This window comes from Gorilla gorilla, chromosome 21 (genome assembly GCF_029281585.2).
Source record: "Gorilla gorilla gorilla isolate KB3781 chromosome 21, NHGRI_mGorGor1-v2.1_pri, whole genome shotgun sequence".
Lineage (NCBI taxonomy): Eukaryota > Metazoa > Chordata > Mammalia > Primates > Hominidae > Gorilla > Gorilla gorilla.
In genome coordinates this window covers 27,794,582-27,866,260 of record NC_073245.2, presented here as the reverse complement: position 1 = coordinate 27,866,260, position 71,679 = coordinate 27,794,582, and the positions used below count along the sequence as shown (strand labels likewise).

Below are 71,679 nucleotides of genomic sequence, written 5' to 3'. Positions count from 1 at the left end.
AACAAGTAATACATGCACTTCATAAGAGACTCTACAAAATGCCCTTCCTCACAAGGGCACACAAGGAAAACTAATGATTTTGCATACCCATGCACACTGGCCCCCTAGTCCCTGCAATGGGGGTGTTCACTGTGAACATGTTTCTTGTGTATCCTTTTAGAGTTTCTCAATCTCAGTACGAATGACACTTTGGACCAGAGAAGTCGTTGCTGTATTGCAGGGGCTGTCCTGTGTATTGCAGGATGTTTTGTAGCATCCCTGGTCTCTCCCCACTGGATTTTTGTAGCACCTTCCTCGTTGTGACAGCTAAAAATGCCTCCAGACATTGACAATCATTCCCTGGCAGCCCTGGTTGAGAACCACGATTCTAGAGACATCCTTTGCATATTCATGCACATATGTATTTATGAAAATATATCTATGGTGCTTGGCACATTATAGGTGCTCAAGAAATATTTATTAAGATCACTTGAGAATAAGACAATAAAGCAGGTCTTACTTTAAGTGCTCCAGAGGTACAGATTACGTGTATCCTTTTTTTTTTTTTTTTGGAGTTTTGCTCTTGTTGCCTAGGCTGGAGTGCAATGGTGTGATCTCGGCTCACCACAACCTCCGCCTCCCGGGTTCAAGCAATTCTCCTGCCTCAGCTTCCCGAGTAGCTGGGATTACAGGCATGTGCCACCAGGCATGGCTAATTTTGTATTTTTAGTAGAAAGGGTTTCTCCATGTTGGTAAGGCTGGTCTCGAACTTCCGACCCTCAGGTGATCCGCCCACCTCGGCCTCCCAACGTGCTGGGATTACAGGCATGAGCCACTGTGCCCAGCCACAGATTACATGTATCCTAACACAAATACAGGATAGGAAACAATTCTTTCCTGATTTGTACTTATCTGTTTTGCTTTCAGAGAGCATAGCTTGTTGTGCCCCCCAACCTCGATTTGTCCCCATTGCTAAAGGCAGGGATGAGGGGGCTGAATGCCAGAGGCCTCAGAGGTGCACCTCCAGAAGCAGTCAGCTGCCTGCAGTAATAGAGTGATGATAGTCCTTACACATGGGGTCTCCTTCCCTCCCCGCACCCTGCCTGCCTGGGCTGATAGGGTGTGAGAGGCATCAAGTATGTGCCTCCTACACCCCGGCAACCCCTCCCACCTGGCATGTCCTGCTCTACAGACATCTGGCTTTTGTTCCAGGCTATGGCCTTGGTTCCGGAAAGAGTGCCCTTCCTAAGAAGGTGGGGGCATTAGTCCAGCTTGGGCAATCGGCCCAAAGTCCATTTTGTGTAATTCTTGGCAGCATGCCTGGTTTCTTCCTGGAGCGCAGCTGGGCCTGGGATGGTCCCTGGATTTTCCATTTTTCTGGAGTGGGGTGGGTGGGGAGCTGGGAGCTGGGCAGGTGACCTGTGCAGACACTGTTAAGTCCTGCCCAGGAGGCGCTGTACCCAGGGCCTGTTTGTTAATCCCTGCTGGGCCCAGGCAGGTGTATGGGGGGGGGCGGTGAAGCTAGCCTTCCCAGGGAGCACACAGCAGGGATGGGGAGCTGGGCCTTGGGGAACCCTAGAGAGCAAGGCAGATTGTAGCCATCGTGAGTGCTGTGGCCTGGATGTGATTTTCTAGGAGCTCAGGTGGGGCTAGGGGCTGGGGCTGGCGGCCTCAGTTTCTCTCCACATGGGCCTGTGTGTGTGGCGGCTTTGGGATAACTTATTACATGACGGCTCACGGCTTTGAAGGCACATGTGCCAAGAGAGAGAAACCTGCAGAAGCTCTGTGGCCTTGTCCAGCCGTGAGGATGAGGTTATCTGACATGATTTATGGTGGACTCCACCAGCCAAGGAGGTCACAGAAGCCTGCCCAGGTTCAAGATGAAGGGACACTGACTTTACCCCTCAATAGGGGTGTGCCAAGGTCACTTGTATAAGAGCAAGTGGGATGGGAGATGCTGTGGTGGCTGTTTTTAGAAAATGCCATCTGCCACAGGCTGTAAGGGGTTCCAGTCCTGGACAACAGTGAGAACCAGGATCTGCCATGTGCAACCGAGTAGCCCCCAGGGCTCCCCTAAGTTCCCACTGAGTACCTCCTTGTAAGTTTTTCTTGGTAGCTCGGACAAGCCCAAGGTTGGGGCAGGTTCAATGGACCCAGATGTCCTTGAGTGTATGCTCAAGTCTGTCTTCTGTTTCTCCCACATCCCACTGACAGGAGGGCAGGGCACAGCGGGGGAGGGGATACTCAGGGTGAGTTTGCTGAGCTGCTTATTTAGGCTAGCAACTTCTGTCCATCCCAGAATCTCCTTCTCCTACTCCTGGATCCATCCTCTTCCCTCCCTCCTTCCTTCCTCCCTTTCTCACCATAAAATCTGTTCTTGCCACTGCCTCGTGTTCCTTCTTTCTCAGCCTCTCACTGACCTGGAAACCTCCACTTCTCTGAGATTCTCTCCCTGTGGTCACCAGTCACCCTCTAATCACCAAATCCTTTCACATCTCACCTTGTTTGCTTGCCCTCTCCATAGTTTGAACAGGACCTGCCTCCCTTCTTGGAACTCTTTCTTGGGGACCCCAGAGTCTCCTCCTACCTCGCAGACTGGCTTCTTCTTTCCCAGCATGTGTCCTTGGTTCTCCTCTCTCTCATTGAACCCCACGACTTCATCTGTTCCCTGTTAGCACTGACTACATAATCTACTCCCTTCTCTCCAACTTACCCCATGAGCTCTGGATCTCACATTTCTAACACCCCCCTTGCTCTCCTGACCTGGCTGCTACCTGGATGTCTCAGGTCCACTAGACCAAAGTTCAATCCAGATCTGCTTCCCACTGTGACCTATTTCTTCCCATGTCACTGAGCATCACCTTCCAATCTGTCAAGGCAGAAAGCTTAGAGCATCACTAATGGCTTACTTCTTCCTCTACCACCTTTTAATTATGGGAAATTCTAGCAAGTCTACTGCTAGAAGATCTTTTGAATACATACATTCATTCATTCATTTAGTTAGCAAATATTGATTGAGTAGGTACAATACCCCAGGCACTGTTCTAGTGGCTGGAGATATAGCAGTCAGCTGAACAAACTCCTTCCATTCTACAAGGGACAGAAAGACAATAAACAGATAAAGAAGCAAACACATGGTATGACACGTGCTGGTAAGCTGTGAGACAGTAAGTCTGGGTGAGGGCTTGAGAGAGGAGGTGGGAGGGTGTTTTATGTCAGGTGGACAGGGAGGGCCTTACTGATCAGGTGACACTTGCATAGAGACCAAGAGGAAATGCAGGTCAGCGAGGCAGACACTGGGTCTTTCTTCACCTTCCCATGGCCATGGCTCCTCATCCTTTCCCCTCCCAACCATAAAAAGTACCTTCAGGCTGGGCGCTGTGGCTCACGCCTTTAATCCCAGCACTTTGGGAGGCCAAGGCAGGCAGATCATCTGAAGTCAGGAGTTTGAGACCAGCCTGACCAACATGGCAAAACCCCGTCTCTGCTAAAAATACAAAAATTAGTTGGGCATGGTGGCGTGCACCAGTAATCACAGCTACTGAGGAAGCTGAGGTGGGAGAATCGCTTGAACCCAGGAGGCAGAGGTTGCAGTGAGCCAAGATCGCACCACTACACTCCAGCCTGGGCAACAGGGCAAGACTCTGTCAAAAAAAAAAAAAAAAAAAAAAAAGAAAAAAAGAAAAAGAAAAAGAAGAAAAGAAGAAAAGAAAAGAAAAGAAATTACCTTCCCCTTGAACTTTTGGCCTCTAATCCTATCCTTCCCTCCTCATCCCCTTTCTGTGGCTCCCTGTCTCCCGTACATTTCAAACTGGCATGCAAGGGCATTCATAACTCTCTCCAATCCTCTTTTCCAGTGAAGTCTTCCCTCAGCCAACAGAACTTGAAATGGCCCCGTGAGCTCCACTCTTCACTGTTACGCCCCATAGAATCCCCACCTCTTGAGTGCAGGTAAAACCTGTGACTTGCTCCTAGCAAGAAGCAAGAATATGGGCTATCACTCTTTATATGATAGAAGGTTCGGTCTTAGCAGACTTTATAGAGATTCTGCCGGCCTTGAAAAGGCAGCAGCTGTGTTGGGAGGTGCCCATGGAGAAGGCCCGTAGCAGGGAACTGTGGTGGCTTCTAGGAGCTGAGGGCAGCTTCCAGCCGCCAGCTGGTAGGAAGGTGGGGCTCTCAGTTCTAGAGTCACAGGAGATGAATCCTGCTAAAATCCTGAATGAACTCAGGTGCAGATTCCTTCCTGTCCAGGTCCCTGTGACCCCTGGTGCAGCCTGGAGAGCCCCTGAGCAGAGGACCTACCCTAACTGGGTGGACCCCTGGCCCGCGGAAGCTGAGATAATAAGTGTGTGTTGTGCCTAGCCTCTCAGTTTGTGGTAGACTGTTACACAGCAACAGAGAATGAATCCACTCAGCCTTCGTATCCCCTGCAAACCCTCAGAACTGCCCTGCTTCCAAACAAGTTTTTTCTTTTTCATGCCCTGCTAGGAGCACAAATTCTATGTACACAAATTCTCTAACCCTACATTTTCTCCCCGGTAAGATCGCGTTTGTCCTTCAAAGCCCCATTCAAATGCACCCTTTTCTCCATATTCTAGTTACACCCTGGTTCATCTTCCCCCCTGCCCCGCCCCCGCAACCCTGAGGGCCTGGTTCTCACCTCTCTTTAACCATGCCCGTGGCATTGGTGGCATTTGCGTGCCCGGCAGTTCCCCCACTTCCTCATCTCTCCATCTCAGGGTCTAACTCAGTGCCTGGCTTCCAGCAAATCAAGCATTCTGAACTCGGAGTGTGCGCATGTGTGGATGGGGTTCATGGTATCCATTTCCCTAAAATCCAGTTCCCTAAAATTGCTTGGCAATTGCTGCTTAGGAGCATTTTTTTTTTTTCTGAGTCCCTGTCTTTCTTCAGACTCTCACAGAGGCTTGGGGTCCTGGAAAGATTAAGGCCTATAGAAGCAGGGTGTCAACGCACATTTCTTGAATTTAAGAAATTCACAAACTGGGTTGTGGCCCACTAAAAGGATTTTCATTTTCAGCTTTATGGCAAATTGTAGCTTCCCTGGAGGAATTGGAAGCATTCTCGGTGTTTTGCAGGAGAGCTGCTGTTTTGACATCTGCAAAAGCTCAGTCACGTAGGCAGCCCCAGGCTCCAACCAGGGATACAGACGGTCCAGCCTGGGGAAAGAGTGGGCAGGGGTGGAGCAGGGGTGCAGGGAAGCCCGGACTCTGCTGCAGGAAGAGTGAACTGAGTGCAGAGTGGGGATGACGGGCGCAGGCAGGGCCCAGGGGGTTGGCTAATCCTGCATTGCTCCTTTAATAGTGCCAGGTGCTAGGATAGCTATTCCCCACTGCCAACTCCCCTGGGCTCTCAAGGACTGCCTTTGGCTGCGCCAGTGTATTTTTAGCCCTCCAGCAAGTGGAACAAAGTGCTCGGAGAGGCGCTGTTTCCCTCTCGGCTGCAGGCAACGCTCCACACCTTTCTGAGCCGGTGCAAGGGCCCCTCCAGCAGCAGAGAGGATGTGGGTCTGGCCCCCACCTTCCTCCCATGTCCTCCCTCAGGAGCCTCGGCGCGGGGCGTCCTCATCTGTTGGAGAGAGGCGAGTTGCCTGTGCCCCCGGTTGTTTGGTGGAGAGCGAGTGGGCTGGCCTTTCCCTAGGAGAGGACCCAGCACAGGGCAGGAGGCTCTCCTGGTGGGATCTGGTCTCTGACAACCACTCACTCTGAGGAAAAAATGATGTGTCCCAAGGCCACCTCCAGTTAGGTGGGCAAGGCAGGGCGCTCTAGGCCAGGGGGCTAGGTGGACAGGTGAGCCCCTGACCACAGCCAGAAAAGCCCTCATCCCTGAAGGCTGCCATGAGGGGAGGCGTGGGTGAAAGTGGCAAGAAGCCACTTCCTGGTGACCCAGTGGTAAACACTTGAGGTCAACCTTGAGCATTGATCTGCCAAATATTTGCCTGGGTCACTGACCTAGCATACTTCCTGCCTTCATCTCCTCCCCAGCTGCAACCCGACTGCCCTACCCCTTGATCCTGGAGGGGTAGACATCATTTTCCAGAGAGGCCCTTTCCAGGCACAGTCCCCTCTCATGGGGCATGGGCTGTGGGTGAGGGTGGATGGGCTGGGGACTGGGGCAGGCATCCTCATGGGCCCTTTGAAGTGGCTACCCCAGTGAAGCTGGTCTGAAGCGGTCAAGGTTCACACAGCTGCCCACGCAGAACCAAACTCCACAAGGCCAGGCTGCCAGGGCTCCCTCCCCAACAGCTCCATCACCCGAGCCTGGGAAAAAGAGAGATCTTGCCTCTCCGAGCAGGCAGGAGGAGGCCAAGGGGTCTCTGGCCAGGGCCTGGAGAGGCTCTCTCTCTCTTTCATCACACACATACACACACACACACACACACGCACACACATGCACGCACGCACACACACACACCCTACTTCCCCTGAGTGCCCACCCTGGGTCGGTCACCATGCTAAGTTCTGCACAGACACTATACCCCACATTGTTGTAACCCTCTGTGAGTTACGTTGCTCCATTTTACCAAGTCGGAAACCAGGATTCAGAAATGTTAGGCAACCTTTCTGAGCTCACACAGCTGCGAGTGGGGAAGCTGGATGTCAGATCCCAGGCTGCCAGATGGCCTGCAGCACCCAAGAAGGAGAGAGAAGGACAAGAAGACCATGCACCTGTTCCGGGAGATTCTGGGACAAGAGGAGATGTGAGGGCTGGTCGGAGGCAGAGCCGCTGTGCCTGCAGAGCACTGATCATTCACAGTCATTTCCCAAAATCGCTTATAGGGAGAGAATTAAACCAACTTGCTTAAGTCATTTTTGTTTGGGATTTTCTGTCACTTGAAGCAAAAGTGGTACTAAATAAAACACCTGTAGTCTAAGCCCCTTCCACTAGGCTGGCTGCCTGCTCTCTAAAGGCACCTCTTTCTGTGCCTGGCTGTTCCACAGGCTGCAGCCTTCCCTCTGGCTGTGGCTATCTCTGTATTTCCTTCAAGGCCCAGCTGAAAAGACCACGTCCTCCATGATGCCTTATGTAATTTCTACACATCAGAAATGATGAGTTCCTTTCCCTGCTGTCTCCAGTCTCTCAGTTTATTTCTTGTATTGAAGTCATCATGCCTGATTGGCATGTGATAATCTTCCATTGTGTATCTGTCTTACTCCTCAAGTTGGAAGAGACGGTATTTCCTTCAGCTTAACGGGGATGGTGTGGGGTAAACCAGCTCTCCAGGAGAAAAAGCACCCTGATCTGTAGTGCTAGCCAATTCCCATGGTGTAAACGCTCCCACCATGGTCAGTTTCAAGCTATGATGGTTTAACAACTGGCTCAAAAAATTCCTGAGCATTTAACAGTTGGCTTTCTTGAGTCAGTGCTAGCAGGCTCCAGCTTGCTACTGCTTAGGGTCTGCCCACTACAGAGGCTTAAGGCTTGCATTTAGTAGGTGTACAACAGGCTGGTGCCACAAACTCTTACTTGGGTGTATTATTTGATTCAACACTTTTTTTTTCCTGAAACCCCTACTTTGTTCCTAGAAGAATTTTAAATGGATATAGGGGAAGATCATTTGCAAACATGGTGACAATCCTTCCCCCTCCCTAAATCTATGCCCCTTTCCAATGTGACTTTGTAGCTTCTGGGGCTGATTTCCAGTCCTTGAATCAAGGATGGCCTTTTGACTTGACTTAGCCATTGGAATATGTTGGGAGTCACCTTATGACAGTTCTAAGCCTGGGCCTCAAGAGGCCCTGAGTACTGCTGCTCTTGTCTTGGGAGCCTGTTGGTTACCATGGATAAAGCCCAGGCTACTGTGCATAAAGCTCAGGCTATGCTGCTGAGGATGAGAGACCACGTGGAGCAGAGGCATACCGTCTCAGCTGAGCCATCCCAGATCAGACAGGCCCAGCAAACCCAGCAGCTGGCCAAAGACATAGGAATGAGCCCAGCTGAGCACAACCCAAATGGCTAATATGAGGACTCATGAGCTAAATAAACAATAGTTGTTTTAACCACTACATTTTGGAGTGGTTTGTTATGCAGCAAAAGCTGATACACCATCTTTGCATTCAGAAGTAGCTTAGCTTTTGACTGGAATGTCCATCTGTATCTGAGTGAGATATAGATGGCTTCATATTCCCTGCTATCCATCAGCCAAGAGCAAGAAGACCAAGTGTCAGCACTGTTGGCCCTCCCAGCACATAAGTTCCAGTAGAGTCTTACATCTCTCCCTAAACACAGCCTACAGGAACCCGGAAGATGTGGACGTTCTGGCTCCCTGATGGAAGAGTTGGACAAGAGGCATGGAGTCTGTGTCTATACACCAGAGTTAAGGTGAGCTCTCCTCGCCTTTGACTTTGCCTGTGCCGTGAAGTCATGCGGCTGGAGCTGCTCTTTTCCTATTAGTCAATGAAGACTTAACTGCCATTTGTGGGAAATGTCCAGCCAGGAATGGGAAACTCACAAATTCTTCTCTTTTCTGCCCCATAGAATTATTATTATTATTATTATTATTATTATTATTATTATTGTTACTATTTTTTTTGATAGGACAAGAGGATCCTAACGCATCTGGGTTGGGGAAGAGAGAAAGAGCTGTGTGTTAAAGCTAACAATAATTTTCTACTTTCAGTTCAAGAGTAAAATCTCTCCTGTAATCTGTGAAGGAGTGTGTGAAAAACAAAACAAAACCCAACCTGCCCTCCAGGTTTGAACTGTAGAAACTCTGTGGTAGAAAAAAGAGGCATTCTAGGGAAGAAGAGAGGAAGCAGGCCATGAAACAGATTTGCAGCTGCAGGACATGGTGGTGTGTGGTTCCCCTCTAACCAGCTGTGTGACCTTGGGCAAATCTCCCGGCCCCACTGGGACTGCATATCACATGGGGCTGGACTAGAGAACCCCACTCCCTAGAGGATACAGTATTTTTATGAGGGAGAGCTGGAGAGGCTCCTGACTTTTGACTGTTTACCCCTGGAGGTGTGTACAACCACGTGCCATTGACAGACAATGTACCCATTGTATGACAGGGAGGTAGTGGTGCCTTCCCCAAGTTATAATTGGCCTTGGGACACAGTCAGAACATACACACCCAACATTAGACACTCCATCACTGAGCAACTCAGTGCCTCTCATTCACAAGCTGTGTGATCCTAGGAGGTTATTCCACTTCTCTGATCTCCATTTCTTTCTGTCCCCCACTCCCTCCCTCCCTCCCTCCCTCCCTCTCTCTCTTTCTTTCTTTCTTTCTTTCTTTCTCTTTCTTTTCTTTCTTTCTTTTCTTTCTCTCTTTCTTTCTTTCAACAGGGTCTCACTCTGTCACCCAGGCTGGAGTGCAGTGGCATGATCTCGGCTCATTACATCCTCAACTTCCTGGGCTCAAGCGACCCTCCCACCTCGGCCTCTGGAGTAGTTGGGACTACAGGCATGCGCCACCATGCTTGGATAATTTTTTTATTATTTGTAGAAATGGGGTTTTGCCATGTTGCCCAGGCTGGTCTTGAACTCCTGGGCTCAACAGATCCTCTGGCCTTGGCCTCCCAAATTGCTGGGATTACAACTGTGAGGCACCACATCCAGCCTGATTTTCCATTCCTTCCTCTAAAGTGTCATGTCATGTGAAACTTTTACAATGCTGGGTTGTAAGAAACATTGAATGAAAAAACATATATAGTGATACTGTATGATTCAATACATAGAACATATACAGAAGCTTATTTTTATCTATTCACTTACAGGAAATCATGTTGACCAGAAGGTCTAATTTGGCCTCATGCAGCCACACTACACTCAGACCTTCTGGGATTTTTCATTTTTCAGTTTCAGGACTTTTTTGTTCAGTTATATGTGTACTGGAACAATCTTTTTTTTTTTTGGCTATAATTTTTTCTAGGTTTTATGGAACACCCTTGGTGCTTATCTCAAAGGGTTATTAAAAGGATTACATGAGGCCAGGCATGGTGGCTCACACCTGTAATCCCAGCACTTTGGGAGGCCGAGGCAGGTGGATCACGAGGTCAGGAGATCGAGACCATCCTGGCTAACATGGTGAAACCCCGTCTCTACTAAAAATACAAAAAATTAGCCGGGCATGGTGGCGGGCGCCTGTAGTCCCAGCTACTTGCGAGGCTGAGGCAGGAGAATGGCGTGAACGTGGGAGGAGGAGCTTACAGTGAGCCAAGATGGCGCCACTGCACTCCAGCCTGGGAGAAACAGCGAGACTCCATCTCAAATAAATAAATAAATAAATAAATAAATAAATAAATAAATAAATAAATAAATAAAAAAATAAAATAAAAAAGGATTACATGAAATAATCCACCTAAAGCATGAAGATTAGTTCCTGGACCAGTGGATGCTTCATCTACGGCAGCTACTATAGTGACTTCCCCACAGTGCTAGATGTTTGCTCTTGCTAATGCGGGGATTGATCTCCAGCTCTGGCTGGCAGGGCCTCTCAAGAACCCAGCCATCCTGGTTCCCCAGACCACAGGTCATCTCCCCACCTAAGATCATTCTCCCACAGTCCCCTCCTGTTGGGGGCAGGGTGACAAAGACTTCTCCCTTGCCGCTCATGCTCTCCATTTCTGTAGGAATCAGAAAAGACGCAAAGCTGTCAGCTGAGACAATCTTCTGCCTTCAGGTAGGCACAGGGCCCTTCTCATCCCCATCACACAGCTCAGGCGGTGGAGACTCTCACTTTCCTGTTTGTCCTCAGATCCATCCCTCATCCTTCTCTGCTGTGCTGTGTTGCATGGCCCTGACCTCTGTGGACTACATTTCCCAGGCTCCCCTGCACCCTGGCTTCCTGACAAGTTCAGTCAATGGGAAGCAGTGGCAGGAGATTGAGCTTGGTAGAAGAGAGAAGCCAGGAATATTCTCTCTCCAGCCCTTTCTGTTTCAGGTGATGCCTCCAGCAGTGGCCAAGTCTCCTCCGTAACTTCGGCTCCTAATAATACCCTCTCTTCCCTTGTTCCTCTAGCCCTGGGGAAGTAGCAGTTTCTACTTTCTGGGTTGCTCTACCCTCCCGTTTAGGTTTTTAGCTCTTCCATCACCTTTGCAACTACAGGTGACCCTTGAACAACATGGGTTTGAACTGCACAGGTCCACTTCTACATGGATTTTTTTCAATAAACATTTTTTGGAGATTTGTGATAATTTAAAAAAGCTTGCAGCATGCTCTAGAAATATCAAGAAAATTCAGGAAAAGTTAGGTATGTCATGAATGCGTAAAATATATGTAGATATGAGTCTATTTTATCATTTACTACCATAAAATATACACAAATCTATTCTAAAAAGTTAAAATTTATCAAAACTTACACATACGAACACAGACCATACATGGTGCCTTTCAATCAAGATAAATGGAAACAAATGAAGATACAGTATTAAATCATAACTGCATCGAATTAACTGTACTGATACCATACTACTGTCATAATTTCATAGCCACCTCTTGTTGCTATTGTGGCAAGCTCCTGTTGCAAGTATCCACTTAAACACCATATGATGCTGATCATCTCCCTGTGAGCAGTTTGTCTCTAATGATACACTGCATATTGCAGTGAAAAGTGATCTCTTCTGGTTCTCGTGTATTTTTCTTTGTGTTCAGTGCATACCATAAACCTTGAATAGCACCGTGACACCCACATGAAGTGCCACTAGTGGTGCTGGGGGTGCTCCCAAGAAGCAGAGGAAAGCCATGACATTACAAGAAAGTTGAATTGCTTGATGTTTACCATAGATTGATGTCTGCAGCTGAGGTTGCCTGCTATTTCAAAAACAAATGAACCAGCCTAACAACCATTGTAAAAAACAAAAGGAAATTCGTGAAGCCATTGCTGGGCCAGCAGGCACAAAAACTTTGCACTTTTTTTGCAAAATTCCTTTCATATTGAAAATGCAGCTTTCATGTGGGTGCAGGATTGCATACCTAGGGACTCTAATATGATTCACGAAAAAGCAAAGTCATTTTATGACAACTTAAAGCAAAAGGGTGTTGGAGGATCTAAAGCTGGAGCATTTAATGATAGCAAAGGATGGTTTGATAATTTTAGAAAGAGGTTTGGCTTAAAAAATGTCAGGATAACAGGAGAAGCAGCTCCTGCTGACCAAGAGGCAGCAGATGAGTTCCCAGATGCCATTAAGAAATGATTTAAGGGCCGGGTGCAGTGGCTCACGCCTGTAATCCCAGCACTTTGGGAGGCCGAGGCAGGCGGATCACAAGGTCAGGAGATCGAGACCACGGTGAAACCCCATCTCTACTAAAAATACAAAAAATTACCCGGGCGCGGTGGCGGGCGCCTGTAGTCCCACCTACTTGGGAGGCTGAGGCAGGAGAATGGCTGAACCCGGAAGGCGGAGCTTGCAGTGAGCCGAGATCGCACCATTGCACTCTAGCCTGGGCGACAGAGCGAGATTCCATCTCAAAAAAAAAAAAAAAAAAAAAAAAGAAAAAGAAAAAAGAAAAAAAGAAATGATTTAAGAAAATCATTGAGGAGAGAGGATGTCTACCTGAACAGGTTTTTAAATACAGATGAAGGTACTCTATTCTGGAAAAAAAAAATGGACAAAGAACATCTATTAGTAAGGAAGAGAAGTGAGCACCAGGATTTAAGGCAAGAAGGGATGGGCTAACTCTATTGTGTTGTACAAATGCAGTAGGTTTGTGATTGGGACTGCTCTTATCTATAAAGCTGCTAAACCCTGATCCTTGAAGGGGAAAGATAAGCACCAGTTGCCAGTCTTTTGGTTGTGCAAGAAGGCCTGGATAAGGAGAGCTCTTTTTCTGTACTGGTTCCTTCGATGCTTTGTTCCTGAAGTCAGAAAGTACCTTGTGAGGTAGGGACTGCCTGTTAAAGTTCTCTTGACCCTGGACCGTGCCCCTCACCACCCAGAACCCCATGAGTTCAACAGCGAAGGTGTCAAAGTGGTCTCCTTTCCCCCAAACACAATGTCTCCAATTCAGCCTCTAGATCAGGGTCATAAGAACCTTTAAAGTTCAATATACACAGTATTCCATGGAAAGGATTGTCAGTGCTATGAGAGAGAACCCCAATAGAGAAAATATCATGAAAGTCTGGTGGGATTACAACATCGAAGATGCCGTTGTTGTTATAGAAAAAGCTGTGAAAACCATCAGGTCTGAAACATTAAATTCCTGCTGGAGAAAACTGTGTCTAGATGTGCATGACTTCACAGGATTTATGACAGAGCCAATCAAGAAAAGAGATTGTGAGTATGGCAACAAGTTTGGGGAGTGAAGGGTTTCAAGATATGGATTTTGGAGAAATTCAAGAGCTAACAGACACCACACAAAGGAATTAACAGAAGACAACTTGATAGAGATAAATGCTTCTGAACCAGAGCCGGACAATGAGAAACAAGACATGGTAGTAGATTATCAGAACTTATTAACGTTAGTGTCACTGAAGTTGGTATACAACCCCCACTGCTAAATTTGACTGGCTTAGAAAAAAAAAGAACATAGAAGAGGCAGTGTGAGAAAAGAGACTGACATTAGACAATCTGGCAGAAGGGTTCCAATGACTTAAGACTGTTGACCAGGCGCAGTGGCTCACACCTGTAATCCTAGCACTTTGGGAGGCTGAGGCGGGTGGATCACCTGAGGTCAGGAGTTCGAGACCAGCCTGACCAGTATGGTGAAACCCCATCTCTACTAAAAGTACAAAAATTAGCCAGGTGTGGTGACGTGTGCCTGTAGTCCTAGCTACTTGTGAGGCTGAGACAGGAGAATTGCTTGAACCTGGGAGGCAGAGGTTGCAGTGAGCCAACGTCGTGCCATTGCACTCCAGCCTGGGTGACAGCAGGACTCCAACTCAAAAAAAAAAAAAAAAAAAAAAGTCAGTTTTGACTTCTTTTACCACATGGACCCTTCTATGGTTTGGGCACTGAAACTAAAGCAAATGGTGGAAGAAGAATTGGTACTGTACAGAAACATTTTCAGAGAAATGAGAAAGGAAAAAAGTCAAACAAAAATGATGATATATTTCCATAAAGTTACACCGAGTGTGCCTGCCTCTCCCGCCGGCCCTTCCACCTTCTCATCCTCTTCCACCTCTGCCACGCTGAGACAGCAGGACCAATCCCTCCCCTTCCTCCTCCTCCTCAGCCCACTCAGCATGGAGACAATGAGGATGAAGACCTTAATGATGATCCACTTCCACTTAATGAGTAATAAATTTATTTTTTCCTTCATATGATTTTCTTAATAACATTTTCTTTTCTCTAGCTTACTTTATTGTAAGAATACAGTAATAATATTTATAACATATAAAATATGCATTAATCAACTGTTTGTGTTATCAATAAGGCTTCCGGTCAACAGTAGGCTATTACTAAACTTTTTGGGGAGTCAGAATTTATATGTGGATTTTCAATTACGTGAGGAGTTGATGACCCTAACTTCCTCATTGTTCAAAGGTCAAGCTGTAGTTTCTAGTATTAATTCACTATTGAACTACTTGGCTGGGGCTCTGTTTTTCTGGTAGGGCCCTGAGTGCTGCAGCTACCATGGTCAGATATCTACGTATATCTGAATGTTCTCACCACGTAACCTCCAAATGGCCACAAGTTTGCAAAAAAATTTTCATAGGAATTTTTCCAGGGCAGCTTGCATGCTGACTCTGTGCTGGAGGGCAGATGGCCACACTTCCTGTAGTAGGCTGTTTGTAAGCAAAAACAGCCATAGTTATTCCCTCCCCTATCATATCCCTTCACGATGTGCCTTTGCTGCTCCTCCCATCAACAGATGGAGTCTATTTCTCCACCCCTTGAATACACGCTGGTCTTGCGACTTGGCCAATAGAATGTGGTGCAACCAAGTCCAGACCTCAAGAGGCCCAGCACACTTCCATTGCTCCCTTGGAAACCCGTCCAACCTGTGCTGTGAACATGCCTGGGCCAGCCTCCCAGAGGAGGCGAGAATGCAAAGCAGAAGGAGCCGTTCCTGCTGAGACCATCGGGACCACTAGTGCCCAGATGAGCCAGCAGCTCCCTCCAGATGCAGGGGTGAGGCCCATTTGAGGCCAGCTGAGCCCAGTCCAGATCCAAAGAACCATTCAGACCATCCACAGACTTGTGAGTAAAAGTAAACCGTTGTTATCTTTAACTACTACATTCTTGGGATGATTTGTTATACAGCAGTAGCGGATACGCCCCACGTGTGGGTGACAGCAGGAAGTAGAGAATTCCACATTTGCTTCTGACTCATAACACGTTCTGTGTCCAGGAGTCTCCAGTGCCAACAGGGATCTCCAGGGCAGCAGCAGGAAGTCCAGTCTAGCTGGCTCTGACCTCAGTGGCCGGCTGAGGAAAATGTGAGTGTATGTTTGAGTAATTGCATCTAGTCAAGTTTAAGGTGTGGGTGCTGGATATAGTCCTCAGCTCCTGGAGTGATCCTGGGTGCTAAGGGGGTCTGCTCTGTGGTAGGGACTCTCTGGGGTGGGGCAACCCTCTCCCTTCTGCTGCATTTAGTAGAAAAGTGAAGCACAGAAAGGCTGCCAGCTGCCTGCCCTCAATCGTCTTTCCTGATCTTACCAGTTACAGAGTCTGTATTATTAAGCATAGCACAGTCACCTTTCCTGGCCTCCTTTATGACAAGGGTGGCCAGTCTAAGCAGAAATCACTGGGTGGGGATTTTAGCCTGGGTAGGAGGCCTCCCTTTTCCCTCTCCTTCCCTTCCCACCTCCCAGTCCCTTTCATGCTGAGGTGCCCTGGGCACATACATCTGGCCAACCACACTCCATCATTCTCTTGCAGACAGCATCCCCTTGGCCACCCTCAGGACGAGGGGTACCTTCTAGAAGGGGATGTGTGTGATCATCTAGCTGGGCGTGTCCCTTTGGCCTCACCAACTCCTTACTCTGGGGAGGACTATGGCCCAGAAGAGCCAGCATGGAGCTCGGCAGGGCCTGAAGCCCGGGGCAGGGGCCTCACCCAGCAGGTCAAAGCCCAGCACGATTGCAGGGCTTCCTGGTGTCACTGCAGACCTGGCTCTCTGGGGACACCAGAGTTACCCTGCTTCCCGGTGGACTCATTCCTGATTCCTTGGACTATTGGAAGCTCATTCCCCTTTTCCAAGGAATGACAATTCATGTCTTTCCAAGTTAACTTCCTATTCCCACCCATTCTGTGATGTAGCTGACAATGGCTTTCTCTAAAGAAGCAAAAACCCTAAGTTGGATCTCTGCTAGGCACCCCCTTTGGAAGGTGACAGAGGGACATTTCAGCCCATCCTGAGCATGTCCCCCTCCTTGGTCCTCAAAAGTCACAGGCCCATGACTTGCCTACCTGATTCATGTGACCCTGTCCCCGCACCTGCAGGCATAGCACCTGCCATCCCTTCCTGTTCGAGACCATCCCGGAGGCCCTCAGCTCCCAGCTGCCCCTCCCATCATGGGCCTCTGCTGCTCAGTATGTTATCCAGGAAGCATGGGGCAGATGTTTTTGCCAAACCACTGGGCTGTGGCTAACCTGTGGGGGTGGTGGGGGTGACTGCACAGGTGTGTGCAGTTCCCCTCCACCTCCCAGCCATCTGGGCTCTCTGGGGGGAGCAAGTTACATACATATTTATATCAGCAGGGACTGTGGAACCCCCAGCAATAAATACTGATGGCTAAGGACTTTGGGTGCATGTTATCCACTGAGTTAAACTCCTCTCCAGCTGCCTTGAAGGTTGAGAGGCTCGGTCTATAGTATTAGCTACAAGCCCTTGATGAGAGCTCAAAGGTCTGTTCCATTACTGATGAGAAAACCAAGCCTCAGAGAGGAGCAGGGACTGGATCCAAGCATTCTGACTCCAGGGGCCTTTCTGAGGGCCAGGTGGGTCTGGCTTCATAGGCTTCCTCCAGGGAAGTGTGAACTCTGCGAACTGCAGCCTCTCCTTAGGGTATGGAGCTGCTTCTGAGGTTTTGAAGGGAGCTTCTGGAAGCCTTCCTGAGAGCTGAGCTCCTGGGTGCTGACGGGTTGCCTAGTGCTCAAGGGGATGGGCTGGGCCTCCCAGCCTGTGGTTACAGAGGGAAATGCTCTTTGGAGCCCACCCTGAGAGGACACCTGCAAGGCGTGTTCTGGGGCCCAGACAGAAGGCACCCCTGCTCCTGGAAGGCATTATTGGCAGCTGCTCAGAGGAGGAGGCCAGAGACACCCTTGTGAGATGGTTGTGCTAGGAAAGTTTTGGAAATCCGATTTTCAAAGTGAAGCAGTGAGCCTGTGTGTACGATGTGCATAATAGTTGTGCGTGTACATACATGTATGTGATGTGTACATGTGTAGGTGCACGTGTGGATATGTGAGTGTGTATGTGCATGAGAGGTGTGTTTATATGTGTGTGAATGTGTGAGCAAATATGTGAGTGTATGTATGCACATGCATCATGGGCAGGCGTGCTTGTGAGGGTGTGTGTGTGTCTTTGTGTGTGTATATTTATGTGTGTCATATGTGTAAGTGCATGTGTCTATTTGTGCACCTGAGGTTTGTGTGCATATGTGTGAGGGTATGTTAAGAATAGCCCAGGCCATGGCATGTGAATGGTGCCTGGTTTTGTCCCCTTCCAGGGAAGGAGGGAGCAGGACGGTGACACGCCATCTGTATTGGCCAGTCCTCTTTCCTGCCACCATTCTTTTGCCCCAACTTTCTTTCTGTTAAGCCTTCATCTGGGGCCTGCTACCATGTAATATTGCCTAAAGATGATCTGTCCTTCCCAGTAACAAAGCAGTGCATGCTCCTCGCAAAAAAAACTGGAAAATAGGCCAGGTGCAGTGGCTCACACCTGTAATCCCAGCACTTTGGGAGGCCAAGGCAGGAGGATTGCTTGAGTCCAGGAGTTCGAGACCAGCCTGGGCAATGTGGCGAAACAAAAAATACAAAATTAGCTAGTGGGATGGCATGCACCTGTAGTCCCAGCTACCCAGGAGGCTGAAGTGGGAGGATGGTTTGAGCCCTGGAAGCGGAGGTTACAGTGAGCCAAGATCACATCACTGCACTCCAGCCTGGGGGACAGAGCCAGACCCTGTCTCAAAACAAGCAAACAAAAAACTCCCCAAAAACAACAACAACAAAACCTTCTGGAAAATAGAGAAGAGCACAAAGAAGGAAATAAAAATTGCCTTTAGTCCCCAAAACCAGAGTGCTGGCTGTGGCTTAATAGAATGTTCTTCTGAAGCTGGGACTTAGGGAGCCGAGGAGGAGAGGGAAACACGAGCACCATCGTCATCCGAGGGCCCTTGACCCCTGGCCCCACATGGGCTAAGCCTTTGGAACTTCAAGGTCTCTTACATCGTTATGTTGTTGCTGTTGTTGCTGTTGTTTTGTTGTCGGATTCTTCATGATTCACAAAGTCCTGGAGGTGACCAGTTTGGCCTGAGCTGTGAAAACCGATATAGTGACCTGGGTTTAAATTAGGTCTCCACCAACCTAAAAGTTGTCTCATCGTGGTTGGCTCAGTCATTTAACCTCTTCAAAGTGAAGCAGTGAGCCTATGTGTATGATGTGCATAATGGTTGTATGTGTGCATATGTGTATGTGATGTGTATATGTGTAGGTGCATGTGTGGATATGTGAGTGTTTCCTCAGTTTCCTCATCTCTACAATGGGGTAAAAACAATGACCTTGAAGGGCAGTTGTTGGGGTAGACATTGTGCCTGGCCTCCTCCTGTTTTCTCTCAGACTCTTTTCTCTCCTTTCTGCTTTCTGTTCTACAGTGTGGAGAGGGTCCCTTCCAGGGCCCCTGCCCTCTGGCTTCAGATAGGCTTGGACAAATGACTAGAAGCCTGGAGGGCAGAGGCGGGGAGAGCTCAGGGTGTGTCTCCCCGCTCTGCTTTTGGGGGTGCGTCAGGCAGTGGCTGCCTCTCTGCTGCGGCTCCAGCTCCTGCCAGAGGCCCCAGAACCATCAACTCTGATGACCCCACCTTGTCCCTTTGTCCTTTCCTGTCCCAGCCCTAGTGATGGTAGCAGTGGCTTCCTGTTGTTACTAACCTCTGGGTGACCTCGACATCCTCATATGGCTGTTCATCAATTCAAAGCTGCAAAACAAGTTCCCTCTATTAAACTCCCTGGGTTGGAAGATCTAGCATGGTTTTGGTTTTGTGCTGGGACCCTGATCCGTACAGAAATGACAAGCAGGGCAGTGTCTGGTGCCAAGAGGAGGGTCAATGTGTAGCACTCAGGTCTAGAGCTGTGGCCCCTTGTGGGCTTATGACAACATCACCAGCTAACCCCTTCTCTCAAGCGAAGAGCTCAACCCTGCCTTCTCCCCTCTCGATCAAAGCCCTGACTTAGCTCCTCGGCATTTTTTTTTTTTTTTTTTTTTTTTTTTTGAGATGGAGTCTTGCTTTGTCATCAGGCTGGAGTGCAATGGTGTGATTTTGGCTCACTACAATCTCCACCTCCTGGATTCAAGCAATTCTTCTGCCTCAGCCTCCTGAGTAGCTGGGACTACAGGCCCGTGCCACCACACCTAGCTAATTTTTGTATTTGTTTGTTTGTTTTTTGTTTGAGACGGAGTCTCACTCTGTCACCCAGGCTGGAGTGCAATGGCACGATCTTGGCTCACTGCAAGCTCCGCCTCCCAGGTTCATGCCATTCTCCTGCCTCAGCCTCCCGAGTGGCTGGGACTATGGGCACCCACCACCATGCCCAGCTAATTTTTTGTATTTTTAGTACAGACTGGGTTTCACCATGTGGGCCAGGATGGTCGTGATCTCCTGACCTTGTGATCCACCCAGCTTGGCCTCCCAAAGTGCTGGGATTACATGTGTGAGCCACTGCACCCAGCCTCTTTTGGCATTTTTAGTAACATGACCCAGTGTAAGGGAATGGGCTCTGGCAGCCCTGGGTTTGAACCTAGATTCACTATTAGTAGCTGGGTGACCTTCAGCAGTCCACGTCAATTCAGCTGCATTATCTAAGCTCAGGGGATAAGAATACCTAATTCACAGAGATGGTATTTGTAAAGTACTCAATAGAGAGTAAACAGTCAGGTGTGAGGGCTCATGCCTGTAATCCTAACACTTTGGGAGAATGAAGCGGGAAGATTGCTTGAGCCCAGGAGTTAGAGACCAGCCTGGGCAACATAGCAAGATCCCATCTCTAAAGAAAGAAAGAAAGAAAGAGAGAAAGAGAGAGAGAGAGAAGGAAGAAAGGAAGGAAGGAAAGAAAAGAAAGAAAGAAAGGAAAGAAAGAAAGAAAGAAAGAGAAAGAAATAAAGAAATAAAGAAAAAGAAAGAAAGAAAGAAAAAGAAAGAAAGAAAGAAAAGAAAAAATTAACCAGGTGTGGTGGTGCACGCTTGACCTGCTCAAGGTCACCCAGCTAGTAATAGTGAATCTAGGTTCAAACCCAGGGCTGCCCTACTGCAGAGCCCAGTAATCCCAGCCACTTCCGAGGCTGAGGTGGGAAGATGGCTGTAGCCTAGAAGTTGGAGGCTGCGGTGAGCTGTGATTGTGCAATTGCACTCCAGCCTGGGCAAGAGAGTGAGACCCTGTTCTCAAAAAAGAAAAAAAGGAAAAGAAAAAAAAGTGCAGTGTCGTGTTTGTTGACTGTTATTAATCAATATTATCACCACAGACCCTTCCTTCAAGAACGTGGGATCTTTTCACCTGGTTGTGCGCGAGTGGACATTGAAATGGCTCACTTCTGGTCTTTCTAATATCTCTTGATATGAAGAGTGCAAAGACTGCTGGGAAAGGTGGGAACATTTGCACAGGGGCTGAGAATCATGGGAAGAAAAGGGAAGAGACCCAGAACCTTTCCTTTCAATGTTGGCCTGAAAACATCTTGAGTAGATTGAGATCATCACCAAAAGGCTGGGGACCATGATGGAGAGCTGAGTCTGGTGGAGTTGAATTTGCCCACACTGGGCCCACAGGTTTGCTTCTACCTGGCATGTCTTTTCATTTCTTGTCTATCCAGCAAACTTCTATACATCCTTCAAGACCCAGCTGAGTTAAGGCCTATGGTGACCTTTGGTGACATCTCCAGTAGAATTAAACCCCATCATTCCTTCTGCTCTCAGCACTTGCACATACTTCAGTGGTGGTGCCTATACACCCTCTTCTGTGAACTCTTAACGGCTCACACATCCTCCCGTCACCATGCCTGTCACATCCCTGCAGGAGTAGGAGGAGCCATGAGGGTAGTTGGTAACTGCTGAGCACTCACTGCATGTCAGGCACTGTGCTGTGTGTGTGATGCGTGTCACCCCACTGGCCCTCACCACTTCCTATGGGGTATCACCACTTTACAGATGAGGGGACAGACAGGTGTACAGACCCATCGCTACCTGACTCTGGAGGCTGCATTCTCAACCTCCCTCATTTTGCTTGTGAACCCCAGAGAAAAGGGATCGGCTTATACCCTCCTTTGTGTACCCAGTAGCTGGCAGGATGCCTGTCACCAAGTAAGTGGTCACTTAAATGTCGGGTGAAATAAAGGAACATTCCACGGTGCTGACATGCCAAGGTTTATGAAACCACTTCCCTTATGTTGCTGTGAATATTTCTGAGCACAGCTCTCTTTCTTGGGCTGGATTATTTTCTTTGGGTCAGTTCCTGGGAGTGGAATGACTGGGCCACGTCATCTTCCACCTCCCAGAGCCGCTGGCAGTGAAGGAATAAAGCTGTTCTTTGCTGCCTTGCAGGCCGGGCCCTCTTCTCACCTTGACGTGGCTCCAATGCAGGCGCCTTGGCAGGCCTGAGACAGCTACACTGAGTCCTCTGGAACCAGCGGTGGGGCCCTGTGCGGTCAGCGAGCCAGGATCCCCAGCACCACCCAGCACCCACAGCCCCTCCTCCAAACCCTCCCCAGCTGCCTCGTTGGCAACTGGATTCTGCCTGGGGGCAGGGACCAGACCTGCAGGCATCCTCCCTGACCACGCCACTGCCTCTGGCTTCCTTATTTGGAGGGTAAGAGATGAGGAGGTAGGAGAAGAGAAGAGGGTGGATGGAGGCAGCACAGGGAGGAAAGGGTTGGGCAAAGGAGGGCAGGCCATAGGGAAGGGGTGGCCCCGAGTACGTGCGTGGGGGTTAAACCTCCAGCACCCCATCTCATTTCTCCAGGGCTGGGGCAGATGGCCCTCCCGATTTCTGCAGACCTTCCTCCAAATCCTCAGCTCACAGAGGGAAAGGCGAATTCTCACTCTGGACAGGGACTCTGACCTCAGGTCCCTCGGCTGTGCTAAGAGCTCAGGGGTGGGAGAAAGCAGGCAGAGGGATGCTGGTGCCCCTGCCCTTCCCATGAAGACCCCCTTTTTCTCTGTCTCCTCTCCTTTCCATCCATTTATTTCCTTATCTTCCTTTATGGGTATTTCCACTCCAGTTACAAATGGGAGAAGACCAGGGATGCCCAGTTAAGACCAGAGACGTCTCGTTTAGCACAGAGTCACCCAATTTAACTCAGAGACACCTGGTTAAGGGTGTCCTGACCAGTTGAGACCAATTTTTGTATGTTTTAGGGTTGCCAGATAAAATCCAGGATGCCCAGTTCAATTTGAATTTCAGATGGGCAATGAATAATATTTTTAGTATAAGTATGTCCCAAATGTTGCACAGGACACACACTAAAAAAAATTCATTGTTTATCTGAAATTCAAATTGAACTAGGCATCCCATATTTTTATTTGCTAAATCTGGCAAAGACAGTGCATTTCTCTTCTTTTCCTGAATTTTAAACTCTTGGGATTCGGCATCTGCCTCCCATCCTACTCCACCAACCAGCTTCCCTCTTCCACCTTTTTGGTGGAAATTTGACTTCTCTTAAACCCGTGCTCTTTTTAATTTCTCTCCTTCCCTGGGTTTTATTTACTTAAACAAAGTCACACTGGGTCTCCATTTCAAAGTCTTTGATGTTATTACTAGGGACTGGGGTTGAGGCAGTCTAAGCTTTTCGAAAGGTTTCTTCAGGACATTGGAGGGAAATTAAACCTCGGAAAATATGCTTGACATTTTTTTTTTCTTTCTAAAAAGAAAGTCTGTGCGTTGAGTTCCCTTATGGTCACGGGAGCACAAACAGTGGAGTTAAGGCCAAAAAGCTCATTTCTCAAGCCACCACCAGCTGCAGCCCCGGCCAATAAATGATTTATCTCCAGCTGCACGGGCCACTTTCTCAGGGTTTCCATCCTCAGCTGAGCTTGTTCAAAGAGGCCTCGAACTTGTAGGCTCAGAGGGATCCGAGGAACTGGCTAGACCAGAGCTTCCCAAACTACCATGTCCAACAGGTCACTGGGGGAGCTTTCACCAGTCCCATGCTCAGGCTGACACAGCCTCATCAGCTCAAAATCACTGGAGGTGAGACCCAGGCATCACGGAAAAAAAAAATAATAAACTTGGCCAGGCGCGGTGACTCATAATCCCAGAACTTTGGGAGGCCGAGGCGGGTGGATCACTTGAGGTCAGGAGTTCGAGATCAGCCTGGCCAACATGGGGAACCCCCATCTCTACTAAAAGCACAAAATTTAACCGAGCGTGGTGGCACACGCCTGTAATCCCAGCTACTCTGGAGGCAGAGGTAGGAGAATTGCTTGAACCTGGGAGGCGGAGGTAGGTTGCAGTGAGCCAAGATCACACCACTGCACTCCAGCCTGGGTGACAGAGTGAGACACTGTCTCAACAACAACAACAACAACAACAAACTCCCAGATGATTTTAGATTGAGACTCATTGAACCAGAGTGGTGCTTCTCAATGGCTCCTGGAAGTTGATGGACAAGGACCCCAGCTCCCCGCCTGTTGGTTGCAACAACTCTGAAGTATGTGACCCTCTTCTATTGGTCACCCCTGTCCTCAGTAGCCCATCCTCCCACAGCAGTAACTGGCTCCAGTAAGCCCCCTTTCTTGGCTTCTCTTCCCTGTTTCTCTTCCACATTTCTCTATGGTGCTTCTTGAGATCACCTCCCAGATCACCTACTTGTACTCAAATCCTTCTCTCTGATTTTGACCGTGGTTTATGATAGGTCACTGTTGCCCACAGATGGATGGTTTAAAATGCAAATTCTCAATTTAACAGGCTGCTCAGAATGGCAGAAGACCCCGGTTTTTGGAGCCAGGCAGACAAGGCACAAATCTTAGTTTGGTGGCTTAGACATTCTAAATTACTGTGGCATTTTCCGAGCCTGGGTTTTTAAAATCTCTACATTGGGGTTAATAATGGCTGCCTGTCGGGGTTGTTGAAGAGGATAGAATAAAACAGCTTCTGTAGAAGGTAGAATAATAATTTCCTATTTTCACTTCCCTGTAGTCGCATTAATATTAGATGTCCACACTCTTGCTATGGCCTCGGGTGGCAGAGTATACTTAATGTCCCTTAGCTTTGGTCTTAGCCATGTGACTTGCTATGGTCAAGGATGTTGACAGACATGATGTAAGTGAAGGCTTGAGTGGGCTTGTGCTGTTAAGCTGGCTCCTGCACTTTTTTACCATCATTGTAGAAAATAATTTTTTAGGTAGCTGCTGGTTCCAGAAGTATAAGAAACATACTAAGCAGAATTGAACCTATCTGATGGCCAGGAGTCAGGCCCAGCTGAGCCCCGCTTAGGCCAGCCAAATTCCATGTAACCCGAAGATGTTGTATGCTGTGAATTTTGTTACACAGCTTTATTGTGGGAATAGCTGACAGATACACTATTTATAAAAACACCTACACAGGGCCTGGTATATCGTAGAGGTCCAGTAAATGCCAGTTGCTATCTCTTTTCATCACATACACTAACATGGGAGCCAAGACATTTCCCTGATTCTTATCCCTCAGATCAGACTTCTGGATAAAGACCTTGGAATGAAAGCCATGTTGGGATTGAAGCTCAAATTGGTAATGGAATCCTGCCCATGCAAACCCTCTTTCCTCATGTGGCTCCCAGCACTTCTCTGATCAGAGATAGAGACCTTTGTAACAGCATTAGTTCCCCCTCACCTCGTCTTTTAAAGGAGGCACAAACCTGTCTTTTCCTAAACTTTCCTAGAAAGACCTCACCCCTTGTCTGTGTCTGTCACTTAGCGCACAGCATAAGCTGTTTCTTACCATTTCACTTTTCACCTGCCTTCATTAATGATAACTCTAATATAATAGTCAACATTTTAAAATATTAATTGCTCATCAGGCATGATGCTGGGTACTTGACATAAATATTGTTTAAAAGTCAGCACATCTAAGGAAGATCAAATGAATGCTTCATTTACAAAATGTCTAATGATTTTGAATTATATGTGAGTCAAGGTTTCAAAGCCTGATTAATTATAAAAATATATTTTTCAAAAGTCACATCCTTGTGGTGTAGATAATGGTATTATCTCTCATTTACGTGTAAGGAACTTGAGGCCCACAGAGATTTGGTGCTACCCAGACCCAAGTCCATCTGATCCCCAAACCATGCCCTTACCCCCACCCTATGCAGCCAATGTGGTCCCTCTAACTAGATTGCAAGGTCCTTGAATTCACAAGCTGTATCGGATGCACTTGGTGAGCCCATCACACACAGTAGTCACATGGCTGTCATTTAGTGACTGGCTGGAGCTGCAGGGATCAGGCAAGGGGTTTTCATGTTCATGGCAGGGCTGACCCTTCTGCAGAAGCACCCAACACCCTGGGCAGATCCTGTGCTTCCCACCGTCAGCATCTACCAGCCACACTGGACCAGTGTCTACCTCCTCTGTATTTCTGCTCAGTCTTAGGTGCTCTGTCAATTTCCAAAACACACAACAGATCTCTGGGAGTCCTGGGAATTGTCACAATGCTTTTGTTGGCAAGCAACAGAAGCCAGGTTTGGGCTCTGGTGTCCTTTCCTTTCACTTTTCTTGTCTGCCCATTTCTGTAGATCCACTTGATTTTCTGCTGGCTTTCCCCATGTTCCAAGCCTGTACACCCTCGAGATTGAATTTGTGTTCCCAGCCTCTGGGCCACTCCCTGTGGTGTTCCATGGGAATCTCATATGTGAAGTGACTTCAGTCTGGGTTATTTGTACCAACCACTATGACAAGGTAGCTAGGACTTACTCCAGTTAGGACTCTGGAGCTGGGGCAGGGTCAGACACACACCATCTTTGTGGTTGCCAGGGCAGCCGGAGGGGTGGAAGGATGCTTGGCAGCAACGACACATCTATATAGAGGGATGATGTGTGGAGGAAGGGGTGGGGTGGGAGAGCAGAGAGGCTGCAGGAGGGGCCCCAGCATGCTACTTGGTTCTCAGAGAAAGCAATGTCCTTTTATAGCCTATGTCCTCCGAGGCTCTCAAACAATTGTACCAGCCCCTGGCAGGGTGAATCTTTCTCTCCTGTAAGAGGAGTTGCCCATTAGCCTTGGCTGTGCCTAAGTGTGGATTCTTCCAGAACAGATCTGGGACAAGGTCTCGTGTGCCTGTGATTTATTAAGGAAGTGCTCCCAGGGCAAACTGGGAAGGGGCTGAAGGAAGCAGGTTGGGGTAGAGAGGAATCCAAGCCAGGGGTGATCACAGGCGACGTCCTACAGATGACGGCTTTTCAGCCTGATCCTGAGGGGGAGCTCTGAGTGCAGGGGACACTTCAGTTATCTTAACCCAAGGCAAGGGAGCTGGACTTTCAAATTCTTGTGCCTATTAGTCATTGGACAAGGATTGCAGGTGTGGGAGGAGAATGCAAATTTCTAGGCACCTTGGGCTCTCTGTCCCTCCAAGCAAGGTGAAGGGAGCCCTCTGAAGAAGATCCCCAGGAAATGCTGCTTATAAGCTGTGGTCAGATGTCTTTGGGCCTCACTTTCCTTATACATAAAATGTGAATAGGCCAGACGCGGTGGCTCACACCTGTAATCCCAGCACTTTGGGAGGCTGAGGCAGGTGGATCACGAGATCAGGAGTTCAAGACCAGCCTGGTCAACATAGTGAAACCCAGTCTCTACTGAAGATACAAAAAATTAGCCAGGTATGGTGACGGGCACCTATAATCCTAGCTATTTGGGAGGCTGAGGCAGGAGAATCGCTTGAACCTGGGAGGCGGAGATTGCAGTGAGCCGAGATCGCGCCGTTGCCCTCCAGCCTGGGTGTCAGTGCCAGACTCCATCTGAAAAAAAAAAAAAAAAAAAAGTGAATAATCCCATTACCTGCATCATAAGGATGTGGATATGTTAACTTTATATATATATAAATTGATTAGGCTTTTGAAACCTTGCCTTACAACTCAAAAACCATTAGACATTTAGTAAATGAAGCATTAATGTAATCTCCCTTAGATGTGTTGATTTTAAACCAATATTTATGTCAAGCACCTAGCATCATGCCTGATAAGCCACTGATATTTTAAAATACTCTTATGTTAGGCCGGGCACAGTGGCTCACACCTGTAATCTCAGCACTTTGGGAGGCCAAGGCGGGCGAATCACTTGAGGTCAGGAGTTCAAGACTAGCCTGGCCAACATGGCAAAACCCCATTTCTACTAAAAATACAAAAAATTAGCTGGGTGTAGTGGTGGGCACCTTAGTCCCAGTTACTTGGGAGGCTGAGGCAGGAGAATTGCTTGAACCCGGGAGGTGGAGGTTGCAGCAAGCTGAGATCGTACCACTGCACTCCAGCCTGGGTGACAGTGAGACTGTGTCTCAAAACAAAACAAAACAAAACAAAAAACCAACCAAACAAAAAACAACTATTATGTTAGAGTTATCATTGAGGAAGGCAGGTGAAAAGTGGAATGGTAAGAAACAGGTTATATACCATGAGGTAAGTCAGGTGCATACTGCAGGAAGTGAAAGCCCTTCGGAGCTGGAGGGGTCACGGAAACAAAAAAGGGAGGAAGGGATTTGGGGGATGGGTAGAGTGCTGACAATGCCTGCTCCTGGCTGGGGTACATGTGTCAGTTCTCACCCATAAAGGAGGACTCAAACTCCAGCCCTCAGCCCCAACTCTACCCACAGACATGTTTTGCTTGGCCCACAGTGTACTACTGACTGCTCAATACCGTAAAGCTTCTGAATTAGTTGCCAATGTTTAAATCTCAGGTAATTTTTACATAAAAATCCAGATCCCTGGCTCCTCTTGAAAAATCATAGTTGTTATCAGAGGCCCACATAGCCACACGGCCACAGTTGCAAGATGCCACAGAGTCCACCCAACCTGAGCAATTTTACCTGGCGGCCTTGATGCCACAGGCCCCACCACTCTCTATTGTGTCCCAAGCACATGCACTATAATTATTCTTATAGGAGAACTAAGGGGAAAGAGAAATCTTTTTTTTTTTTTTTTTTTTTTTTTTTTTTTTGTGCCTACCTCTCTAAAATGGAGAAAATCTCTAAAGCCCTAGGATGGTTAATGTGGATATGAGATGTGACTGTATCTGAAGAATAAGGTACAAGGTGCCATTGGCAAGCAAGCCCCTGAGCTGCTGCCGCTGGGCCCCTCTAGGTGTGTGTGTTTGTCTCTCCTGCTGTGAGCTGTACGTTCCCACCAGACTCTGGCTTTCCCACCAAGATCCAGCTGTGCTGCTCCCCTTCCCCCGCCCTAGCCCATTTTGTGAAAAGCAGCTGTTTTTCCCTTTCCAGCTCTCCAAGTGCTGATTTCATCTCTTTCCCGACAAAAGTTTGAAGCCAGGAGGGAAATGGTTTGGCAGAAAGTCAGAGTGCGGTGGGAGCAAGAAGACTACGTGGAGGAGGCCGATGCCGGGTAGCGGTCCAGGATGAGGGGTCTGGACGCCGCTCTGCAGACTCCATGAGACAAGAAGCCCCAGGAATCTAGGCGGGGCATAGGGCTCTGTGGAATTCACTCCTCTGAGCTGTTTTCAGCGACTTTAGCTAGGGGTGATGTCAAAGAGTTCCATTTCTCAATAGCTTTTCTGGAAGAGGGGTGGAGACAGCCGTGGGGAAACCGTGATGAGACACCAGGGCTCACCGGGGCTGACGGCCCCTCAACTCAGTGCTACAGGCCGACTTTTGAGCACTTACATTGTGTGTGGACTGTGCTGGGGATGGAAGAAGGCTCGAGAGAACATGAGATGGTTAGGAGGTGAATAAGGACTGAAAACGGATCACCAAGGCAACCAGGCTCAAAACTCATGGCACGGGGGAGGGACAGCCAGGTCAGGAGGAGCCCAGAACTGCCCACCCCGGTACCGTGTGCGGTCCCACTTCCTGGGGGGGGGGTCACACATTGTCGCCACTACCACCCCCAGCCTTATTAAAATCACCCTTCCCTCCCAATCAAGCTGAGCCAACATCTCTGACTGAGTCTGGAAAAATTCCTTTCTCCCTAACTAGGCCAAAAAAAGGTTGAACATTTCCCAAAGGAATACTGAGGCACAAAGGGAAACCCCAGTCACGGAGAAACCGGTGAGTTTACAGAGTGCAGATTTCTGAGCCCAGTGTGACCAAACGTCCCACAGAAACCATGGAAGGTCGGCTTGATGGGCATGGGAAGAGGTGGCTGTTCCTTGGAATTCCTTGACTCAGCTGGGCCTGAGGTGGAGGCCAGCAAATGCCAGCAAACTGTGGATGTGGCCGGGGCAGGGGCGGGAAGGGCTCTGCTTCCAGCCTGGGGGGTGCCTCAGTGCTTCTCAGGGACTGTGCCCAGGTCTTTGTCTGGGAAGGGGCTCTCCATGCACCTGCCAGGCCCTCCAGCCAGGCCCCCTCAACATCCCCCTGGCCTCCTTGAATGTTGTCCCGGCTCTGCCCCCTTTCATGAGGAAAGCCTTGAATTTTCTCCTCACTCTTCTCCTGGAAGTCACTGGCTCCTTGGCGCAGGGTGTCCCCCACCCCGACCCCATCTCGCTCTGACCGTCTGGTTGTCCTAAAGCATGTTCACAGGGTTTCAGGCTGGCTCTGCCTTGGAGCTGCCATGTTCCACTGAGTCCTCCGATGAGTCAGCACAGATTCCCGCGGGCTGTTTCCAAACCTGAATCACTGTTGGAGTCCCTTTGGCATTTGGCTCCTGAATCGAGGAACTAACCTTATCCTTAGGGAAGCCACAGCCGACCTACCCAAGTGTAATAACTATAGAAATGTTATTTTTAAAAATAGGTAATACATGTGCATGTTAATGCAATCAAACATGAACATAAGTGGCCTCTCTCCCTGCCTCCATTTCCCCCCTGCAGAGGCAACCAGTGCCCTGTGCATTTTCCAGAGATATTTTATGCAAGCAAGAGCATATATATATGTTAATATATTTTGAAGATAATTTCATATCAGCACATAAAGTACTGCTTCATTTAAAAAAAATGGTTGCTAGTATTCCCTTGCAGGATGGTACATTTATTTAACCAATTTCCTATTGCCAAGCACTTGGATTGCTTCCAATGTTGCTATCTCAGAGAGCTTTGTCACTAGATTGTTTGCCATGTGTGCCCATGTGTCTGCAGGATAAATCCCAGAAGTGGGATTGCTTAGCCAAAAGATATGTTCATTTTAAATTTTTATAAATATTGTCAAAATGCCCTCTAGGGTAATAGTACTGATTTTTTACTCCCGGTAATAATATTTGAGAATGTCTGTCTCTCTATACTCTCATCAACACACAGTGCTATGAAACTTTTTGCCAGTCTGTTAGCTAAAAGCAATTGGTATACAATCATAATTATAATTTTTGCTTTTAATACTAGTGTGGTCAAGCATCTTCTCCTATGTTTAAAAGTCAGTTGTGGGGCTGGGCAAGGTGGCTCACTCCTGTAATCCCAGCACTTCGAGAGGCCCAGGTGGGCAGATCACCTGAGGTCAAGAGTTCGAGACCAGCCTGGCCAACATGATGAAACCCGTCTCTACTAAAATGCAAAAATTAGCCGGGTGTGGTGGCATGCACCTCTAATTCCAGCTGCTCGGGAGGCTGAGGGAGGAGAATTGCTTGAGCCTAGGAGGCGGAGGTTGCAGCGAGCCAAGATTGCACCATTGCACTCCAGCCTGGGCAACAGAGTGAGACTCAGTCTCAAAAAAAAAAAAAGGTCAGTTGTGGGTCCATTTCTATGAGCTTTGCTCTATCCTTTACCATTTCTTTCTTATTGATTCTAAAAGTGCTTTATATATTAAGGAAATTAGCCTTTGCCAACTGCATGTGTTGTAAACACTTTTTTTGCTTTGTTGGTTGTGTTTCGACTTTTATTTGACATTTGAATTACATTTTTTTATATAATCAAATTTATTATTATTTTTTAAAATGTGTTCCAGATTTTGTGTTATGTTAAGAAAGATCTTTCTTACTCTGAGGTTATTTTTTTAAAAGTATTCTATTTTTAATGCTTTTATGGTTTTAGTTTTAGGGATTAAATTTCTGATCCATCTGGAATTTATTTTGATGTGAGGAATAAGGTAGGGATTCAGCTTTAATTTTTCCCAGATGACCACTTGGTTGTCCCATTCAATTGGGATCTTTTATTTGTTTGTTTGTTTTGAGATGGAGTCTCACTCTGTTGCCCAGGCTGGAGTGCAGTGGTGTGATCTCAGCTCACTGTGACCTCCACCTCCCTGGTTCAAGCGATTCTCCTGCCTCACCCTCCCAAGTAGCTGGGATTACAGGCATGTGCCACCACATCCGGCTAATTTTTGTATTTTTAGTAAAGATGGGATTTCACCATGTTGGTCAGGCTGGTTTTGAACTCTTGGCCTCAAGTGATTCGCTTGCCTCGGCCTCCTAAAGTGCTGGGATTACAAGCGTGAGCCACTGCACCTGGCTGAATTGGGATCTTTTGAATAATCACTTTTCTCCACTGATGTAAATTTTGAAGTGGATGCTCCTTAAATGTTTCCTTGGCATGTACAGTCATGTGTCCCTTTAATGGGGGGATATGTTCTGGGAAATGCATTATTAGGCGATTTCCTTGTTGTGTGAACGTCACAGAGTGACTTACACAAACCTAGATTGTACAGCCTGCTACACACCTAGGCTATGTGGTGTAGTCTGTTGCTCCCAGGTTACGAACTTGCACAGTATGTCTTTGTCCTGAATACTGCAAGCAGTTGTAACACAACGTAAGTGTTTTTGTATCTACACAGAGAAAAGGCACCGTGAGAATATGGTATAAAAGATAAAAAGTGTCCACTTCTATGGAGCACTTACCATGAATGGAGCTTGCAGGACTGGAAGTTGCTCTCGGTGAGTCAGTGAGTGAGTGGTGAGTGAATGTGAAGGCCTCGGACATTACTGTACACTACTGTAGACTTCAGAAACACTGTACACTGAGGCTAATTTAGAAAATATGTTTTTCTTTTGTCAATAATAAATTAACCTTAGCTTACTGTAACTTTTTCATTTTATAAACTTTTTAATTTGTTTTAACTTTTGACTCTTTTGTAATAACCCTTACCTTAAAACACAAGCACATTCGTATAGCTGTACAAAAGTACTTTCTTTACATCCTTATTCTATGAGTTTCTTCTGTTTTTAATTTTTTTAACTGTTTGAACTTTTTTGTTAAAAGCAAAGACAAAAACGCACACATTAGCCTAGGTCTAGGGTCAGGGTTGACAGTATCACTGTCTTCCACCTCCACATCTTGTCCCACTGGAAGGGCTTCCAGCGCAGTAACATGCATGGAGCTGTCATCTCCTAGGATAACAATGCCTTCCTTCTTCTGGAACACCTCCCAAAGGACCTGCCTGAGGCTGTTTTACAATTAACTTTTTTTTTTTTAATTAGTAGAAGGTATATGCTCTAAAATAATGATTAAAATTATAGCAAATACATAAACCAGTAACATAGTAGTTTATTAATCATTATCAAGTATCATGCACAGCACATACAGTATTTATATGTGCTAGACTTTTATATGACTGGCAGTGCAGTAGGTTTGTTTACACCAGCATCCCCACAAACACACAAGTAATGCATTGTACAACATGATGACAGCTATGACATCACCAGGCAACAGGAATTTTTTTTTTTTTTTTTTTTTTTTTGAGACAGGGTCTCGCCCTGTTGCTCAGGCTGGAGTGCAGGGATGCAAACATGGCTGACTGCAGCCTCGACTTCCTTGGCAGGAATTTTTCAGCTCCATGGTCAACTTATGGGACCACCATAGTGTATGCAGCGCCTGATGGTGTTTAGAAGGGAGGCGGAGAGGAGTGAAACGGCTGGATGCGCCTTTGCCTCAGCATTATCTTCTCAGATGGTTCAGTTCAGAATCCAAACTTGGAAACTCTACTCAGAAAAGGAAAGGCCCTCCGGTTACAGAGTCCTTCTCTCCCCAGCAGGCAGCCTAGTGATGCTTGGTACTGCTCCGCCCCTCCTTCATCCCCACAGTTGGACAAAGTGCTCCTTCCAATCTCTGGGGAGTGTGATTTGCTCCATCTTGTCATATTTCCAGGTTGCTGCCCTGGTCAGCTTCCTGGCTGGGCTACCACCTGTGGGGCACCCGCTGGGGGCTCCGATCTGCACCATGTATGAGAGTAAGAGGCTTCGTCTCGTTTAATCATCAGCGCACTCCTCCTTCTACCCCATCTCAGGGTTGAGGAAGACAGGCTTGGAGAGGTTCAGCCTTCCCAAGTCCCAGTCTGCAGGCAACAAGTGTAGAATTTGAACCAGCTCTCAACTCCAGAGCCTGAACTCTTGGCTCCCTAGGATGCTGTCATCAGAAACCAGAACCTGCACGTGTCTCAGATGCTCCGGCAGCACTAAGAGCAGTCGGGTGGCCTGAGAGGGTGGGATCAAGAGCATTGTCAGTGTCCCCCATTCTCATTGCATCTCATGGCTCCCCTGGAAGCCATGGCTGCGTGCACACCCACTGCAGGCCCTATCAGCCAACCAGAACACCACTCCCTGGGCCACTGTCTTCCTTTGGGTTCTTAGGAGCACCGTCAAAATGCTCCTTTCCCGAGACCCATGCCCACATGGCACACTCGATGTTGGGCACCTACAGATGTAATGAGTTCTAGTTTTCATTATCTCCAGTTCTAAGAGTAAAGGCAACACAGTGGCCAGTCCAGGCTCTGATTCCCGGGTGAGGCCGACTGCTGCTGCACGTGATGGGAGCAGCATCATTGGAACCCATGTGACCCAGACCACCAGCCCTCACCCTAGCTCCCAGCCCCAGTGCGGGAAATGCTCTTTATAACACTCACTCTTTAAAGGCCACCTGGATCATTGTTTTCTTTTTCTAAATCTCAGCTTATTCAAAGAAAAATGACTTTAGCTTGGCATGTGAGAAAGGTCAGGACATTACACTGTTGGAAATGTCTGTGTGCTTGAAAAGAACCGAGAGTCCTCTGAATATGTAGCTCCCCCAGCGTCTTCACAGTGGGGTGTTTCACCCATTTCGTGGAGTCCAAAGTAAGTGATTTTTACATCCTGTCATCCGTAGGGGTGGGGATAGATCACCCAGCCACCAGGCTAAATGGGAGAGATTTGTTTATTCTTAAAATATGAAGAGTTGCTGTGGTCCTGGAATCTGTCAACAGTCAGATTCTTTTTTTCCAATCATAAACAATTGTTTAAAAAGTGTTTTTATTTTATGTTCATCTTAATTTTCCCAGACTTTTCATCCTGAAAAATTTTAAGCCATAGAAAACTTGCAAGAATAATAACTATGAAACTTACCAGCAGTTAATATTTTGCCACATTTGCTATATCTCTATATAAACATATTCATTGGTCAAAAAAAAATCAGTATCTTTCCTTCCCTTCTCTCCTCTCCCCCATCACTTTTCTTCTCTTTCTTTTTTTATTTCCTTTCTTCTTTCTCTTTCTCTCCCTACCCACCTTCTTTCTTTCCTTTTTTATCATTTCCCTCTCTTTTTATTTATTTATATTTTTAGAGATAGGGTCTCACTGTTTCCCAGGCTGGAGTATGGTGGCATGATCATAGCTCACTGCAACCTTGAACTCCTGGCTCAAGCGATCCTCCTGCCTCAGGCTCCTGTGTAGCCGGGACTACAGATGTGCACTACCACAGCTGGCTAATTTTTTTATTCTTTATAGAGATGGGGTCTCACTATGTTGCCTATGCTGGTCTCAAACTCCTGGCCTCAAGCAATCGCCCTGTCTTGGCCTCCCAAAGCACTGGGATGACACATGTGAGCCACTGCACCATGCCTTTTTGTTTCTTTCTATATTTGAGAATAGTTGCGGAGATATCTTGAGATTTTATCCAGATATTTCCACATGTCTTTTCTAAGATAGTGAGCATTTTCTCACATAAGAACGAAACCATGACCACCCTCAATGAATTTAATGTAGATACAAGCCTGTTCTCTTTACATGGCCCATGTCCAAATGTTGCAAGTTGTCCTTGTCATGTCCATGTCCCTTTTTATCCAGTCAAGACCCGCCTCCCTCCATTGTGCCTCCGCTCAAGCTCCTCTCACCTGGAGCCACCTTTGGGCCTGTCTTGTCTTTCATGACCCTGATATTTCAAAGCATTCAGTCATTTGTTTGACAGACCGTGCCTCAATTTGGATGTGACTAATTGCTCTTCAGGAAGAGATTCGGGCTTGTATTAGTCTGTTTTCTGTTGCTATAACTGAATATCTGAGACTGGGTAATTTGTAAAGAAATGAAATTTATTTCTTACAGTTCTGGAGCTGGGAAGTTCAAGGCTGAGGAGCTGCATCTGGTGAGGGTCTTCTTGCTGGTGGCCTTCTTCTGCAGAGTCCTGAGGTGCTGCAGGGGATCTTGTGGCAGAGGTAGGAGCAAGAGTCAAGCTGGCTTTTTAATGACCGACCGCCATGATAACCCAAGAACCTACTAATACACGAATGGCCCTCATGATCCAGCCCCTTTTTAAAGGCCCCACCTCTCAATGCCGCCATATTAGGAATTAAGTTTTAAGATGAATTTCAAAGGAGACAAACCTTCAAACCATAGCAAAGTGAAGCTTTTTTGAAGGGACAGGATTAATCATAATTTTTATTCTATTTGTGTGCATGTGTGTCCTTTTTAGAGATGGGTCTCACTCTGTCCTCTAGGCTGGAGTGCAGTGGCTCAATCATAGTTCACTGCAGCCTTGAACTCCTGGGCTCAAGTGATCCTCTTACCTCAGCCTCCTGAGTACCTGGGACTACAGATGTGTGCCAATGCACTCAGCTAATTGTTTTCTATTTTTTTAGAGGTGGGGTCTCACTATGTTGCCCAGGCTAGTTTTGAAGTCCTGGCCTCAAGCAATCCTCCCATCTCAGCCTCCCAAAGCAGTGGAATTACAGGAGTGAGCCACCATGCCTGGCAAAGAAGGTGTACGAACATACACACACTAGAGTCTTTCTTCTTCTCTTGCCCCTCAGTGGGTGACCCAGTTCCCATCCTGGCAGGCAAATCACATTCCCAGTGTCTGTCTCCTTCCACAGATGACACAAGGGGAGTGTTTAATGGTGGCTCCTGCATCTGTAGCTGGATAGTTTGATCGGTGGGTGTGTCTGATTGTGTCACTCTCTTGCCTAGAAACCGTGGAAGGGTCTTGGAAGGCCAACTAAGATCTTGCTTGGCCCACAGGATCTAGTGCTCTGGCCTGGCCCACCTCACAGCCTCACCTGGTTCTACTCTCTGGCTTGGAGAGACCCCACCACGATGGCCTCCCTCCAGCCTCCGCACAGACTCTTGGATGTGCCATTCCCTCTCTCTGGAAGGCTTTTGCTCCCTTACCCCATCAGCTTCTCATCATCCTGCATGTCTTGGCTCCCAGCCCCTTTTCCTCTGGGAAGTGGTCCCCAAATCCCAGGCAGGGTCCTATCACCTGGTAACACCCCTCTCAGGGACAGTGTATTCGCTGTCTGCTCCAGGAGGGAGGAACCTCTTCTAATGTGGGCACCAAGCGCCGTGCCTGGTGCATAATTGGCTTTCAGTAAACATTTGTGGAGAGAGCAAATGCGCTGGTGAATCCCTCACATCACAGAAAGCGGGGCCAGAGCCAGGGTGGAGGTGGGAGTAGAGGAACTCCAGGGCTGGCTGCTGAGGAAGTTTCTCTCTGATGGTGCAGCAATAGCAGGTCAAGCCCAGGGTCAAGATAAGGAGCCAAACGTCCCAAAGGTGGTAGGTGGTCAGCGATGGGGCCAGCTGGATGTTGCCAGTGGGTAACGCTCCTGCTCTGCCAGGTCTGAGGCTCAGAGTTCCCAAAGGAGCAAGCAAGTTCCTAGGAGAGGAAGAGGAGAACCAGACCAGGCATCCGGTCAGGAACAAGGGACCCAACAAAATGAGGTGGGAGACTTGGGGCTGGGGTGCGGGCGGTTGCTCCGGATAATGACAGAATGGATGTGCAGAGGCCTGGCCATCAGCCAGGGTCCCGTACTGGAGATGTCCCATGGAGAGGGCAGGGCCGAGGCCCAGCAAGGCTAATACAAATCTCTCTCCAATGTCTGGAGCCAGCTTAGGCCACAGAAGGTATAGACCATGACATTGACCCAACTAAGTCCTACAGTGTCCGTTGGGCCAGGAAAGGTTGTTTAAGGGATGAACAGGACAATCTCTGCAAACAAAAAAGTTTCACATTTTTGGCCTAAGGCCAGAGGGAAAAGCAAAGTTCACCAACAACAGCCCCGTGATCCCTCCCCACTTCCCACCTGAAGTGAGAGGCAGGGTGAAGCCCAGCAAAGCTTTCTGCACTGTGTGACTGCAGGGGGCAAAGGATATTCATGGAGAAAAGAAAGAAAAACCCCAACAGGGATTTTCTTCAGTGCATGGAACTGGTTTTGTTTTATTTTGTTTTTTAGAGTTTCCTGCAACTTTCTATTTTTTTCTATACATGAATGCCAATTATTTTTACACTTTTACCAAAGACAAAACCCTTTTCAAGGATTCTGTATGCATCCCCTGAGAGTACTGGTTCTAAACCTTGACTACATGTTAAAATCACCTAGGGAACTTTAAATACGCCAATGCCTGGGTCCCACCATGAGGTGATTCAGATTTTAGTGCTTGGCAGTGTGGCCTGCCCAGGTGATTATAATGCGCAGATTGAGAGCCACTGCCCTAAAATGAGTATGCATTAGAGAGGTCGAATAAAAGATATGCTCTTACCAAACATCCATATCCAGGAAGGCCATGTTCAGTTGTATGAGCTGCGTACTGCATACCTCCAGGGGACACCATTTGCATAGCCTATAACATAAAAGTGCCTCCCTGGAGTTATGCAATGTGGCAGCCTTGTAAGTATGGATATATAAATTACATATTCATAGATACATAATTTAAACATTGATTGCATCTGTTCACTATAATTCTCAGTGGGAGGGATGGAAATGATATTCAGTAGGATATACAGAGTATTTTAGAAGACTTAGTTTATATCGTCTGGGATTTTAAAATTTGGTGAATCATTCTCCAAGAAGATGATTATAAATTAAAAAAATAATAATAAAATCTGATGAAGGTTAAGATGACAATAAAAACACCGAAAGCCAAGGTGACCATGTCAATCTAGAACCATGGGTTGCACTGGACAGAGAAGACTGAGAGAGAGAGGATGCATCTGAGAGGGCTGAGACGTGTGCAGAAGCACAAGTTTGGATGGGAAGTCTCCAGCAGGCAGTCCGTGGAGGTGTGGTTGGTGGCAGAATTGTTGGAGCAATGGGAGCGTCATGTGGAGTATTTTCCCTCTGCCATGAAGCATTCCTGTTTCTGCCACTGCTATCATTCAGAGATTGAATCTAATTCCCTGCTCTTGGACCTGAGGTGACCTTTGACTTCTTTTGATGAGTAGAATGCAGTGCAAGTGATGCTATATAAGTATAACGGTTTCAGTCATTTTCAGCTTCTGCCTTTACTTCTTTAATGGCTCCTTCTTGGACCCTCACTGCTATTCTGTGAGGAAGCCCAGGCAGCCAAGTGGAGAGGCCCACACAGAGAGGAACCAAGGCTGCCAGTCAACAGCTCCGCAGATCCCCAGCCAGTAGCCCGGTGGAGCCATGTGAGTGAGGCAATTCTGTAACCTTCCAGCCATCCCAGGGTCCCAGCTAACACTAGGCGAAGCAAAGGAACCACCTGGTCAACCCACAGAATGGAGAGAAATGATACATTTTTGTTGTTTTGAGTCACCAAGTTTCAGGGTATTTTGTGACTCAGAAATAGGTGGCTGAAGCAGGGCCACTTCTGCTCTGCAGGTGGGCACAGGCCAGTCTGCTGGAAGGGTATGTGTGTTGAACTGGCTCTGAGGCCTTGTGAGGTTAGACGTGCTGGAAGATCCTAATAGGGAAAGGTTTCTTTACAAAAATTATACTTATCAAAGTTATATATATACACACACAGACACATATGTGTGTGCGTGTGTGTGTGTGTGTATGTTATATAGTGGCAACAACTCAGTTACATCAGAAAGGCTTACAATGAAAAGCAATCATGTCTCTCCTGCTGTACTTGCCCCTGTTCACTCCCAGTCCTACTCCCCCAAGACAACATCTTTTGCCAGTTGCTGTTTATGGATTTTCTCCACACTCCAAATCACATACTTATACCTCCATCCCTCAGTTACCATCTTTAGACAACAGCTATTCACTCCCCAATACCTAAGATGAGCATTTAGCTTACTACTCCCAATGTCTGAACTTTCATGACTATTTTTGACTCCTGCATGAGCATTTCCTCTTCTGACAGCAGTTGCTGATTCCCAGCTCTGTAAGATGAGGACATCAGTGCCCCTCCCTTTCTTTCTGCTTTTCTCTTCCCTTCTTCAATCACCCGTGTTTTGTGCCTCTGCTTCTACCACTTCATAGCACTGTGGTGTTTAATCTCGGGTGCCTGGGCTTCCTGGGAGAGCAGCCATGAATTCCTTAAAATTAAGTGTAAAATTGTGTGTGTGTATTTATGATCAATTTCCTGGGGAGAGTCCAGAGCTTTCATCAGACACTCCCAGAGGGGTCAAGCTCGGGTGCTGTATGGGACTCTATACTGAGGTCTTCCGTCCGCCACCAGAGCCACCCTCATCCTTCTTCAGACTTCCGGCTGGGTATGGCCAATGGGGGGCCCGGGCAGAAGTAGCAGGAAGGGGACGAGGAGAGTGAGGAAAGGCATTTGTTTATTCCTGTGGCTCCGTCTCTGTTGGGTCATCTCGGGCTGGCTGAGTCTCAGCTGAAGGACCTTACTCCGCCAATGGTTGCCTTTTCCACGCAGCTATCTCCTTTGGTAAAGGCTCAATTGTTCCTAGCCCCAGGTCACTGCATCGTTCTTGGTGGTCTTACTACACCCTGCCCATACCTTTGTAAACAGTCCTTTTAATAAGTCATCTGGAATTCTGTTAATTTGATTGTGACATTTGTTTCCTGTTGGGACTCTGTAATGACCATGTTCCTCGGACACAAACTCTGAGACAGAGGTTATATGCAGGAAGTTTTCGGACAGTGCTCTTGGGCAGAGGGAGGAGTTGAACTGCAATGTTGTCACCATGAGGGCTGGAGCTGGCCCTGTGGGAGATCTGAAGCTGGGGTAGTCTTTGGAGTTATTCCAGTCCAGGCAAGGGGGCCCAAATGACCAGACATTGGATGCCAGGAGGGGACATAAGCTTGGTCAAAGTGGGTCTCTTCAGGTGAGGGCAGTTCTCAGGAAGGGCCCCCTGGCAGCAGGGACAGCCTGGCCTCTAGGGCAAGGAGAGCCTGGGTCTCAATGCGGGAGGGGTTGGGGGTTATGGGGAGGCCCCTGGAATGCACTGCAGACCCAACCTCGGTCTGGTCGCTGGGCCGGGCCTTTTGTTCTCTGCATCCTGACACCTAGCACTGTGTCCCACACAGAGTAGGAGCTCAGCCAAGATTTGTTGAATGAATGACTGAATGGAGTAACAACAAGCTTCTTTAATTGATTAAAATTCATAAAACTCAGAGCGCTTATGTATCGCTGCTTTCTTCAATTTTTATTTTTTAACTTTTTGTTTTGAAATACTTTCACACTTAGAAAAAAACTTATAAAAACGAGACAAAAATCATCCAGATTTCCCAACTTGTAACATTTGCCTCTCTCTCTTATATATGTGTATATATACACATATTCACATATATATACGCAAACTGTTATTAATTTCTGAAACACTTTAGAAAGTTGGAGACCTCCTGCCCCTTTATCGTTAAATATTTCAGCATCTATCTCCTAAACATGAAGACATCTTCTTACACACCTGCGGTGCAATTTATCAAATTCAAGAGATAGAACACTGACTCATAGCTACTATCTGATGTACAGTCCCTTATAGAAACTCCCTCCCCACGTCAAGGATTTGATCCCGGATTACACCCTGCCCTCCACTGTCTTGTCTCTTGGTCTTTTTTCTTTGTCCTTCATGGCCCTGGCATTTTAAAGGACCCATTGTTTCGGGAAATGCTCTCAAGTTCAGGTCTGTCTGTTTCCTTATGATCAGATTAAGGCTGTGCCATTGGCAGGAACCACTCTTCATCTCCAAACCTAGTGGGTTCAAAGTTCACGGCGTCTCTCTTCCCTGTACTCTCCTCAGGGCGGAGCCACTATACCCAGTTTCTATTCTTAGGTCCAAGGGTGAAATCACCTACTCAAGGTCGCACACTTAATGACTGAGCTAAGTCCAGGTACCCTTAGCTGCCGCTCAGCATCTTTTTCACCACACCTGGTAAAAGAAGGGACTTCCACAAACACTTCCCCTCTCCCTTGGCCTCTGGAGGAGGCACCCACTTCCTAACCCAGCCCTTCGTTGTGCTAACTGGGGTAATGGGCTACCTTGATTTTCAAAATAAAGCCTCTAGAGCTGCTCTCAGAAGGGAAACCTCTGGAAGAGGGCTTGTAGGAGGGGGAGGAGGGAGAAGAGGGAGTGAGACAGGACGCTAGCAGGGCGGAGAGTTTGAGGGTGAGAGGGAGGGCTGGGTGAGCCCCTGCCCTGTGGCGTGGGCTTTGGAGACAGAGACGGACAGAAGGACTCTGTAAGAAGTTTGCAGTGGGCAGCGTTGGGTTTGGCACATGGCTCCCCACCCCCAACTCTTTCCTCTCCTCCTATGTTTGCCTGCTCAAGAGACTTGAGAGAAAAAAAGGTTCTCAGGGCTTTGGGAGAGGTCTGTGTTTATTCAAAGGCCACTGTGTTTAGATGGGCCCCAGCATGGCCCAGTTATATCCTGGTTACATATGAATGGTGGTGACTTCATTTGGATCAAGGATAAGAGACATGTTTGTGTAATAAACGCTTATGGATGAAACAGGTTGTCCTGGCAGGGTTCCCCGAGGGGCTTTTCTAGAGCCAGGGTCGTCAGGGTTGTTGAGTTGGAAGAGACCCCAGAAAGAGCTCTTCTTTATTTCCCTCCAGTTATTTCCCTCCAGTTATTTCGTGAGTGCAAGTTTTGTGTCCCCAGATAGGCTGAACCTTCCAAGGCGCAAGCGTTAGGCCCTGTGAGCCCTCGTTCTGCCACATACTGCCTGTTGAAGCCCCTCACCTCTTTGGGCCTCGGCTCCTTCACCTGTGAAATGGGCTTATAAATAGCGACTCTCAGACAGGATGTGCACGGATTAAATGGGATGCTGCCTCCCGACGCACTAGATGGGCTGTAGAGCATGGCACGTGTGTAAGGAACACACGTGTCATTCAGGACAGTGCCAGGGGGTGGTGGAATACTACAGGACAGAGGAACAAAGCACTGATCTGCCAGCCCCAGGCATCTCAAGTTCAAACTCACCCTGAGCTTTCCCTGTCCTGGCTTCCCCTTGTCACAGTGGAGACGGGCCCAAGAGGGACCTGAGGCCTGAGGGGGTCTGTGCGGTGGCTGCAGGGGGCTGCTTACTGGAAAGAAGGCCTTGGGGAAGCCCCTAGCTTCCAGATTCTCCCCAGGGGCTGCCACTGGAAACCTTTGTCTGGAGACCAAAACTTTTCAAGATTTGACCATGAAGATTTCTGATTTCCCTGGAGAACAGCTCCTCCGGGCAAATCATCCCCTATCCTGGCTTTCAGCCTCACAGCCCACACCTTTGACATCTCCACGGTAGAGCCAATCTATGCAGCTGGGCCCACTCTCCTCTGCTCCATCGGCAGTCCCACCTCCTTATCTCCTTTCAGGGGGTCCCACTTTCCAAGTTCACCCCACTTCCAATGCACCTTCCAGATCTTGTCAATCCCTGCTCAAAAGCCTTCTGACGCCCTCCGTAGTAAATGTTTGTTAGGTTTGGCCTAAAGCTGCATCTTGTAAGTTGGGCCTAAAGGTTTCTCCAGACACAGTGAACTGTAACCTAGCTGGATATGTAAACAGACTGTAACCTACTCTTGTGCCAATCACCTAGCTTCAGCCAATCACAAGTGGCCAACTGTTAAATAAGGCAAACTCCCAGTTGTAACCGGTCCAGCTGTTTCTGTACCACATTTCCTTCTTCTGGCTGCAGCTTTCTTTTTTCTGTCCATAAATCCTCTCTGACCACGTAGCAGCACTGGAGTCTCTCTGAACCTATTCTGGTTTGGGGGCTGCCCAATTCAAGAATTCCTCCTTGCTCAATTAAACTTTGTTAAATGTGTCTAAAGTTTTTCTTTTAACCATGTTAACCCCCCAGCTTTGCTCTCAAGTCCCTTCATCATTAGAGCCCACCTCACCTTTTCCAGCAAGATCTTTTTTTTCCCCCTCTGTTGCCCAGGCTGGAGTGCAGTGGCAAGATCTCAGCTCACTGCAACCTCTGCCTCTTGGTTCAAGTGATTCTCCTGCCTCAGCCTCCTGAGTAGCTGAGATTACAGGTGCCCGCCACGATGCCCAGCTGATTTTTTGTATTTTTAGTAGAGCTGAGTTTTGCCATGTTGGCCAGTCTGGTCTAGAACTCCTGGCCTCAAGTGATTTACTCGCCTTGGCCTCCCACAGTGCTGGGATTACAGGCATGAGCCACGGCGCCTGGCTTTCTACCCAGATCTTTAACCATCCTTCATGTGCTGTCCACTACAAACCCTGCCCCTCGATGTTCTTTGGTATACCTTGGGTTTTCCTGCCTCTGGGTCTTTTTTCTTTTCTTTTCTTTTCTTTTCTTTTCTTTTTTTTTTTTTTTTTTGAGATGGAGTCTTGCTCTGTTGCCCAGGCTGGAGTGCAGTGGTGCAATCTCGGTTCACTACAACCTCTGCCTCCCGGGTTCAAGCAATTCTCCTGCCTCAGCCTCCCAAGTAGCTGGGACTACAGGCGCCTGCCACCATGCCCGGCTAATTTTTTGTATTTTTAGTAGAGACAAGATTTTACCATGTTAGCCAGGATGGTCTCAATCTCCTGACCTCGTGATCCGCCCGTGTTGGCCTCCCAAAGTGCTGGGATTGCAGGCGTGAGCCACCGCACCTGGCTCCCTTTAGATCTTTTTTAATGCTGTTCTTCCTGCTTGGAACGTCCTCCTTCAGTAATTTCTACCCATTCTCCAAGCCTCATCCCGAATGCCTCCTCCCCGTCATCCTACCCCCAACTGGACCCGCTCTTTCCTGCAGTTTATGCTTGGCATTCACCAGACCCTGCCTTGTTTCCATCTTTGGAACAAGCACGCATCAGCTTGCAAGAGCCAGTTTTGGGAATCTCTTCTCAGCTCTGGGTTCATCGAAGTCATTTTGGCAGTTTGAAATCAGTCCTGGTTTACTTATGCCAGGGAAATCAGCAAATGTTACAAGTCGGGGTCCTCCCATCCCCCAGAAAGCTGGCTACCAGCACAGCACTGCTTATCTTCCTATTCCCTGGGCTGGATGCGAGCTTCATGAGGGAGGGCGGGGCATCTCTGAAAGCCCATGTGTCTCCCACCAACAGCTCTTGACAGGCACCGCACTCAACAGGAACTTTAAGTTGAAGTTTAACTCGTGTGATGCAAGGGTCCCTGAAACTGGACATGAGATGGGTAAGGTAGTGGAGTCATGAGAGAGGGGAGAGGCTCTGAACATTAGAAGTACCGAAAACTCACCCTTTTCTATTCCGGGTGTCAAAGACCAGCAAGGGCCCCACCACTCTTGTGGCCTCCTATTTTTTACCTTCCATGTTTGAAAAATGACAATAGTTAATACTTCCTGGATGCTGTGATAGGTTAAAGATGGCCACACATTCTTTGCTACTCTTCTTGTTGGGATGTGGGGTCTGTGTCCCTTCTTGCTGAATATGGAGAGGCTCTGTGGGCACTTGGCCAGTAGAAAATGGTGGAAGTGCTGCCATACTAGTTTCTGGGCCAGGCCTTAGGTGTCTGTCTGTGTCTGGCAGCTTCCACTTCCACTGCTGGGACTCCTGCTCTGGGAGCTTTGACCTTTGTAAGAAGTTTGACTACCCTGGGCTGGTCATCCTGAAGAGGCCACGTGTGGGTACTCTGATCAATATCCCAGCTAAGATCAGCCTTCCAGCTGTCCCCACCAATGCACCAGACATGTAAGTGAAGCTCCTTCAAACCAGCCGACTTACCTTCTAGACACAAAGGGACTGTCCTAGAGCCATGAGGAGCAGAACAGTTGCCCAACCCAGCCCTGCCCAGATTCCCAATCCATAAAATTGTGAGAGATAGTAGAATGGGGGTTGTCTTGGATCACTAAGCCTTGGAGTCATTTGTTACACAGCAGTGCTTACTTAACTTACTATGTTTCAGACACTGGGCTGGGCATTTTAGTTGCTTTATTCCAATTAATCTTTACACCATCTTCATGGAGCAAGCCTTATTATCATCTCCTTTTTACAGATGAGGCAACTGAGGCTTAGAGAGGTTGAGTGCTATGGAAGGAATTGTGTCTCCCCCAGAATATGTATGCTGGAGCCCTCACCTCCAAATGTGGCTATATTTAGAGGTAGGGTCTTTAAAGAAGTAATTAAGGTTAAATGAGTCATAGATCATAAGGGTGGGGCCCTAATCTGATATGATTAGTGTCCTTAGAAGAAGAGGAAAAGAGCAGAAGTTCATATGCACAGAGAAAAGGCCATGAAGACAGTAAGAAGGCAAGCCAAAGGTGTAGGATAATCCAGCCCTGCTGACACCTTGATCTTGAACTTCCAGCCTCCAGTTGAGAATACATTTCTGTTTAAGCCACCCAGTCCGTGATGTTTGTGATGGCAGCCTGAGCAGACTCACACATTGAGAGCATCCCAAGGTCATACCAATACAGCCCTAGACCCTCACAAGTAGGGGGCCCTACCCTGCACCCAGTACTGTAGAGGGCCCTTCTCTGGCCCTCCTCTGGCCTTGCCCCTCCCCACAGACTGAGGAGTCTGGTTGCTGTGGGATCATGTCTACTCAGGGCCTGAGACCTTCTGGGCCATATTTCATGTACCTGCGGCCCTGGAATTTTTTTTTTTTTTTAAGATACAGTCTTGTTCCGTTGCCTGTGCTGGAGTGCAGTGGTGTGATCATAGCTCACTTCAGCCTTGACCTCCTGGGCTCAAGTGATCCTCCCACTTCAACCTCCTGAGTAGCTGGGACCACAGGCACATGTCACCATGCCCAGCTAACTAAAAAAAAATTTTTTTATAGAGATAATGTCCCGTTATGTTGCCCAGGCTGGTCTGGACCTCCTGGGCTAAAGTAGTCCTCCCGCCTTGGCCTCACAAAGTTCTGGGATTATAGTCAGGAGCCACCACGCCCAGCCCGACCCTGGATTTTCTGCCCAAATGGTATGGAGCCTCCTCCCAGGACCCATGTTGGTCTTGTTTCTAGGTGTGTCCCCCCAAAAGTGACCTGAGACTAGAGCAGGTAGGTGCAGGAGCTATCAAGTGGTAGCTCTTCGTGGACATGTGGATGGGACTTGGATTTCGGGCTGAGTATCTGTGTGCATGCACACAAGACCCCCTGCAATGCCAGACAGAATTGTTGTGGGACAGGCAAGAAGCCAGGCCATGGCCAGGGTGAACTCTTCTTAGACTGCCACACTCTGGAGTAGAACCGTGCAGAGCCCTAGAATCCTGAACTCAAATCCAGCCTCATGGGTCATATATGTCAAAGTAGGAGCATGGAACATATTTTATTGAACAGTTTGTTTGCTTGATTTATAGTGTTTAAATACTCAGACATACGGTACATGGGCCGCCATTTGGACCCGTGAGCTAGGCCTGCCTCACAGCTGCCATGACTGAGCCAGGGCCGGAGCCCAGGGCCACCACACGGGATCCCTCCAAGCTTATTGCCCAGAGGAGAGTAGAGATAGTGGGGTGGACGGGCTAAGAGGAGATGCAAATACTAGTGCTTTTAAGTCCACTATTAGCCAGGTGTGGTGGTGCACACCTGTAGTCCCAGCTACTTGGGAGGCTGAAGCAGGAGGATCACTTGAGTCCAGGAGTTCCAGGCTACAGTGAGCTATGATTGCACCACTGCAGAGTGAGACCCTGTCTCAAAACAAAAAATAAAGATAAAAAAATAAGAGTTCTGCTACCTGTGCTGTAGTATCTCAAACTCATTTCTAACTTGGACCAAAGACAAATGGCTGCAGAGCCTGGAGACCACTAGGATGCTGGATTTAGGGACTCCAGCTGCTCATGGGACCATCCAGGTGGGAGACAGCGTGGCTTCAGGGCCCCCTCCTGACCCCCTTCATGATGAGCCACTGACAGGCTGAGACAAGTGGCAGGAGGAGGAGACGAGATGCCTGCCTTGGGTACGTCCGTGGCTTTCTCTGATCCAAGAACCACATCTCACACCGCAGGCTGCAGCTTCAAGTCCACGCCTGGGGGATCTGTTTGCCCCCTTGCTGGCTGGCTAAGGGTGTGGATGGCACTGGCTGGGGCACAGGCCAGGGGGCTGGATATTGGTGGGTGCTTCCCTGGGAGGCATGTGTCTCCCAGTCAAATAATAAATGCAAAAGATATTTGGTTAAAGTGTAAAGAATCAAAGAAAGACAGAAACTCGGGATAGGAAATTCTTTTCAAAATCAGTGGGGTTTTGATTTTTGTTTTCAGGTGGGGGCTGTGGATTTAGAGCCCAGGGTTTCCCTTGCCTTCTGGGGATAATGTGGCAGGAGCCTGGTCCTCTCAGACTGTTGCCTCTCTGGCCAGAGATCATGTTTCCTGAGATGGGCTTGGGATGGCTTTTTGCTCTTCATAGGAAATGCTGGGCACATGAGGTAACCGCGTCTGGGCAAGAAAGAATGTGTGGCGTCGCCAGGGCATCATCCCACCAGGAGGTTGGGGAAAGGGCCTGTTGCTTGCCCATTTGTTTGTGGACAGGGCCTCCTTGGGGAGCGGAGAATGGGGCATTTGTGAGCAGTTTGGGGTTCATTCTTCCTGATTTTCTGGTCATTGTGAGTGTCCAATTAGACGTGGGGCCTGGGGCCCTTTCTAATTCAGAGGGGGTGGTTCAGCTGGATTAGCCTGGAGAAGACCAATCCCGCGTTGGCTTAGCTGTGGAGACCCTGGTTTGTGCCTGGAGGAGGGCAGAGACAGGCAGGATGCTGGGGAGACCTGCTGGCACCGCAGCCAAGAGCGGCAGAGAGCAGTGCTGGACTTCTGACTCTTGGCCTTGGAGGGAAGCCTCTGTTAGACCCCAGCTGGGCAGGGCAGGGCCACGCATTTCAGCAGAGCAAATCCTGTTTCCTGCAGGGGAGCTGGGGTGTCCCTTACTGCCATCACTTGACTTCCATTTGGGTTGGGTGGGCCAATGGAGGCAGGACTTCACCCCACTGTGATCGCACAGGAATTCTGTAGGATTTTCCACTCTTTTTCCTATGGGTGTCACAGAGCCCACCCAGGGTGGGTTGGGGATTTCAGCTTCAGCCTCTTAGGGGCCTGGGGTGGTATATATGGGGCAGCTGCTTGGAGGTAAGGGTTCTGCTCCCAGCCGGCTTTCCAGCGAGCCATGTGGAGGTCGAGTCAAGTGACTTGGGGGCAAGAGTTTGGAGGAGTGTCAAGATGACACCCTGGGAATACAGTGACTATCTTGCCATTGTTGGAGAGGCCAGCTTTGGTTTGAGAAGCCCAGACAGGATGAGTCTATTTCCACAGTACTTGCCATCTCCACCAGCACCTTCTCCTTCTCCTCCCTTCAGTTTTCAGCCATTTATGGAGGTCATTTGTTTTCCAGTACTGCTGTGACAAACCACCACAAACCGTGTGGCCAACAACACAGAAATTCATCCTCTCATGGCTCTGGGGGCCAGAAGTCCAATGTCAAGGTGTCAGGTAGGCTGTGCCCCTCCACAAGCTCCGGGGAGGATCTCCCCTTTTCTCTTCCGGCTTCTAGTGGCCCCGGGTGCTCCTTGGCTTGTGGCTGCATCAGTCTGTTCTCTGCCTCCATCTTCCCAAGCCCTCTCTCCTCTCACTTATGAGTCTCTCCTCTGCGTATCTCTAATGAGGACATTTATTGCTAGATTTAGGGCCCACCTGGATAATCCAAGATTATCTCATCCTGGCACCCTTCACTGAATTATATCTGCAGAGTCCTTGTTTTGCAAATAGGGTCACACTCACAGGTTCTGGGCTTTAGAACATGAACATATCCCTTGTGTTTGGGAAGGGAGCACTATTCAGCCCTTTCTGGAGGGTTCTTATGAACAGGTACCTGGCAATGTCCTCAGATGCTCAGTGAGGACGCACCTGAGGTTCCAGTCCTGACAGCAAAGGTGACCGCCCTGGACCTCAGTAAGCTCATCTGCAGAATGGCTAGGTGAGCTCAAGGGTTTCTTCCTTCTGGCACATTCCCAGCGCAAATCCTGTCGGTCCCTCGGCATCTATGCTGCTGATTTGGGTCTACTCCAGGGCTTTACAAATATACATATCTCTAAGCATAGAACATATATTTTATTGTAGTAAAATACACATAACATAAAATTCACCATTTTAACCTTTTTGTTTTGTTTTGAGCCAGGGTCTCTCTCTGTCACCCAGGCTGGAGTGCAGTGGCACCATCACGGCTCACTGCAGCCTCCACCCGCCTCAGCCTCCTGAGTAGTCAGGACCACAGGTATGCACCACCACACCCAGCTAACTCTTGTATTTTTTTTGTAGAGATGAAGTCTCATTATGTTGCCCAGGCTGGTCTCAAACTCCTGGGCTCAAGCAATCCACCTGCCTCAGCTTCCTGAAGTGGGATTACAGGTGTGAGCCACTGTGCCTGGCCCCACTTTAACCATTTTTAAGTGTGGAATTCAGTGGCATTAAGCACACTCACATGGTTGTGTAACCATCACCATTATCCACATCATCTTTCACGAAGATGAAATAAGAAGACTCATTCTCAGGCCCCTCGGGCCTCAGAGTGTCCTTCATGGGTAAAGCGTCTTATAGAAGATGCCTCTACCACAGAGCTCACTATCCTGGTGGAGATATGAAGATCAGGATGTCAGAAAAGGAGGCAGACAGGACTGAGGATAGTGGTGAATCCAAAGCAATACCCCCGGCTCCTCCTTCTGCAGGATCTGCCCTGTCTTGTCACCATGTCTTCTCCTTGCTGTCCACCCATGTTCTTTTTTCCCCTCTAGACCAGCAGTTCTTAAAGCCTGGTCCCTGGACCAGCAACATCAGTACCTCCTGGGAGCTTGTTAGAAAAGCAGATTTTCTGTGCCCACCCCTACCCACTGAATCAGAAATGAGGGTGAGGTGTGGTGGCTGTTTCACAGCCCTCCCGGGATTCTGATCCATGCTAAAGAGTGGGAAGCACTGCTCCGGATCTGCAGAGAAATCCTGCTTTCAAAGAACTCACTAACGCCCCTACAAAACTACAATTTTTATGACTAGAAGCTCTGTGAATACCTTAAACAAGGAAGCTGACAGATTTAGTAAGATCGCGTAGGTCATGATCGCAAATGGACTGCCCAAGGGCACGTCTTTCCCTTGGGATTGTGCATTTGTCCTGCACACATTTAAAAACATTTAACTAGTTGCCAGTATTAAGGAAATAGAAACTTTCACCTAGAAATTCAGATTTTGGCATTATTTGAAATAATACTGTCTGGCAGTCCTGATATGTCTTGCATATGAGGGACCCTTGCATAACTCGATGCAGGGACTGCCAGGCAGCCCAAGTCCCCCTACACACCAAGGCAAGTCTGCCTGGTGAGCCCGCCCCCCCATTTTTATCTGCACTGACTGCTGTAGGGCTTTCGAGTTGTCAACCTCTGTATGTGAAGGGGGACCACAAACTGTAGCCCTCTGTGATGGTTAATGTTATATGTCAGCTTGGCTAGGCCACGGCATCCAAATATTTGGTCAAACACTAGTCTAGATTTTGTGAAGGTAATTTCTTTTAGGTAAGAGTAACAGTTATATCAGTGGACTTTGATGAAAGCAGATTGCCCTCCGTAATGTGGGTGGGCCTCATCTAATCCGCTGAAGGCCTTCAAAGAAAAAAGACTGACTCCCTGCAGGAAGAGGGAGTTCTGCCAGCCTCCACAGTCACATGAGCCAATTCCTTAAAATAAGCCCCTCTCTCTCTCTCTCCTCCTCTCTCCACACATGCACACACACACACACACACACACACACACACACAAATGGTTCTATGTCTCTGTAGAATCCTGACGAACACCCCATGCTGTGAGTATTATTATTTGTTGGTGACCCTGGACCATTCAGGCACCAAGAGGTGCAGGAACTCTTCTTCCGTTTGCTGGCAGCTCTTAAGGATACGTGCTCATTCAAACCATGCCCTCAGAGATGGAGGCTGCAAAGCTAATGAGTAGTATTATAATATTAGTAGCAAGAAATAAGTAATCCATAAAAATCATTATGTTTGTTTATTTATTTATTTATTTATTTATTTATTTATTTATTTATTTATTTTTGAGATGGAGTTTCACTCTTGTTGCCCAGGCTGGAGTACAATGGCTCAATCTCAGCTCACTGCAACCTCCGCCTCCCAGGTTCAAGTGATTCTCCTGCCTCAGACTCCCGAGTAGCTGGGATTATAGGCATGTGCCACCACGCCTGGCTAATTTTGTATTTTTAGTAGAGATGGGGTTTCTCCATGTTGGTCAGGTTGGTCTCGAACTGCTGACCTCAGGTGATCTGCCTGCCTTGGCCTCCCGAAGTGCTGGGATTATAGCCATGAACCACCATGCCTGGCCAACAATGGTGTTTATTAACAATAACACTATTAACATGTTGAGTGTTTATTCTATGCCAGACACCATGCTAAATGCTTTCTTTCTTTTTTTTTCTTTTTTTTTTTTTTTTGAGATGGAGTCTTGCTCTGTCGCCCAGGCTGGAGTGCAATGGCGCAATCTCAGCTCACTGCAAACTCCACCTCCCAGGTTCAAGCGATTCTCCTGCCTCAGCCTCCTGAGTAGCTAGGATTACAGGTGCCTGCTACCACGTCCAGCTATTTTTGTATTTTTAGTAGAGATGGGGTTTCACCATGTTGGCCAGGCTGGTCTCAAACTCCTGACCTTGGGTGATCCGCCTGCCTTGGCCTCCCAAAGTGCTGGGACTACAGGCATGAACCACTGCACATGGCCAAGGCTTTTTTTAAATTAAATTAAATTTAATCCTTGGAGTAGCCTATGGCACAGGTACTATCATCACTAAAACTATTTTACTGATGGAACAGTCACAGAGAGGAAGTAACTTGCTCAAGGTCACCTAGCTCATGAGTGGCAACAGGATTTGAACCCAGAGCCAGACTTCGGGGCTCATGTTCATTAACCACTTAACCATGCTGCCATGCTAGAGTGTGTACTTCACCCTGAGTTTCCCAAATGACGGCGTGCAATAGAATCAATTCTCTGGGGGTAAAGAAATCTGAGAACTTGCATTGTGATTCAGGCAGTCCTTGGATTTCAGCTTGCCAGTGTAGCTGCACTGGTTGTGCACCATATAATTGTACTCAGTGGTACCAATGCAAATACTGCTGTAGGCAATGGAGAGAAAGATAGCTGATGTTCCTCACCTGTCCTGGAGGTGAGAGAGGTGCTGGTATAGTCACACAATGGAACACTTTACAGCAATAAAAAAGAACAAACAATACACGCAACATTATGGATGAATGAATCTAAAAACTATTATTGAGAAAAAAGGCACCAAACAGTATATATTATATTAGTCCATTTATAGTGGAGAAACCTGGTAGATACCAAGTTAGCCACATGATCAGGTTAACATCATTAGTAACAAGACATATTAACATAGTGAGCTCTTTGATATAAGGACATACACCATTTTAATGGTATTCTTGCCAAAAATGCATACTCTCACTCCAATCATGAGAAAACATTGAACAAACCCAAACTGAGGGATATTCTACAAAATTACTGACCAGTACTTTTCAAAAGTGTCAAAGTCATTAGAGACAAGAAAAGACTGAGGAACTGTCACAGACCACAGGAGACAAAGAAAAAATAACAACGAATGTAGTATGGGATCACGAATAAAATTCTGCAACAGAAAAAGGACATTTTCAGAAAAATTGGTAAAATTTAAGTAAGGACTGCTATTTAGTTAACTAACATTAACTTCAATTCACTGGTGATAATTTTCTTGTAATCATGCTGTGGTTATGTCAGATGCTAGGGGAAGCAGGCTGAAGAATATAAGAGAACTCTCTGTACTATTTTTTGCAGCATTTCTCTAAATCTAAAATTAAACTAATTTAAAATTAAAAGTTAAAAGCCAAAACAACACAATAAGCCAGGCAACGAGCTACCTGGCTCCATTTCCTCTGTGCTCAGTGGACCCTGGAAAGGAGGGAGCAGGGTCTGGGGCCAGGCAGGTAAACACAGGTAGGACTTGCTTCTCTGATCAGACCTAGCCCCTTTCCCAGACACCAAGCAACTCACCTGACTCTTCCAGCTCAAAGACAGTCCGTGCTGTCAGCCAGCTGCCTCCCACGGGCCACCAGTGCCACCACACTGAAGGAACCACAGAGCCGCCTGGAAAAGTCAACCGAGAATTAGACATAACAATTTGGTTCTGCAAGGAGAGGAAACCCTTGGTCCTGGGATTCAGCCTTCAGGCTGTTATTAGCATTTATGGATGAAAGCTTCCTCTCAAGCATGGGTTGGTTGTGAATGCTTTTCCAGAGACATGGAAATGCAGCCAATGAAGACGTTTTTAAGATCTCACTTTTCCACCAGAAGACGGCTGTGCTCCCTGGTTTCAGGAGGGCACTGGGCTAGGGTGTGGATGTACCCAGGCGCTGTGGCCTCTTTGTGAGTTGCCTTCCTGGTATGCTGTAGGGATGAAGGGATGTTGAGGGGGGGCTCTGACTGAGCCCAGGGAGGGTGTCAGCCTCATCAAAAAGAGGAAGAAGGCAGAAAGAGGACCATGTCTCTGTGGCGAAGAGATGGGGTGATGGCAGCCTGCTGTCTCCTCCTGCACAGGGACTAGCGATGGACTTGATGCGCCTGCCTCTTCCCTCCCTGTGACCCCCTTTCCCCCATCCTCACCTGAGACCACAATGTCTTGTGTTTGGCACCCAAGCCTTCTGGTTTCCAGTGAGTTCTGGGTGCTCACCAGGCCTCCTGAGGGGCCTCCCTTGCTTGACACAGTGCAGAGGAGCAATGACTGGACCTGGGTCCCAAGGGCTAGGCACTCCCCTGGGCCGGGCACCCCTGTCGGCTGGGCACCCCTGTCAGCTCAGCATCCCCCTGGGCTTGGCACCACTGTGGGCTGAGCCTCTGCTAGGAGTCCAGGCCCCTCTTAGGTGAGGGCTTGAAACTGACCTCACAGGGGAGAATTTTGTGCGCCTTTCTTGTTCCTTTCAACCCTCCAGACTATTATTTGGAAGAAGTATAGGCAGATTCCGCTACATGGTTACCAGTCTGAGTGTCTAGAAGAGCATATTTGAAACTTGGGGATCCTCTTGAGTCTTCAGGATCCCCGGATAAGCAGCTCCAAACTCCACAGAGAAGCAGCTGGTCTCCTTCACTGAGAAATTCCTCAGATCCTCTTCTCTGTGGATTTCAAAAGACAGGCCATCTCCTCCCATTTCAATACACATTTCTCACTTGATTCTAGAACTTTCTTGTGCACTTCAGTCTTAGCTTCTCCCAGAACCCAACCTAAGGTTAATTGGAGCTTTAGTGGTCAGTGGGGTTTTCCCAGAAGCAGCCCTACAACAAGAATGTTGAAGATAAACACTTAATTTGGGAGGTGATCCCGGGAAGTAATGGTATAAAGACCGGGATTGACCACGTGACCACCGTGGGCGACTAAGGCTCCAGCGCTGCGGACTCTGGGGCAATGCCTGAGTTATTCCTCTAAGGGGTGAGGGGGTAGCCACATGTGTTATCATCCACTGTTGCACACAATTTGGATACCCCTGGATGGCCACATCTGCATGTGGGTGAGGTGAGCTCAGGAGAAGAGACACAGGTGCTGGCAGCCAAGGTGAGTTGGCTCCCTGATGTGGCATGGCCTGAGGGCATGGGTAGGCACTGCCAGCAGCTTCTACACCTTCTGGGGGAGGAACACAGCCTATCTAAGGCTGGAATAGATTGTTCAAACTGTTCCATGTGGCAGGAGCCAGGGCTGCAATCGAAAAGAAGATTCCAAAAGGCTCTCTAGAGAAGGCTGGGCAAGCAGAGCTGGATGCGAAGTGAGAGAAGGTTTATTATAACTCAGCACAAGCCCATCCCATCCACATTCCAGGCAAATCCACCCCATAGAGACAGGTTGTCCTGCCATGCGGCCGAGCCACAGCAGGCCTCTGGGTGCCAAGAGCCTGGGCTGGAGCATAGAGGATGTGGAGCCCCACTGTGTAGGTTCTGGGACTCCTGAGTTTGTTTCGGCCCCCACAGAGCTGTCCTGGCTATGGTTCCCAGAGAGCCTCACTGCATAAGGCTGCCCTTTTTCTTTCCTTCCTGTGAATAGCACCAAGCCATTTTGAAACAAGAATTCCTTAAAATAGTTTTTGTTTAAAGAAACAAGAAGCACCATCTCTTTATCAACTGTATTTTAACAGCAGTCAGCCAGTGAGCAGAAGCTTCTTTCAGCTTCAGGGCCTGAGGCTTGCAGGGGGACCCCCAGACCTCACCCACCCAGGGAGCTGCTTTCTCATAGGCACATCCCACAAATACTCCAGACACTAGATGACATTTTTATAGGTTTCTGTTTCCCTATATAGTGAAGTTGTTATTGCAGAAATGAGAGGACACTTTTGCAAATGACCAGAAGTCTGCACTTTCTAGGGGTGTCTTCTGGAGCTGCACTGAGCCACCGAGCAGCGCCGTCTGATAGAACCTTCTGCAATGATGCCAATGTTCTTGCACTTCTACACTGTTCACTACAGCAGCCACGTGTGGTCGCTGAGCACACAACATGTGGGTACTGTGACCGATAAATTAAATGTTTAATTTCATTTAAAGCAAATTAATTTAAATCTTTACACATAGCCACATATGGCTACTGACCTGGGCAGTGCAGCTTATGAGCAAAGGACACCCTGAACTTGGGCTGCCTCTGGTTGGGGCTGAGTTTGGGACGTAAGTATATACACAGTTACATGGGTGCCCCTGGTGTGTGTCACACACGGCTGGAGTCCAGAAAGAAAGCAGCAATGGTTTCTTCTCCAGCTGAAGTCTTCTCTACGATTGAGTCCAAGTTGCAGAGGTTTATGCCCTGCCCTTGGCCTGGGGTGATGACCTTGACCCTGGTCATCAGAGCAGCCAGGAAGAGCTCATGATTTAATGTCTGCTAGTGTCAAGAGCTTTCATGCAAGCAGTCTTCTTTGCCTCTGGGACACTCGGCTTGGGGGTTGTGTGTTTACCCACCCCCCACCCCCCACCCCCCAACCTTATCTTGGGGAGGAAATTGAGGCTCAGCAAATGTCAGTGCTCTGCCTGAGCTTCTCAGTGAAAAAGTGGTCAAGCCAGGATTCGAACCCAGGTCCACTGAGGCCCATGATCCCCAGCACTCAGAGTTGTGCTTTTTCCTTGGCAGTAAGTGCTGCTGCCGTGAACTTTCTCCCACACTTTTTCTTGCAGTTCCTGAGTAACCGGACATATACTGGGCTCTGGTTGCTGGGACACCAGAGTTGAGAGGTCAGCATAGGAGGCTCTGCTCGCTTCGGTCCCGTGACGATGGACTCATGACCATTCATGACATCTCCAGCCTTGATGCCCCACCCCCACTACTGCCCATGAGTCTTATGTTAAAAATAACAATGAACGACAAGAACTGGGGCTCTGCAGTCAGAAGGACAACATATGTTTTCCATTTTCTTCTTTCTCTTCCCTGCTTCTCTAAAAGTGGATTAAATATGAAAAAGCACTTCCCGAACGCTTGGGAGACACTGGGAAGGATTGTCCAATGGAGAAATTATTCTCCAGAGAATTTCTTAAAAGCCACTTATTTTTAAGAAAACACATAAAACTCTTAATTATAAAATTCACACATATTCGTTAAAGAAAACTTGGAAAACACAGATGAATATAAAGAAAGAAAAATGCATTGACATTCTACTCAAAGAATCTTCACTAAACGTTTGCTATAGTCCTTTTCAATTCTTTTTTCCTATGCACAAAAAAATGTATATTTTTGTTTGCCTGCTGTAGTTATAACTATATATTTTAGGGTGATTGTATGATCGTGGTGGGAAGATTCAAACCCTCCCTGGGGTCAAAGGAATGATTTGAGATCCCTACTTTTCAAACCTTCTGGGGTAAAGGACCTGTTTTTTTAAAATTTCCAACCCATCACTGACCACATTTGAAGCAGCACGCTATGTGTCACTGACTTTGTGGGTTCACTGTCGCCCCACCTGGGTCATGTTGAGTCCAGCAGACACTTGATTGGGTGCCAGAGCAATGTCAGATTGCTCTAAAAGTTTCTAAGCAATCACTCTGCTTCCACACTGGTTTCTTTACGGCAGAACTGGCCTGACCATGATCACCAAACTACAGCCCTTGGGCCAAATCCTGCCTACCACTAGGTGTGAGCTAAGGATGGTTTTTATATTTTAAATGGTTGGGGGAAAAAAATCAGAACAATGTTTCATGACATGAAAATTCCAAGAAATTCAAATTTAAAAAATTCAAATTTCAAAAATCAATGAAATTCAATTTTGAAAAGTTTCTTCGAGATAGAGCCATGCTCATTCCTTTGCACATATGTGGCTGCTTTCTCAGTACAACGACGGAATCAAGTCGCCGAGACAGGGACCGACCATCCTGGCCTGCAATGCCTGAAATATTTACCATCTGGCTCTTTACAGAAAAGTTTTGCTGACCCTGATCCAGTTCAATGGTTCCCACATTTGCTGCTTTTTATAATCATTGGAAACTTAAAAAAACAGTACAGCTCGCCAGTCCCCTCCCCGCCCCAGGTGACTGTGACGTCAGCAGTTCTGGGACGCAGCAGCCAGGTGTGCCCTCAAGCGGCTTTCCCAGGACGGGGCCCGCGGCTCTGTTCAGTCTCCTTTGGGACAAAACCCCTTGTGTCCCGAGCTGCTCCAAATGTGGTCCCCGCCACAACATTCCCCGTGGGTCCAGCCCTTTCCGGGGACCCTGTAGCTGGGGTTCACTTCCTCCTCAGCCCTCTGCACCATGACCTCGGCCTCCTTCTTCCTCGCAGCCTGCAGCAGGCCCCCTGGGCTTTCCCGATGTCACCCCAGCCAGGGCCTCCTCGGGCTCTCCCCAGCAGAGGGTTTCTAGAATTCTTGGCCTGCCCCCCGGGGCGGCTGGGAGGAGCAGCCTGGCCCCATGTCCTGAGGGCCCGGCCACAGGGCTCGCCTCGTCTGGGCCCCACGCAGCTCCCACCCTCTGGTTTATGCTTCTGGCACCAGCACTGGAGCCCTGAGCCAAATGCACACATGGCCTGAGCAGTTCTGTGGGGGAGTGGAGAGGAGTGAGCTGGAAGGGAGAGAGCTGATAAAGCCGCGTCTCTGCCTGTGCGGATTCCTTGTCTTTCCTGAATTCCTTCCTCACTCCTCCATTTTTATATTTCTCATTCCTTTCCTCCTCGCTCCGTCCCCTCTTCGTTCTTTCTCCTCCTTACCCTGCTACTTCTCTCTCTGGCATTGTTACCCCTCCTGCCTTGGGTTTTTGAGTCAGATCTGCTACTTCTAGGCCAACCCCCTCTTCCTGAATGGGATGTGGGACAGGGGCTCAGGCTTCGGGGCTGCAAATGTGCTCACTTTATTCAGGGAAAATGTGTTCAGGTCCTGTCCTCAGAGAGCTCACAGTTTATGAGAGAGCCAGACAAGCCGCAGGCAATTTTATGTGTACATATGTGCTATTTGTTTGTTTGTTTGAGACAGGGTCTTGCTCTGTCGCTCAGGCTGGAGTGCAGTGGCAATCTTAGCTCACTGCGGCCTCAACTTCCTGGGCTCAAGCAATCCTCCTGCTTCAGCCTCTCAAGTAGCTGGGACAACAGGCACCCCTCACCACGCTCAGCTAATTTTTAAATTTTTTTTTGTTGAGATGGGGTCTCGCTATGTTGCCCAGGCAGGTTTAGAACTCCTGGCCTCGAGCACTCTCCCTGCTTCGGCCTGCCATAGTGCTAGGATTACAGGTGTGAGCCACTGCACCTGGCCATGTGTTGTTTTTAAAATTTTTCTTTAATTGAAAAACAATAATTGTATATATTTATGGGTTATGATGTGATGTTTTGATATGTGTATACATTGTGGAATGATTATATCAAGCTAATTAGCATATCTATCACCTCACATATTTATCATTTTTTTGTAGTGAAAACATTTAAAATCTATGATTTTAGCAATTTTGAAATACACAATCCTTTATTATTAACTGTGGTCATCATGCTGTGCAATAGCTCTTAAAAACTTATTCCTGGCAGGGCACGGTGGCTCACGCCTGTAATCCCAGCACTTTGGGAGGCCGAGGTGGGTGGATCACAAGGTCAGGAGATCGAGACCATCCTGGCTAACACGGTGAAACCCCGTCTCTACTAAAAATACAAAAAATTAGCCGGGCATGGTGGCGGGCGCTTGTAGTCCCAGCTACTCAGGAGCCTGAGGCAGGAGAATGGCGTGAGCCCCGGAGGCGGAGCTTGCCGTAAGCCGAGATCGCACCACTGCCCTCCAGCCTGGGCCACAGAGCAAGACTCTGCCTCAAAAACAAACAAACAAACAAACAAACAAACAAAAAATTCCTTCAGTCTAAATAGAAATTCATATTATTTGGTCAACGCCCTCCCCCCTTGCCCCCAGCTCCTGGTAACCACCATTCCATGCTCTACTATTATAAATTCAACCTTTTTAAATCCTCAGAAGAGTGAAATCTTGTGCTATTTGTCTCCCTGTGCCTGGCTTATTTCTCTAAGCACAGTGTCTTCCAGGTTCACCCATGTTGTCACAAATGACAGGATTTTATTCTTTTTAAAGGGTTAATAGTGCTCCATTGTGCATATAACCACCTTTTCTTTATCTCTTCCTCTGTCAATAGACACAGGTTGGTTCCATATATTGGCTATTGGGAATAGTGCTCAATGAGCATGGGAGCGCAGACATCTCAGACACACTGACTTCATTTCCTTTGGCTATATGCTCAGTGGTGGGACTGCTGGATATGGTAATTCTCTCTTTCAGTTTTTGTTTTTTTTTTGAGACAGAGTCTCTCTCTTTCGCCCAGGCTGGAGTGCAGTGGCACGAACTCGGCTCACTGCAAGCTCCACCTCCCAGGTTCACGCCATTCTCCTGCCTCAGCCTCCCGAGTATCTGGGACTACAGACACCCGCCACCACGCCCGGCTAATTTTTTTTTTTTTTGTATTTTTTAGTAGAGACAGGGTTTCACCATGTTAGCCAGGATGGTCTTGATCTGCTGACCTCATCATCCGCCCGCCTCGGCCTCCCAAAGTGCTGGGATTACAGGCGTGAGCCACCGCGCCCGGCCTATCTTTCAGTTTTTTAAGCAATCTTCATACTGTTCTCTGTAATGACTGTCCTAATTTAATTCCCACCAATAGAACCATAGGCTATTTAAATAGTGCCCTAAGGGGCAGCCTAGGGGTAAGAACAGGGCACTTGGTCAGGTAGCACCCAGCAAGAGCCCATCTTGGCTGTGTGTTATGTAAGGGGGAAAAGGTGATCAACTCAGTGCAGGGAATGCTGGAGCTAAGTCATGTTCAGGGTAGAGAGTGGCATCTGCCCATGGAAGCCATGGACATGCCCCTTCTTAAGACCCATGGACACTCCCCTCACTGAAACCCACAACATGGTCTTAAGTAAGGGAGGCTCAGGATCAGATTTATACTTTAGAAAACTCATCCTGGCTACAGTGGGGAAAGTAGAACTGGGGGGTACCAATCTAAAGTCAGGAAGGCCATTCTAATCCAGAGAGATGAGGCAGGCCTGAACTCGGGCTGGAGAGGAGGGAGCGGCTTTGAGGGATATTTAGGATTTGGGGGTTGGAAGTGAGGCATGAGGGAAAGTCATGATGAGGAAAGGATGACATCCAGTTTCTAGTGTGGTTATCTCAATGGATGGTGTTCTGTCAGTTACTTCTGTAATAATGCTGCATAACCAATAAGCCCACAGTCTCAGTGGTTTACATCAACAAAGATTTTATTTCACATCCATGAGACTGAAGGCTGGCTGCCATTGGCGGATCTTGAATGGGCTTATCTGGGCTTGTCTGGGCCAGACTTCTGATTGGGTTCAGGATGTTCCACATGACCTCATTCTGGAGCCTAAGCCAAAGGGCAGTAACTATCTGGTGGAAAATCATGGGAGGGAAGATCACACAAGCATCTTTAAAATCTCATCTTGCATCACATCCAGGGCAGAGGTAAATCAAGGCCACCAGAAGAAAGAGGAGATAAGGTCACTAGGGGCTGAGGGCTGGGGCTGCTGGCTGGAATATCTGTCTGGGTTTCCTCTTATCCCTAGGCCAACCGAGGTCACAGTTGTGATGTGTTTCTCAAGTCTTTAAAAGGATGCCAGGGAACAGAGATGTGGTTATCAGAATTGGATACAGTAAAAGTCTTTGTCCCTCCAATAAATATTGGATGCACATCCACTGTGTGCCAGATGGACCATTTCCTCCTGTGAAGTAGGCATGGCAGCTGGAATCAAGGCCTAAGTTTAAAGCTGTGTCATGGAAAATAGGTTTCTGGTGTCCTAAGGGTTAGTTGTACCATCAAATAGAATTTCCATGGGAATTTCAGAATAATCAATTATGTACACTTTATGAATTTAAAATTGTAGTTGGCTAAAATAGAGACCTGAAAAATAGTGGCTTAAATCCCCATGTATTTATTCTCTAATTTGTTAGGAAGCTTGGAGATAGGCAATCCAGGGCAGGACCCAAGCTTGTTATGTCTTTCTGCTCCATTGTCTGCAGCTTGTAGCTTCTACCCTCAGACTGACCTCATGGTCCAATATAGCTGCTGGAGCTCCAGCCATTCGATGAAATATAGGCTAGAAGAAGGAGGTAAGGCAAAATGGGTATTTTTATCAATTGAGACAGGTTTCTCTAAAGCAAGCTTCCTGGAAACCCCATACAACATTAAAGGTTACATCTCACTAGTCACATGCCCACATTAGCTTCAAGAGAGATTGGGAAATTTGGTTTTAGCTAGATACATTGCTTCCCTGAGTAAAGTCAACATTCTGTTTTCAAGCCACAAAGGGAAAATAAATATTAAGGGGCAACCAGTAGTTTCTACCACACCCTCTAAGTGTGTGTGTGTGTGTGTGTGTTCCCTCAGAGGGACAGAATTTAGCAGAAAGAACCCTGTATTAAACTCAAGACCCATGGACTTACTTTCCTATTTCTCTATTACTGGCTACAACAACAAGGCAAAGTCATATAATCTCTCTGAGGCTTGAGGTTCCTTTTCTGCAAAATGTACTATTGATCATCTTTCCTTCCGGTGTTATCAAAATAACCAAATAGGACCAGGAACTCTATGAATTTTAACATGATATTAAAAAATTAATAATAAATACCCATTTGGACTAGAAGGGCCCTTTGACCCACTGCTGTCCACACCAAGCAGGCTGTTGTGCTCTCACAGAGCATAGCTGGAGGGTAGGAGTGGGGCAAGACTAAGTATGTGGATGGAGTTGGCCCTGTTGAGGCAGATGGTATCCTAATTCCTTATGGACAGTAAGTACCTTAGGAGAATGTTTACTTGTGGATGGTTAGTCTTGATCCAGTGGTTTCCAACTGCTCCAGTTGACTATGCTGTATAATAGACACTAAACCCAAAGCCTACTGGCTTAAAACAATAATTTGTCATCTTTCTGGTTGACTGGGCTCAGCAGGGCTGTTTTCACTTAGAGTCTCTCATATATTTACTGTCAGATGTCAATGGGGGTTGCAGTCATCTGAAGGCTCAACTGGGCTGGACCTCCAGGGAGGGCCTCCCAACATGGTCAGCAGGTGATGCTGGGAGAGTAGCTGAGCTATACACTCAACCCCTCTTCATGTGGTCTCTGCACATGGCTTTGGCCTCATTGCATAACAGCTGGGGTCTGAGCAGGAATGTTCCAAGAGCAAATCTTTCAAAAGGAAAAGAGCAGAAACTGTCACTTCTCTTATAAGCTAGACTCGAACTGGCACGTGTCACTTCTTCCCAGATTCAAGAAGGTAGAAAACACACTCCCTTTCTTTATGGGGGAATAGCATGCCTGTCGGGAAGGGTGGGAACTGATAGCAACGTCTTAGAGACTGGCTACCACATCTACCTTGGCTGAACATTGAAATCCCCTGAGTGATTTCACCTGAGTGATAAAACAAAGGCCAGGTGCATCCCCAGAGACTGCGGTGATTGATGATCTGGAGTGTGGCCTGGTTATTATGATATTTCAAAGCTCCAAAGGTGATTCCAATGTGCAGTCAGGGTTTAGATCCATTGGCTTACTCCAATACCACCCTCTCCCCTGCCCGCCGCAAAAAAGACCCAGACCCAGGAAGGGAAAGAACTCAAGGCTTAGTCCATGAGACCCAGGAGGTTCTTAATCAGACATTCAGTATGCTCTGCTCCACCCCGTCCCCTTGCTGGTTTGGTCCCATGGGACTTTCTGCATTGAAGTAGCTCCTGTGGTTGGGGAATAGAACAACGTGGAAGCCAAGGTGGAAAGAGTTATTAAATGTGGGTGGGGACAGTAGAGTTCATAAAACTGCCTGGATATCTCCTTAATCCCAGGCTTTTGATCTGTAGTTGGTAGTTTGGCCAGTTTTTCCCATTGCTTTCACCAGGAATTTTGTGTCAGAACACAAGTTCCAACAAAAATGCCAGAAATCCCATTTTAAGAGCATTTTGAATCAATCAGACTATGAATAGTTAACATACCTTTCCCCCAAATGGGCAGTACCTAAAGGAAGGTTTCAAATACCTTCATTCTAGGAGCATGCTTATGAATATTCATATTCTGCCTGCTGGTGGTTTCACACATTAGAAAATACCATTTATTTCTAAGGCTAATGAGCTCTTAAATTTCCTTTGTGCTGGGGAAAGAGGTTTTATTTTTCTGGGTAGTTTATTTTCGGTGTCTGTCCATTTTCTGGAAGGGCCCTTTCCTTTAAAACTCTGGGCACATTTCAAGAGCAGAGTGGAACTGTAAATAATTTCCCACACAGAGAAGCCCACCAGCCTGGTGATAACATTAACGAAGGCTGCACAAAGTGGTTGGGAGGCAAGAGGATGAGAAGTTAGCTGTGAGCCCAGTTCCCAGGGAGATTCATATCTAATGGGGACCACATAATCAACACCCCTGTGAAATGCATAAAACCATGCAATGAAATACAGTTGTAGAAATGTGAATGTGGACAGTACATAATTGGCATCTAAGGCTCTCGGGCATTAAATGAACCTTATAAAATATCTTGTCTAGTGACCTATCATACATTGGAACTTCCCTGTTACACTTCGGCTGAAATGGCTCAGAAGAGGGGAACTGTTTCCTCTCCCTCATCTTTGTCCAGTCTGGTGGTTTGATAGGCCTTCCTTACATTCATCCACATATTCTCTCTACACCTGCCACCCTGTACCATGAACCACTCACTCATTGGCTTTTGGCTCCATTCCTGTCCTCAGTGCTCTGCTCTCTGCCAAAGGGGCTGGAACCCTGCATTTCCCAGGTTATCTTGCCAGCTGGCTTCTGCTTAGGCTTAGTCAATGGGAGGCACTGGAGAGATACTGGAAGGCAGAAGAAGGGGAAGCTAATCTTGTTCTCTCTGTTTCAGACCGACCCTCCAGCAGAAGCAGCAATGAATACAAGTCCCTGGGTTCCTGCTCTGGCAGCTCCAGCAGTCTAGTGACTGATGGCTCTGGGTATTCTATTTTTCCTGTTGCTCTTCTAGCCCCAAGGTTGACTGTGACTTCCTACAGTTATTAATCTTTGGGTATCCTTACCTTTCCAACTCTCTCAATACTTTTGTAACCAGTTCCCTACATTCAATTCCTTCTATTTGAGATATCTAAGAGGTTTCTAATTCCCTAACTGGACACTGATTGACATACTATCAGGGAATTTCTAGAGTTGTATAAAGATTTATGTATCTTCCAGGTAACAGCAAATATTTGAGCATGACTATACTGTTCTCTTCCAGTTTTATCTTTATCACGTCACATTTCCTCAGCCCTGCATCAAATGCCTCTTCTCTTATCTTGTGGCTTCCAGGTCTGCCTCCATCCCAGCTACTTTCTTCTGAGCCCACTTCATTTGGCTACTGCTTGCTTCAAGTGGCATCCACAGTTGGATGGGCCCCAGCCATGATCAATTCAGGATAAGGACAAGGGAACTTTCACCTTCCTCCACCTTCACACTAGCCTTCATGGGATTAACCTATTGTCTTAGTTCATTTGGGACTCTGTGCCATGGACTAGGTGGCTTAAACCACAGACATTTATTTTTCATGGTTCTGGAGGATGGGAAGTCCAAGATCAAGCTGCCAGTCAACTTGGTTGAGGGCTCCCTTAGTTTACAGAGGGACCACCTTCTTGCTGTGTCCTCACATGGTGGAGAGAGAGATCTCTTGTCTCCTCCTCTTTTTATAATGGTATGACCTAATCTAACCCAAATGACCTCCCAAAGGCCTTACCTCCAAGTATCATTGCACTGGGGATTAGGAATCAACATATGAATTTGGAGGGACACTGATATTTAGTACACATCACATGTGATGCTGCTGGAAGTCAGCAGGCACACCACATTGCCGACACTTGAAGCTACCCCATATGTCTTTGTCAGTGTTTTTTGTTGTTGTTGTTTTGTTTTGTTTTGAGAAGGAGTTTTGCTCTGTTGCCCAAGTTGGAGTGCAGTGGCGCCATCTTGGCTCATGAGTAGTTGGTATTACAGGTGCCTGCCACCACGCTTGGCTAATTTTTGTATTTTCAGTAGAGATGGGGTTTCACCATGTTGGCCAGGCTGGTCTCAGACTCTTGACCTCAAGCAATCTGCCTGCCTTGGCTTCCTGAAGTGCTAGGATTACAGGCGTTAGCCACTGCGCCCAGCCCATCAGTGTGTTCTTGATAAGCCTTCGCTTGTCCATCTTATGCTTGTGTTGTTGTTTTTGTTTTCCTTTTGGGCCCTAGCTCCAGGCTGTTACACTAACTCCCACTGGCCTGCAGCAGGATCCTTCAGTCCACTGCTCTGCAGAGTTTATTGAGGCTCCTCATTCTGTTGCTCAGCACACTTGCTACTCTCCACGGTTTCCTGCCTACTGCATACTTGCCAAGAATGACCTTTACCTTATTATCTCAGTCACTGATTTAAAATGATTGAACAGAACCTGGCATTCCATAAGTTGCCCACTCAACAGTCATTGCCCATTTCACTCACTTTGCTGACTAAACCCTGATTTGGGGGTGGGGGAGTGGGCAGTGAGCTCAACTTCCAAAGATGTAACTGCCCTGCTGCACTTTGCAGATGCTCACTGTTTCAACTCCTCCAGGGCAGCTGGAGGCAGGGGTGGGGCAGGTAACTCAGGTATGGTCAAGAGGAAGTCTACTGGGGAATTTCTGGCAAGATTTTCCCTCCTCGATAAAAAGAAGAGCTGTCTTACTTTGTCCCCACCCCCAAACCCTCACCGAAGCATTCCCTGAAACAAGAATTATGGGGTAAGTAGTTTTCTGGGAACATAATCCCAGGAAAACACTAGCAAGGGAGTAGGGAAGTGAGACAGGGAAGGAAAAATATTTGACAAAGCGTGCATTATAGAGCAGGTTTTACTGTGGAGAACTAAGCTTAATCATGCAGGGACATTTTTGGAAAAGGCGTAAGTCACATGCCTTGTGGTTATCCCTTGGAGCAATGAGGGAACTAAGGTACTTTTACAGCTACTCCCCCTCAGTCATTGGTTAGGACTTTCTCTGGAGGGATATGAATTTTTGGCGGCACTTCTGACCTGATGTCCATGGGCAGAGCAGTTTTCTGAGGTTTTAGGGAAAAGCCCTCAGGTTAAGGCAGTTTGGAATTGACTGGAGCCTACTGAAATAATAAAATGGAGGGATAGGCGATGAGCTCCAATAATGTCTGCTGTAATGCCCCTGCCCCACTATGCTTCCTGACCTTGTATGTGGTTGTGATGTTGGGGGTTGCAGCAGCCATCTTGTGACCAGAAGGTGATAAGCAAGAGGCTGACAAACCAACACACTGAGGTTGGCAGTGGAGAAATAACGGAAAAACCCAGGGTCCTTTCCCTTGTCATTGGGCTGCTACTGCAAAATCTCCTCCCACAGCCTTCTTATTTTGTGAAAGAATTGTGTTTTCATTTTTTTTCAGCCAGTGTTACTTGGGCGTCCTGTTCTTTGTAGTTAAGTAAATTTCATCTGGAACAGCTCTACAGGATGAATGGATGAGAAGGTCCCAGGCAGAGTCTGCCTGAGCAGCTCACTACTCTCATAACTGAATCCTTGCACCAGGGTTTGTTTTGAGGGAACACAAATTAAAACACATGCTTGATAAGACCTTCAAATAAGAAACAGATGGATGGGTCCCTGAATGGAAACCTGGATGGGTAAAACTTCAATCTCTCCATGTTAAGTAATTGATTAAATTCTTATCCCTTGTGGCTAATATCCATTTTGGGTTTTCCTAGATTCTCTTCTTTTACCTTCTGACTCCACATTAGAAAGCCACTTGACACTAATTGTTGACTTCTCAGCTCTTCTGTCTGCTGTTCTGCAATTGTTCAAAGGTCACTAATAAAGTCTGGGCTAATTTATTAATAGTTGTAGCTATTTTTGCTTCTACTAGCTGCTGCTTAGCTCTGTGCAGTCCTGGAAATTAAGTGACATTGTTTTCCTTTCCTGCCCATCAGTAGAAAGCTGGTGCAGAAGGAAAGCAGTTATGCCGAACAGCGTGGCTTTTTCAGGAAAAGAAATAATTCCAGGGAGGCACAACTGAAATGTCTTTTTTTGGTCAGGATCCTTTTGGTTGCAAGTGACAGAAATGCAACTCAAATAAACATAAAGGGAATGTGTTTGTGTTGACTCTAGTAACCACCAGATTCCAAAGTCATAGCTGGATTTAGTGGCTCTGATGATATGGGCTCTCTCTCTCATCTCATCTTACCTCTATTTACCTTCATTCTGCATGCAAGCTCTGTTCACGTGGCAGACAAAATGCCAGGCATTCGCAGCCCCACGCTCCCAGTGAATAACCCAGGTGTACAAGCTTCATTTACGGTCTCTCCCATATCAACCTCAGAGTGTTTGATGTGGTGGAGTTTGGTGTCGTGATTTTCAAACCCACCAGGACTGTGTCATGAATGGGACCTCCCCAGAGGAACCAGCAGAAGAGGAATAGAAAAGCAGCCTGGAAAGAAAGTTGCTTGGCTGCTATTAGCCCTGTCAGCTTCCTGCTCATTGACAGGGATAGTTCTTGTATTGCATTATCGGATGCCCCGTAGCTGCCGGCAGCTTTAACCCTCTCATCCTCTTCCACGGTGTTGGGATGGGAGACACACGCATGTTCTTGCTTCCTTTCCAGCCACTCCCTTTCCTAAATCTAAATGTATCTCTGATTTAGATGCAGTGGTACATGCCTGTGATCCCAGCAACTTGAGAGGCTGATGCAAGAAGATTACTGGAGGCTAGGAGTTCAAGACCAGACAGGGCAACATAGTGAGGCCCCATCTCTAAAAAATAAAAATTACAATTAAATGTATCTCAGGATGCCCCTGACACAAAGACTTGAGCTTAGGTCATTTATTTGAGAGATGACCCCAGGATGCACTGGGAGGGAAGAAGTGAGGCCAGGAAGGAAAGAAAATCAAGAAGGGGGTGTGTTAGTGAGAGAAGGAAATAGGGCTCAGGTATCCCTGTGGGCCTTCTAAGACACTGTATAAAGTTTTATCAAACCAAACTATCCCTCAAAACTGTACACAGGAAGGCAAGGACACAAGAGTCCTTTTCACCACCTCCTAGCAGTCCTCCTTGCTTGGAGGCTGCCCCTAGGAGCAGTCTTGCCCTGGTTTCTCTAGCCTGTGTTGAGTGTGAGCTGAACACTCTGGGGTGGGAGGTACTGGGGCAGGGGCATAGAGAACACCTGAAGAGATAGATGCAGGTGCTGGAAAGAGCCCTTGGCATGGCCTGGACTGCCAACAGCAGCTGTAAGTGACCTCCAGAGTGGACCTGGGCATGTGGGCTTTGGCTGTCATCTGCTATTTAACTGAACGTTGCAACAGCCCATGAGGTAAGCATTACTCCATTTAAGAGCCAAGTAACTGACGCCCAAGCAATTTCAAAGCTCTGCTACCAGACGTACTTTAACAGTAGAAAGTCTGATTTTTAAAAATGACCTAGTTTACAGAGTCCAGGGTTTTAAAAGTTTCTTCCAAAACCTCAACCTGCATCCTGTTTTCAGAGTTGTTACTACAGTTGCTTATTAATCAAGATTAATAAAGACCATGGCAGTTATTATCTGATAGTCACAACTGTTGAGAATCTTAGGAAATAGACACATGGGTGAGAAATACCAGAGCTTGATGCTTGATTGGCATTAGCCTTATGGGGCTCATGAGATAGTGACCATGGTGCTTGCAAAGCATTTCTTGCTGAAAAAGGGAAGCTACAGCTTAATGCTGGGGCTACTTCATGCCTGACCATGACCAGGATCTGTCAGGCAGTACTCTCTGAAGCCAGTCTCCTAATTTTTCAGACATCACAAATGCAACTTTTTTTTATAGTTGTGAAAGCCCCCAAAACATCAATTCTCACAAATCAAGGACTGGCTGGGGCCCTGGCTTCTGATCCTTTGCTCTCCAGGGACCATGACAAATTATTTGGCTTAGATGTGTGGTGATGAGGCAATGGAATAAACACAACTTTCCATTTTGCTGCAGAGTAACATGAAGAAGCCGGTTGACAAGCAACTCTCTGACCAGTTCTGTGGCCTTGGGCAAATCGCTTAACCTCTCTGGGATCCAGCTGTTTGTATGTGAAATGAAAGTGTTTGGTTAATCAAGCAGCTAATCTGGGGCACTTGTGCTGCCACTCCTCTCTCCCTGCCCTCGGCATAGGGTACTATTATGGCACTTTCCCTCCAAGCTAGATGTTGGCCCCAGAATCCTCAGCACAGCAAATCAGGGAATCATCACTGAGCACTCAGAGTTGGCAGATGGGTTTGAAACCTGTCTGCCCTCCCTGGCCTGGATGATCTCTAAAGTTCCTTTAATTCTAACTTGTTGGATTCTGGGAACATGTAAACCAGGGGTCTGCAAACTACACCCAAAGGTCAAAGCTGGCCCTCTGCCTGTTTGTGTAAATAAAGTTTTATTAGAACACTGCCATTCAAAGGCCCATTCATTTATGCGTTGTCTATGGCTGCTTTCATGCTACAATGGTGGAATTGGGTTGTTGTAATAGAGACCACATGGCCTGTAAAGTCTAAAATATTTTCTTTCAGGTCCTTAATAGAAAAAGTTTTGCCACCTTGTGATTAAATTTCCCTCCTTCCCTCCATCTTGTCCTCCAGGTCATGAGGGAAATTCCTCTTTGTCTCTGAGGGGCCTGTGTGGCTGAGCAACGCTCCAAGTGCCTGTGGGCCTTCTGCATCCCTAAGTCAGGAGAAGAGCAGGAGAAAAGCCAATAGGAAAATACAAGGAATGAAGACATTGTGACAGAGATAGAGGTAGGGGGAGGCAGACGGGTGGGGAGCCGGGGTTCTCAAAGAAAAGGTCAAAGGGCACCCAGAGGAGAGGACCAAGGCATCCTTTTGTGCTGTCACTGAATGGCCACGGTGGTACTTAGAGACCTCCGCCAGCCAACCTATCCTGGCATCCAGTTGGGGGCTGAGCCACCTTGTTTGGTCCTGTGCTCCAAGAACCCTGGCATGGCTGGCTGCCCGCTGGCTTCCGCCAGTAGTTTGGCATGAAAAGTGCTGGCTTGGGGCCTTTTATCATGAAGAAAACAATTGCCTTTTCCTGGTCTGTGGACAACCGCTGCTGCCTGCCTGGACATTGGCAGGAATGTTAAATTGCACCCTTGATGGCTGCCCTAGAAGCTGGGGTCTAGGCAATGTCCCTACAGCTACGTATGCTGGGCTACCATATCCATTTTCTCTCTGTGGGGTCAAAATCCAGTGCCTCAGCAATGAATCCTGCAGCGTCTTATATGAATTATTGGTGAAGGTAATGAACTGTACACCCTCATCTCTTCTCCCACTTCCAGGTCCACTGGGGTCCTTTTCCAAGGTCTGTGTGCTTTGCTGTGAATGGCTCACCCCTGATACCTTCAGGGACCTGCCCTTGGGCACTGGGGCTCCCAGGCAGCCCATGGCCACGACTGGTGGTCACGTGGACAAAGGCCCAGCTCCTTTGCTGTCACCCCCACTCCAGGGCTCCCTGCAGGATTAGGCACTGGGACTTTGTCAAGCTCAGGTGCATATAATTCAGGGCAACTCCAAGCCCTGATTCAGGGGCTTTTATAATAGATTCAGACTGTTTATTACTTACACAGACAATGAAGAGTAAGCCAAAGGTACCAGTGCCCCAGGTCCTCATTCGGCATATCAGAAAGGAGGGCACCCAAACAAGAGAGGCCGAGTGACTGTCATGTGAGCTGGGGGATGCCCCTTGGCTGAGATGCCAATTCTAGACTGAGGCTGAGCGGAGGCAGGACGGGGAGCCCCATCACTCAG

General features: G+C 47.7%; 1 long non-coding RNA gene across 2 annotated transcripts; it reads left to right on the top strand.

Moving 5' to 3' along the window:
* Positions 1–14,859: 14,859 nt before the first annotated feature.
* On the top strand, positions 14,860–70,330 carry LOC134757778 (uncharacterized). 2 transcript variants are annotated; one of them, XR_010132266.1, is made up of 7 exons: positions 21,600–21,903; positions 29,203–29,274; positions 31,927–32,026; positions 35,441–35,550; positions 48,776–48,873; positions 64,781–64,868; positions 67,321–70,330. It is a non-coding gene; the product is annotated as an uncharacterized lncRNA (long non-coding RNA). The 2 variants fall into 2 exon arrangements; XR_010132267.1 differs by lacking the exons at positions 21,600–21,903; positions 29,203–29,274; positions 31,927–32,026 and adding an exon at positions 14,860–15,084.
* The last annotated feature ends 1,349 nt before the right edge of the window (positions 70,331–71,679 follow it).